Here is a 72,089-nt window from a genome sequence, read left to right as displayed (position 1 = left end):
ATGGCAGGGGTGCCCAATCCCGGTCCTCGAGAGCTACTATCCTGCAGCTTTTAGATGCATCCCTACTCCAACACAGCTGAATCAAATGGTTTGATCTCTTCAGCATGCCATCATGTTTGGCAAAGGCCTGATAACAAGCCATTCATTTGATTCAGGTGTGTGGGAACAAGGATGCATCTAAAAGCTGCAGGACGGTAGCTCTCGAGGACCGGGATTGGGCACCCCTGTTCTATGGGGTTGAGATCTGGAGACTGGCTAGGCCACTCCAGGACTTTCAAATGCTTCTTACGGAGCCACTCCTTTGTTGCCTGGGCGGTGTGTTTTGGATCATTGTCATGTTGGAAGACCCAGCCTCGTTTCATCTTCAAAGTTCTCACTGATGGAAGGAGGTTTTGGCTCAAAATCTCACGATACATGGCCCCATTCATTCTGTCCTTAACACGGATCAGTCGTCCTGTCCCCTTGGCAGAAAAACAGCCCCATAGCATGATGTTTCCACCCCCATGCTTCACAGTAGGTATGGTGTTCTTGGGATGCAACTCAGTATTCTTCTTCCTCCAAACACGACGAGTTGAGTTTATACCAAAAAGGTCTACTTTGGTTTCATCTGACCACATGACATTCTCCCAATCCTCTGCTGTATCATCCATGTGCTCTCTGGCAAACTTCAGACGGGCCTGGACATGCACTGGCTTCAGCAGCGGAACACGTCTGGCACTGCGGGATTTGATTCCCTGCCGTTGTAGTGTGTTACTGATGGTGACCTTTGTTACTTTGGTCCCAGCTCTCTGCAGGTCATTCACCAGGTCCCCCCGTGTGGTTCTGGGATCTTTGCTCACCGTTCTCATGATCATTTTGACCCCACGGGATGAGATCTTGCGTGGAGCCCCAGATCGAGGGAGATTATCAGTGGTCTTGTATGTCTTCCATTTTCTGATGATTGCTCCCACAGTTGATTTTTTCACACCAAGCTGCTTGCCTATTGTAGATTCACTCTTCCCAGTCTGGTGCAGGTCTACAATACTTTTCCTGGTGTCCTTCGAAAGCTCTTTGGTCTTGGCCATGGCGGAGTTTGGAGTCTGACTGTTTGAGGCTGTGGACAGGTGTCTTTTATACAGATGATGAGTTCAAACAGGTGCCATTCATACAGGTAACGAGTGGGGGACAGAAAAGCTTCTTACAGAAGACGTTACAGGTCTGTGAGAGCCAGAGATTTTCCTTGTTTGAGGTGACCAAATACTTTTTTTTTTTCACATTCTGTCTCTCACAGTTGAAGTGTACCTCTGGTGGAAATTACTGACCTCTGTCATCATTTCAAGTGGGGGAACTTGCACAATCGGTGGCTGACTAAATACTTTTTTGCCCCACTGTAGCTGCCAACATCTGTGAACAAATATAATTCTGTAAAGTTGTTCTATGTAGTGTGTAACTGTTAATATAGAGCATTATTCAATTTATTGCTAATGCAATTATATGGCACATTCACTTCTGAGGAAATTTTAGATGCCACTCATCATCAGAAAGGTTGCCTACCCCTGCATGCATTTATTTCATTATGTTTAGATTACCTTAAATCACTGGTCGCTTGTCTAAGTAAAAACTCCTTGGAACATCTGTAAGTTGTTTAGAATGATGCTGCAAGGGTGCTGACAAAGTCTTCCAAGTACTGAGGTCACGCTGTTACTGACCCACCTGCATTGGATCCCCATTAAATTTAGAGTCCATTTCAACATTCTGGCTTTTAGAGTTCTTCATGGACAAGCACAAACTTATATCAATAAACTTTGAAATCTTTATGTCCCTAACATGCCCCTGAGGCCATGTAGTTGAGGCCTGCTGGCTGTGCATCATACAAAGCTGAAAACTAAAGTAGACAGTGCTTGTGCAACTCTGGAAGGGTCTACCTCTGAAATATGTGGTCTCAGTGGTCTCTTTTAAAATACGGCTAAAAATGAATCTTTTTGGCCTTGTGTTTGGTTAACTTTGGTGTATTTTGTTGTGAAGTACTATGTGATGTTTACCTTAAAAGTTGCTATTGTTGTTGTTTTGTTTTGTTCTCACAAGAAAAGGCAAATATGCTCAAATTATAAGTTTTCACAATTTATTATCAGACTGTTAGAATTTCCACTTGTTTTATGTGGACCTCTGGCTCAGAGGCAAAGGCTGCTGGGCCCAGGCAGGAAACACTTTTATTGCATGTGGTAAAAACAGAATGTTAACACGATTGGTAAAACATTGGAGGGAAGACTTTAGACCACATCTCAGGCTGCACCTTTCAGACCATGTAATAATAAAACATGGAGAAAAGACAATTTCAAAAAAACCCCACCGAAAACCGATTAACATTGACTAGAAGCTAACTCTGGTACTAATGTTGGTCGGTCGGTGGGTGGGGTGGGGGGTTTAAAGGGACCAGATTATGTGCTGGAACTCCTCCATAATTTAGGAACCACAAAAGTAAAAGTTCAGTATCGACATGGGAAGAACAAGGCAGCAGTTGTGAATGTCAATGACCAAATAGTCACAGACTTCATCATGGTGGCACGAAGACCCAAAGTCCTCTAGTGGGCCCTGTGTTCACTGCCCAGCATTGCTCAGCATTGCTTAGAAAACTAGAATTGCCAGGTCCACCACTGGTGCCTTGTGATAAGCACACTAACATGTATAAGGAGGAAGGACATCTGCAGGTCACATTGTCTTAGTTTTTAATTGGTTTACTTGCCTGTTGGACATGTTTCGGACCTCAGAAAACAAGTTCTTGTACTGGGCATTATTTTTTGTCTAATTACATGAATTGTAAATAATGAAAGGCATTTTGAACAAGAGGATATTCTGTTTCTCTCCAGACATGCTGGTGCCTCAACAGTCTGCTGAGTCTACACAAGGCCATTTTCCCATATAGAATTAATTAGCCTTAATTCCCAAGGGCACTTGCCTTTCCATCCCTCTGTGCTTCTCTAGGGCATCACATCTAGGATTAACCATGGGCCAGCATGAAGTTGATCGAGAAATCTATATAATTTTAACTTTGATTTTATATATGGTCTTCCGAAAGACAGAGGGATATGTCACATTTTAGGTTTTTAAAAGCAAGGAAATTAGTGCTTTTATAAAACGGATGGTATTTTTTTTTCTTCCAGATAAATAGAAATGTGTTTTGTTTGTTTTTAATTTTGAAATCAAAGGCTTGGGCTTGGATTCGCGCTGCTCTGAACACTGCAGCCTGTGGTATTCACATTCCAAGTTGAGGAAAATCTAATATCACAATATTTTTTGCCTACATCACGATACATGACATATATCACAATATGTTTAAATAACCTCCAAAAACAAATGTTATTTTTAGCCAATCAGTCATTCAAATCGATCCCTCAGTGTTTTGTTTTGTTTTTTACAAACGACTGTACTGTCAACAGTATGTTTCTTCCTGTTATCAACACTAGACCTTTACCAGCAAACAATCACAGCAACATAAAAGGACATGAAGCAAAAATTCACCACGGTGTACCAGGTAGAAAATGTTCCATTTGGGAGGGGGAAATTAATGATGCATTCACAGAGTTTGGGAGAAAAGACACTCACAGTGAATTGCATGCAGATGGTTACGGTAAAGCCATTTTAGCCATCATATATGGAAAAACTTGTGATACAGTATATTCGATATATCGCTCACCCCTAAGTCCAAGACCTTAAAGAGTATTGAGATTTGGAAGTTGCAAGAGTTAGATTGAACATAGTCACTTATATATCAAGTTTGCATCAGAGAAATTTTCATTGCCTTCAATGTCTTCCTATCACCAACTCTGCTGTGGTTGTGTAAGATGTAGTCAGAGTTTCTAGCAAATGCTTTGTTTATTGCAGATGTGCCGGAGTCTAATCGGAAAACCTAATTTGAGAACTTGGGCCCATTGTCAGTGACAACTTTATCTGGTATTCAGTGTATTGCACACATTCTCTGGAGCGTGTCAGTAGTGACTGGAGCTGTAAATACCTGAAGTGCAAGACTACTTGGGGCTCCTATTTTTTTAAATCAATGTAGACAACCAGAGGATCGAGGCAACAAACAAGGCAAGTCCCCTGGACTGGATTGGACTGGGTGTTTTAAACAGAGAGACCATCTACACTTCCTGTTTTGTAGGACTACACGATATGACCAAAATTATATAGTGCAATTCCTACAAATTTAGTGAATAGTTTATATCATTACCACATCAAAAGTTTCTTTTTTTTACATTTAGATTAGATTAACTAATATGGACCTTACATGGTGTTATCCAGTAGTGACACACACTGGATGACTCACACAATCATCCAGTGATTGGATACAATGGCAAAAAATGCAATGGCAATTTTTTTTGCCATTGCATGAAACCATATATTTATAGATGTAACTTGTAATAGACATTATTATTTTTCTGAGTCTTTATTACATGGCGTACCACAGGGAAAAGCCTGTTCTAATGTTTGAGTCTGAGGTTTATTATGAGGACCTGGCTCATATTTGCCTCTGATTCATAAACTCTCTCTGTACTCTTTAATGTGATTCTTGCAAAGAAGGTTTGTTGTGTTTGTGTCTGTGGTGGGGACCATTTTCTTGTATAATTTGTGCAGTTTTCTCCTCCATGTCACACTTTTCATAACTGAATCACGTCCACGCCACAGAGGTAGGCCCTCGTTTAGGAACGAGCTCCTCAATTTGTTTTGCCTGGTTCTTCTGCTGTACCGTGGTGATTATTGCAAACTGTCATCTAAGTCAATGAAAACATATTACAGTAAACCGTGTCTTTTGCGACAGCACAAAATAAACAATAGATGTTTTGATATCATCATCTGATATATTTCGTTATATCTCACATCTCTGTATTGAGGTGCTGGTTCCACTGATCGGCAACATCTGCACTTTATAAAGAACTCAAACAGCAACTTGCTTAGAGCCAAAATAAATTTTACACATATAGTATAACTTTAAACAAAGCTACATTCAACATCTATAGAACAAACTTATACAGTTACACAAAAACTATACTAAACAAAGTTGTTGGGGTTTTTTTTTTTTTTACTCGCTACTGAGCAGGGTGAAATTCTGAACAATAACTCCACAAAGTCACTTCAAACCTTAACAAATAGCCAAGGCTACATTAACATTTTCATCATAATAAAAAATAAAAAATTTCATTGTATGTTGTTAGCCTGTCTCTTACCATTCTCACTTTCTATATTTTTGGCTAATTTCACTCAGTAATATTCGAGTGTTTGTACTCACAGTTTTTCAACATGCTTTGTTTTTAACAGTTAATATATATTTTTTGTAGAAATGCAGAATTCAGTGACAAGAAACTGGACAGGGAAACAAGCAATATTGTTTTAACTGTCCATCCATCTTTTTCCACCAATTTTCTTACTTCTTTGACATTACACATGATCGTTGTGATGTATGGTATCACACATCACATTTGGAGTGACAGGATATTGTGCTATAGTTTGACTCACTTATTAACACCCAGGCATTTTAAGACAGTTATAGTTGGGAGGAGCTGCTCACTGACCCACTGGTACATTAATGATTATTTTCGTTGCTGGGTTTCTTAAGATCTCAGCAGTTGGAAGTGGGTTTGATGTACACAAGGATTGATTGAGTCAGGGGAGAAGAGCTACATGGATATGTTCATGTACCCAGGTTTGGCTAATCAGGGTGCAAACAAGCAGTACTCAAAATGCCAGCTGTTGCTGTACACATGTTACTGAGGCTACGTCCACACGTACCCGGGTATTTTTGAAAACGTAGATTTTTCTATGCGTTTGCACCTTTCGTCCACACGTAAACGGCGTTTTCGGTCACTGAAAACTGAGATTTTTAAAACCTCCGGCCAGGGTGGATATTTTTGAAAACTCAGTTTTTGCATTTCCGTGTGGACAAGAAAAACGGAGAAAACGCAGAAAATGCAGCGTCAAGGGTGTGCGCCTTTTTTGACGTAATACTGTGCGCCACGTTATTGTTTCGGTGAAATGAATTTCTACAATACTGTTACTGTTAATTGTACTCTCTGCAGCGTTTAAATGCTTACATATACACACACAGTTACTGTCCCTCCACACATACGACTCGGTTCTGCTTCTATGCCCCATCCTTGTTTACTATTTCCCACTGAGGCTTCTAGACTTCTGATTGGCCAACATTTCTACATGATTAGAAATATATTGCACCATTTCTGCGTTTACGTGTGGACGGGATTATTTTTTAAAACGGAAACGGAAAATCTCCGTTTTCAAAAATACCTGTGTACGTTTTTTTTTCCAGTTAAATGATAGATGGTAGCACTTTATATGTTTATTTATTCTAACAATTTGTGGTCTTTTGTTATGCAGTAAAGGGAACAGCAAACTTGACTACTTTGTATGGAGAAACCATTGTTATGCCATGCAATGGTGGAGCTCCACCACCGAAAGATCTGATGTTCATCAAGTGGAAATATGTAAGTACACACTGACATTGAGTTACTTGTGAAGTAAGCAATCAGCTGTGTGAATATCACCATCCAGTCTAAAGCTGGGCATACACTGTGCAATTTTTTTTCAGTCGCATTATGCAGCTTCTGCTCAAACAGTAGAATTGAATCACAGGGATTAGAAGTTCGTAGGTCACAATGCATGGTCTCACACTATACAGCCCGGTGCTCTGATGCGACCTGTTGTGAAGGCCCACCTTTTAGCACATCCCAGCACACCCACTCACTAAACTCTGAGCCTTCCTTCCTTCATAACACGACCTGAGTGCTCACACTGTGCGTCCATAACATGAAGCTTATAACACAAAATCTGTCTCTCTCTCTCTCCCTCTCTGTCTTTCACTCACACAGACACACACCACCACCATCAACTTTGCTAAATTGCTAATGAAAAACATTGACCAGCCAGCTGCAATGGAGCAGCAATGTCCATCCAACTCTTTTCACGGTTGTTGTGTGACAAATTGCACAGTGTATGCCCAGCTTAAGGGAATGAATAAAATAAAACTATGAGAGAGTGTCATGTCTAGGGCAAAACTTTAGGCTTATGTCCATCATAAATCTACAGCTAGTGTCTTCAAGACTTATTTAAAGAAGTCAGATAAATATGGCTCCACTTAATCCACACTGTAATTAAAGAGATTACCTGGCAAAGATGACCTGTTGAATTTTGCATTATGAGTTAGCAGTGTACACCTATTCTAATTAGCACATATGTGATACATTTGTACGTTCTACTTGGAGAATGCTTGAATGAAAGCTTAAATGCATTGTTTAAAATTGTTCTATTTTTGTGCATGTCTATTTAAATACGCTTGAAGAATGAAGATTTGTACAGATTTGACAAACCCTGTCTTCTTTGTCTTATTCTTCTGTTGCCTTACACTTTAGGAAAAAGATGATGGCACACCTGGTGATCTGTTAATCAAACAGGCTCACAGTGACCAGGCCACAGTTCAGGCCACAGATGGTTATGCTCAACGGGTCAGCATCAATAGGCACTTCAGCCTGCTCATTACCCAGGCCTCACTCAAAGACCAGAGGACTTTCACCTGCATGGTGGTGTCAGACGCCAACCTCATGGAGTATCCCGTCTCTGTTGTTGTTTACAGTAAGCTTAACTACAATCTTGAATTTTGCTCCTCCCCTTATTTATTCACCAAGGCTGTCTAAACTTTATTTTTGTAAAAACAACAAAAACAAAAAACCAAAGCGAGCTTTTGGTAAAAGTGTGACATAATAATATTTCTAATCTTTTTGCAACTTTAATTCATGGTGGCTGTGGCTACAATGTAGCTTCCCCATCACCAGTGTGTGAATGTGTGTGTGAATGGGTGGATGACTGGTTGTGTAAAGCGCTTTGGGGTCCTTAGGGACTAGTAAAAGCGCTATACAAATACAGGCCATTAATGTCAGACTTGTGGTTCTGAAATGGGAGACAGAGCCTTCAGCTTTCAGGCTCCTCTTTGGGGAATCAGCTCCCAGCTTGGATTTATGAGACAGACACCCTCTCTACTTTTTAAATCAGGCTTAAAATTCCTGGATAAGTGGCCTGATTCAGCGATAAAGCACATAGTTAGGCTGGAACAGGTCCTCCTTTAGTAATGCTGCAATAGACCTGGCTTCTCGGGGCTTACCATGATAAACTGGGCTTTTTTGTCCTCTCACCCCTTTGGACGCATCATGCACCACTCTGCATTTAATTAAGGAGTTTTCATTATTCTCTTGCCCTCTTCCACAGCATGTCTTTTGTCCTGTCCTCCTCCCCTCACTCCCAACCAATCATGGGAGATAGCCGTCCCTCCCTGAGCCTGGTTCTGCCTGTTAAAAGGGAGTTTTTACCTCCCGTTGTCTTTTCCCGCCTGTCCCATTTGTTTTTTTTTTTGCCATCAGAATTGTCTAAAGGCCAAGAAAGATGCCCAACGGATTTACTTTACCAAATGGACCATCCCAGCCTTGCCGTATTGGTCTATTTGATTCACCTTTGTTTCTATTGTTTATTTTATTTTATTTCCACCTGCTACACATGTGACAGACATGGCTGGGGGAAAGGAAAGGGAGAAAGAAAGAGAGGTAGGGAAAGAAAAACAGTGGGGAAGAGGAACAGTGATAAAGGGCAAAAAACAGCAAAACAAACAGACAAAAAATACATATATCAATCACCTGGATCACCTGTTGAGAAAGAAAAAAAAGAAAACAAGCAAAAACAAAAGAGAGCAATATAATAAACAACATCATTGCAATAATCTATGTGAATATAAAAATAAATACTAAATATTGAATATTATTGTGCAGCACGTAAGATTGACAGCGCACAGTGTGCTTTGAGGTAGGAGCCAAAAAGGGTGTAGTTTGTGTCTTTGAGCAACCGTGTGTACACCTGTGAGCATGAGCGCGTTTGTATTCAAAAGGTTCCTTCATGTAATGATCTGCTAGAGGGTGTGGGGAGCCATAGCCCTGTCCTCCTGAAGCAGGTATGGAGGAGATCCGGGCTCCAGACATCCAGAGACCCTCAGAGCACAAGAGACCAAGAAAGACCAACGGAAGGGCAACCGTGCCACTCTCTCAAAAAGAGCTGAGGAAAAAGGAAAAACTACCTCCCGTTGTCACCAAAGTGTTTGCTCATTAGTGGTCGTCTGATTGTTGGGGTTTCTTTGTATTATTTTAGGGTCTTTACTTTACAATATTACGGCAACTTTTGTTGTAATTTGATGCAATCTAAAATTTGAATTTAATTCGAAACCTTGATTTTGTCCTTTTGTGTTTGCAGAGAAGCCATCACCAGTGCGGATTATGGACAAAAGTGAATTATTACAGAAAGACAAATTAACAGCGGTAAGTCTCAGTGTTTGTCCATCAGATGTGTCAGGTTGTTCCATGATGCAGCGTGAATTGTGTATACAGAAATGTTTGCAAAATCTAGTTATGCAGTATTAGGTGAGAGAGAGAGAGAGAGAGAGAGAGAGAGATTTAGTGGTGGAGAATGCAGAAAGCATGACTTTGTTCTTATAGCATTTTCATTAGATCACAAAAGTCAGTCAATGTCTGTTTTGCCATGAAGGTGACTGTAATGAAGGCAGGTTTTGTTGTTGACAGTCACTGTTAGACTGCTCCTTCTGAAGGCCACGTCTAATTTTGTCACAATGTGGTTTTTACTTGTGAAAGTACTAAGAGCTTGCTTCAGCATTATACATGAAATAGTATCAGCTTAGACAAGTCTTTGTGGTTTATACTAGGCTGAAACGAAGCTTTATAACATCTAAAGCATATTATACAGTAACCAGTGGCATCATTGTAACATTGTATGTGTAAAATTACATTGTCTGTCTTTACAACAGAGACCTTTCATAAGATTTCTTTTTTCAATTTGAAGTGACTTGCTTCTTTGGTTATCTCTAGGCCAGAATGTGCCTGCTCCGCTCACCTCTACAAAACCATGTTTCACAGAAACTTGTATTTATACACGCTGTTACTGCACAGAAAGCAGCTGCCGTATTCTCCTGAACAATAGCTGTCGTGACTTAGACAATACAGCTACATAAGGGCTAGTATAAGAGGACTATAGTCAAAACTAGAAGCGAAGACTTTGTAGAGTGGTTTTTTTTTTTTGTTTGTTTGTTTGGTTGGGTTTTTTTGCAAGTTTTAACAGTTTTAACTGTTTTAACATAATCCTCTGCATATCTGTATATTCCTGAGCTCCTGTGCTGTATTATCATTAAAATGGTAGTAAAAACCGAAACAATTGTATACTCCTGTCTTCAGCCCAGCTGCGGAAGCCGCAGCACAACATGCAAGGTTAAAAAAATCGAGATGTGCACAATTAGCCAACACACCACAAAGATTGTGTTGTGTGACACATGAGACACCAAAATCGGTGTGCAAAGTTTCATGCTACCATCTGCACCTACCCTGCAATGAACACCCCATTCTGCAGGCATTAAGTAGTAATTGTTTTTAAGCCGAGATGAGGAAACTTTCATAGCAGATAGTATAAACAACTGAAGTAGGGGAAAAAAGAAATTCCAAGCAGTATTGAATGTGTATGTTACATAAGATGTGACTAATGAAAGGAAAATAAACTGATGGAAAAATAATAAAAAATGGAAAACTTGGCCCCTACAATCACACTTTCTGTTGTATATGTATGCTGCATTTTGCTGGTATAGCTTTGGTCCACTTGTCCTTGAAGAGGAAGGGGCACTGCAGCTCAGATATTTTTGTTTATCTAGATAACGTTTAACTTCTAGAAATTATGTAGTTAAAAGTTAGATGTTTTCTTGAACTTAACCATGTTCTACTTTTAGCTCCGACCACCATGATTGCAGCAGTAGGAAGGAAATATATTTTGGAATAATGTCTTTTATGCTTTAAGTAGTGTTCTAAAGAACCAAGTAAATATTTAAATGGTGATTTACTAAGGGAGAAACACTACCCAAACCTAACTGCCACTCGGCCCTCATTAAATCATGAATAAACTACGATTAACCACAGTTTTTTTGTTTTGTTTTTTAAAAGCTGAGTTCAGTTGTACTGGTCATACCCAGGCCTGATTTTTTTTTTCATACCAGTTGCATCAAGAAATCGCTTAAGTAGCAACTTACAACTTTTCTGACAAATTTAAGTAAATTAAAAGATCAATCTCAATCTAAAGAAACCTCTGATAACAAAGTTATTAACATTTATCAGTTTGGAAAGGGTTACAAAGCCATTTCTAAGGCTTTGCGACTCCAGTAAACCACAGAGATTATTATTTACAATGGGGAAACCTAGAACGCTGGTGAATCTTCCCAGGAGTGGCTGTGTGATGAATCACATCCACTCCTAAGAAGTCAGAAAGGTCAATCAGAGAGTCCAAGTAAATGTCAGCAGTTGTTAAAATTGCTGTACTTGACATATGACATATCTGTGGGATGTTAATGATCTAAAACCTTTAAGTGTGACAAAAATGCAAGTTGGTGTATAATTGTTTATGTTTTGTTTTCTTTCATTTTTAGGTTGGAACATGTGTTGTGGCAGAAGCAAACCCTCCAGCCACTATCAAGTGGAGAAAAAATGGACAACTTTTGAAAGATGATCAAAAATGTAATGCATTTCTTCCCTTACGGTCACCTGTAAACTATCCAGTTACACTGGGGAAGTTGCTGTCATAGATATCCCTCTAGAGGGCATCATATTTATTCAAGAGAATAGCTAAAACGATATATGATAAAATTCATTGCTTACTTGTCAGAAGGAACACAGTAATACATTATAATTATTACATAAATGTTACATAATTTCCATAGGGATTAATAAAATATTCTGATTCTGATTAATAGGAAAGTCCTTGACTTTCATTGTCTAAATCAAAGCAATGTTGGAATAGTAACAGCTGACGAAATCTGTGTGTCTTTGACTGTTTGTCTGTCTGTCTGTCTGTCTGTCTGTCTGTGTGGGTATGTACATGTGTCTGGTGTGGTTGTCATCTTGCCTTTCCAGCTGTTGTGATCACTAACCACTTGAAGCTGGATCCTGACACAGGCCTATCCACCATGCTCTCCACCCTCCAATATGCAGCCACCAAAGAGGATGCTGATGCAATCTTTGCCTGTGAAGCCACACACACACTGATTAATCAGGAGACTGAGCTGGAACCTTTTCCCATTCACTGTGAGTGGAAGGCAGTGCTGACATCTGTCTGTATCACTGTACTACAACTATATGAAATCTGTTTTTTCCATCTTCTCATATAGAGCTACATTGCCACAAAGTAATTTTAATACTTGTATGCTTAAGGTTTTTAGGAAATAAATGGCTAAAATGCTTTCATTGCTGTTAGATAAGATCCAATGAAAATTTTGGAAGAAATTCCGTAGTGTGTAAAACTGCATGCTTCAACTCATGCACCATGTTTTTTAAGAGATTCCCTTCAAAGGTGTGGAACAGGGGCTCTCTCACTGCAGCAAACCAAACTGTGAATTTTAAAATCTGACAAGAGGAAATGTAAAATTCTTTGCATTTCAGGGATGTTTTCAGTCTTAATATATTTTTTTTTATTATATACACTACCAGACAAAAGTTTTAGAACACCAATTCTTTCCAGTTATTTATCACAATGCAAGGCGATTAAGTCCAATGAATAGCTTAAAATGGTAAAAAAGGTAAGTAGAGAACTGCCAGAGGATAAAAAAATACATTATTTATTATTTAAAATAATAGTTATATAATAGTATAATATAATGTAATAGTGGTCGTAGTAAGCAAGTCTCAGTTTCAACTGTGAAGAGAAGACTTCGACCTGTGGGTTTGACTGGACGAGTTACAGCAAGAAAGCCATTGCTAAGACATCAGAATAAGACAAAGAGACTTGCCTGGGCCATGAAACACCACCATTGGACTACTGAAGACTGGAAGAAGGTATTATGGACCGATGAATCAAAATTTAAAATCTTCGGTTCATCATGCAGGATCTTTGTACGCCTTCGAATAGGTGAAAGGACTGTCAAACTGTCAAACATGGAGAAGGAAGTGTGATGGTCTGGGGCTGTTTTCCTGGATCCAGGTTCAGTGACTTGTACAGAGTGAGAGGCACCCTGAACTAAAACAGCTACCACAGCATTATGCAGTGCCATGAAATACCCTCTGGTATGCACCTAGTTGGTCAGCGGTTCATCCTACAGCAAGATAATGACCCAAAACGTAAGTCCAAGCTATGCCAGAACTACCTCAGGAAAACAAACCAGATGGTAAGCTTGAAAACATGGAGTGACCAGCACAGTCTACAGACTTAAACCCCATCAAGCTAGTTTGGGATGAACTGGACAGAAGGGTGAAAGCACAGCAACCTACAAGTGCCACACATTTATGGGAATGTCTGCAACAGATATGGAAAGAACTTTCTGAAGAATATTTGATTCTATTGTAGAAAGAATGCCACTGGTCTGTTCAGCTGTTATATGTGCCAAAGGTGGCTACTTTTATGACTCCAAAGTTAGAATATATTTTGGTCTATAAATTGATTCCATGATTTCTTTTTCCACTGAATTTGTTTAGTTTTACTATGCTTTCATTTCAGCGTGCAATGAGACATTAAACTGCATAATAAAAATTAAAAAAAATTGAAAAAATGGGGTTTTCTAAAACTTTTGACCAGTGTATAGCTGCCATGTTCAATTTACTTTCAGTTTAGCCACAGATTAATCCTAATTACTGCATTTCTCACCTCTCCTGTCTTTTCTGTTACTGGAATGTTAGATTAGATGGAAGGGGGTTGTTGGATAATTAAGTCCTTGCTGGGACTACATCATGGGAGAATTTTATATTTGTGAATTGCTTTCAGTTCATACCTATCGCTCAGTAGATAAAGTACTGATCAGTCATATAATAATAATAATAATAATAATGATAATTTTATTTTATACCAATTAAATGAGTTGAGCCAGTTTGAGAGTTATCTATTCGTCAGTTGGAGGTGTCTTTGAATAATATTTCATATTTACAGATCCATCGGAGCAGGTTACTCTCCAGATTATGTCACAGCCGTCCATTATAGAAGGAGATAATGTGACACTAAAGTGTACTGCTGATGGCAACCCTCCACCTAGATCCTTCTTTTTTCACATTAAGGTGAGCCAGATCCCATTGTTTATCTTGCAGATGAGTAAAAATGTTTCTTGATCCACCAAACGGTCAAAAGAGACTTGGCACTTATGTTCACGTAGAACACAAGATTTTCAGGTTTTGGTGGTCAGAGGACCTCCCAAAATGTGATGATCTCAGGTGGAGTTTTGGTTAGATCATTTTTTGACCACATGTAATAACTGATGATGCCACATTATTTACCCACCTGATAAATTCAAATTTAGTTGAGTTTTTACTGGTGTTATAAAAATCTTGACAGACATAAATGTAAACTCCAGCTTGACTGGTTGACATATATTGTACTTAATGCATGCTTAATATGCAGTCACTGACCACTTTATCACATCTGTTCAGCTACTTATTAAGACTAATAACTAATCAGCTAATTTTACAGCAGCAACCTAATGTATTTAAGCATGTAGTTATGATCAAGACGACTTGCTCATGTTTAAACTGAGCGTCAACATGGGGAAGAAAGATGGTTAAAAAGTGTCCTTGAATGTGCCGTTTGATGGTGCCAAAAAGGCTGGTCTAAGTAGTTCAGCAGCACTGTAATTTTCCCACAAAGCCATCTCTAGAATTTACAGAGGATGGTCTAAAAAAGAGAAAGTATACAGTGAGCAACAAATAGCAGCAAATGTCTGTGTGAAGATTCTATGTTGATACCACAGGTTAGAGGATGGCCAGAATGCTTCAAGCTGATTGAAGGCAACAGAAACTCAAATAACCACTTATTGTAACCAATGTGCAATGCAAAAGAGCATTTCTGAAAGTGCAACACTACAAACCTTGAAACAGAACAGTATCAACTGTTCAGGCTAGTTGTGTTGGCATAATAGGGGGATATTGTCTTGGTACACTTTTGGCCCCTTAATAGCAAATTGAGCATCTTTCAAATGCCACAGCCTAGTTGAGTATTTTTGCACACTATGGCCATTCCTTTATGATGATTAAGGCTTTTCTGTGGTCCAACCTGATACTGTCAAGGTCCAACTAATGAAGTGCCCCGTGAGTGAATGTGGTACTTCTAGTTATTATTGTCTTTTTGTCTGTTTTTTTTAATGGTATTTCTCTTAACTCCTGCTCTTCACCAGGGCACGAAAGTGCTGGTTGAAAATTCGGACAACTACACTGTAACTGCCATCAACAGAAAGGATACGGGTGAATACAAATGCTCACTGGTTGACAACGAGAAAGTGGAGGCCTCCCAGAACATTGTTGTTAGTTGTGAGTACTTATGACATAACCAGAGCTAAAGCATACTATAACATAACAAAGGACCAAGGACAAATGACTGTGGCAGAACAAACAAAATATAATGTTTCCCACCTGGAGTGAACATTTTTTAATTCCTGTTTATAACAAGGCACTTTGTTTACTGATGCTTTTGGGTTGTGTTTTTTTTAAATATGTTTCCAGCTAAAATAATATCCATAAATTTAAAATATTCAGAGGTACAAATTAGCTTAATCTACAGACATACTTAATCATCACTGATTAATTACACTGAATGAGTATGAATATGTTATTCTAGTGTTATTATTGTATCATTATTATTATCCTATTATTACCCCACACACCCAGCCATCCATGTGATGCAAAAGAAAATATGAATCATCAGATCTGGCCACCTTCTTCCTTTGCTCCATTGTCCATTTCTGATGCTCACGTGCCCGTTGTTGGTGCTTTAGGCGGTGGACATAACCCTAACTGGTTTAGAACCAGAATTAAGTTTTTCAGCAGTTTGGGCTATAGTAGCTTGTCTGCTGGACAAGGTGTAAAAACAGCCACAGCTGAAGTTTAGGTGCTGTTTTAACATTGTCCTCTATGGGCAAGGTGGATGGGGGAGGCTGCGCTTCGGTGACATTTCTTAGAGAGAACCATAAATCTTATCTCAGTGAGGATGACACTGGATGAAAGAGGACAACAATTTTTCAGACTACTCTCCAGCCTCAGTCTTTACAGTTGGTAATGTCAACATGCAGTAGTGGGAACATTCAATGAAAAATCTAATTCTTCATAAACTTAAACTGTTACTGTTTGAAAACCGTAAAAGATATCAAAACACAGAGTAATACCTGAAAAGTTAAAGGTCTTGGGGCCCATTAAAAGTTTTGCGTTTTTCTCTAGCTCAAAGTATGCTGAAGTAGTTAAGTTTCAATGTAGGGTGGGTTTGAAGAGGATTTATTTTTTAAAAAAAAATCATAAGAAGTTTAAAAGTTACAAAAAAAAGTAATAGCACACCTCACCAGAGGAAGCTGAACATTTTGGTATCAGAACTTTTTTTGTAGCACAAAGTATGTGGAAGTAGTTAAGTGCCAAAAATGTGCAGCAGGATAACAATCATGTGAATGCTTAAGAGAAAGTTGGCAAATGGCGACACGGTGAATGAATACTATGAATATAATTAGAAGGTGAATCAATAGAGAGTGTGCTTTGGATAGCACAGGATGATTACACTGTGAAATAGACGTCATCTATAAGTTTTCAGAAAACAGGTAACAGGAACAGAAAATGACACTTTACCGCAGTGAGAGCCAACAGACTGAATCAATGGCAGTTTTTTCCTTTGGCCTAAAACGGCCAAAATGAATGAAACACTGTGCTATCACACTAAAGAACAACAAGTGCTATACCGTGATAAAACAATAAATAAACAGTAAAGAAATACATTTTTAAAAATTAACAGAATTGAACTTACTTGACTCTTTTTTTTCTGTTGTATGTGTTGCCAGACCTGGACCTAAGTCTGAGTCCCACTGGAGAGGTTGTGAAGAACGTTGGGGAAACCCTGTCTGTGAAGATAGAGAAGAGTACCTCAGGTGATGCTAAAGAGTTATGGAAAAAGGTAAGGACTGTGTGAATACATTGTTTTTCAGAAAAGAGGCATTTAAAATATTAAAGTAAATGAAATTGTTTGCAAGAAAAGAAGACATTTTCTAACTGCGTCTTTGTGTAATATGGCTGTATAAACTCCATGTTAGCTTCATGATATTGAATTTCCACTTAAGCTAACATTCCTGTGACCTTGAACAAGAGCAGTGACTAAAGAGTAGAGAACTATTTGATATCATCTGATTTACATATCTATTACCTGTCCTTGGTAGGGCCACATGCAAAGGCAGCTGAATAAGTAAAACTTAACCAAATTTGGTGATAAGCAAATGTATATTTTGCTGTTTCACTTACATTAGAGTTAAAGGTCCAGATTATTAAAACATTGACTGTATGTGATGCTGCTTTGCAGAATGGAAAGATGGTGAAGAGACCAGAGTTTAGTAATTTGACCTTTGCCGATGCTGGAGACTACATCTGTGAAGTTTCACTGACTGGTCTGACACGACGTCAGAGCTTTCAACTAGTCATAGAAGGTGAGGAAGAATGCAGTCTTCACACACATTGATACTTGGCAGGACCACTTGGCTTCATATTTTAATACACAATACTGGGGTCGCTGTAGCTCAGGTATTAGAGCAGGTCACCTACTAAATGGAGGGTTGGTGGTTCGATCCCAGTCTACTGTTGATGTTATTGTCACTGAACTTATAGCTTTGAGGCTTCTTTCATAAATTCTCTTGAACTTTATACCCGATGCACCTTCACTGTAAGATTTACAAGGGCATAACAACTCAACAATGTTTAGTTTGGTTGTCTGAAAAAAAAAACTATATGTTGTAATATTTTGTAAATTCAATTATGTTGCATGGTCTGATGCCAAAGATAATAATGTAAAAAAGAAAAATAATGTGTTTGTATCAGGAAAGCCTCGGATCACCAACCTTACTAAATATCGTGCTGCTGATGGCAAAGACACAGTCCTAACCTGTGAAGCTGAAGGAGTACCAAAACCCCAGTTCCAGTGGAGCGTCAATAACCCAATAAAGGTAAGTGTTGTCATCGTGTTTTAGTACCTTAAGCACATGTCCAGTTAGACAATGGAGAGAGTATCAAAGGGTGGGTCGATCCCTGGCTGCTCCAGTTTATGCAGCTGTAAGATAAAAGGAATAGAAAAGTAGCTTGTATGAACTCCTACCAGAATGATTTTGCTCGATGGGTTTACTGTCAGATTTATTTACAACAGCTTGTGCTGCACAAAGTGCTTTACAAACTAAAAAGGAACTAAATAAGGCACATGCATGACAATGATACAATAAAAATATAAGATCGAAAGAAAAATACAATAAGATAATAAAAACAACTAAGAACAACAATGACTCGAGGCTATTAAAGCAAACAAAAAATTGTTCAAGTAACATGTTCTAGAAGCCAGTCCAAAAAAATGTGTCTTCAGTAGAGATTTAAAATTTTCCAGTGTTTGTGAGTCTGGGACCTGCCACAGAGAAGTCTCTGTTGCTACAAGATTTAAGTTTAGACCTTGAAGTGGATAACATGTAGTCGAAACACGTTCAGAGACATTAGTTGGAAGGTATGGCTTTACCTTGGCTAGCTGTCTGAGATGGGTAAAGCTACTTGACTAGTGACTACTGAACTCAACTGCCTACACAGTTTAAAGGAACCATGAAAGTACACATCAAGGTTTTTAACATTTGTCTTACAATGAGCAGATAAAGGGCCCAGAGTACTGTCGATATTTACTAACAGAGATGCCAAAAATAACCATTTCTGTTTGGTTTTCATTTAGTTTTAAAAGATTTAAGGACATCCACTGTTTAGCGTCTTTAAGGCAATTAGTCTCTTCAAGTCATCTGCAAAACAGTAAAATAAAAGGTTATACTATGAAAAAATAGACCCCAGTGACAACATACCGGGTCAAACAAGGCTGGACCCAAAATTGACCCTTAATTCACCCATAATTAAGAGGGGCTATTTTTGAGCCATGTTCATATAAAAGGTCCTTCCAAATAAGTATGACTGAAACAACTGAAGAACAGATCCTTTAAGGAGGATATCATGGTCAACTGTGTCAAAGGCTGCTGCCAGGTCCAACCACAAGAGGGCAGCAGGTCTGCCAGAACCCACAGTTAATAGAATATCATTAAAAACCCCTAAAAGTGCTGTCTCAGTGCCGTGTAGTAATCTAAAACCAGATTGAAAAATTTCAGAGATCCCATTAAGCCTGCAACTGTGAGTAGACCAATTTCTCTAAAACATTTGAAAGAAAGGGGTGCTTTGAAATTGGCCTGTAGTTAGCCAGAACAGTTGGGCCCAGACTGTGTTTTTTTTAAAAAGGGGCTCACCTATAGCGTCTTTAAAACATGATAGGGAACAACCTGTAACAAGGCCAGTGTTAATTAATCTCTGGATATAAAGACCAGTAATATCAAAAATATTTTTAGTACACTTAAAAATTAATTTAAAATATCAGAAAATCCTTGATGCTTTCACAGCTTAAGTTAATTATCCCAGGATCAAGAAATGCGACACAAAATTGACACACTATTAAACCATTAGGTGCTCGTCTTTTAGGTGCTGATCAAACTTAAGAAAAGTTCTGGTCATAAAATCTGAAAACTCTTGGATAAAGTGCTTATAATTGTGCAAAGGCGCAGGACTATTCAGGTGTAGCTCAAAAAGCTGGATTTCGAAACTTGAGAATGAATAATCCTGCACTGCTTTATGGCAACGGAAATGGGTGTTGAACACTATAGCTAAACCAGCACCACTAGGTCTGAGGGAGGCTGAAGAATGAGCTGGAGGAAGAAAAAGCAACAGACTTGTCACGTAGAAGCCAAGTTTCTGTCAAAAATGGAAAATCCAGCTGCTGTGACTTTAAGTCATTTAATACAAACATCTTGTTTGCTGGTGAGCTAGCATTTAATAGAGCCGGGAAGGGTGCAGACGTTAAAGTATGAGCAAGGGTGCGAAGATTTGTGGGATACATGCTATGTCCAGAGGACCGAAGCTGCTTAGGAAAACGCGACACAAAAGTGACACACTATTAAATCGTAGTGTGGACCAGCTGATCCAATGGCGTGGGATCTCTAGGGGCAACAGGCAGAATCCATCTAATAGTGTACTCATCTGGTCTAGTTCCATAAGAAGCACAGAGATGAGCCCTGATTCTGGCGAGTGTACTAGCCAGCTTTTCCCGTTTCCTTGGGTGCTTCTTCCAGTGTGTAGCATAAGGACATGAGGATCCTAGGACATTTTGAGATATTATATATTGAAAGGAAGAGAACTAACATCATGACACCATTATGTAACTGACAAAGAACATAGAAAATATCCTGTAGAATAGTTAAGCCAATACAATGTGTTGTGTGTGTGCCTTCAGGAGGAGAGCTCCTACATCAATGGCAAAGTGATTCATAAAATCACCATAGTCCCCAAGGAGAACTTGACTATCACTTGCAACGTCAGTAACCGCCTGGGACAACATGCCGAGACAATCAGTGTTTCCTCTGGTAAGTTAATGCTGTGAACTACTTAGTTGGTTGGCTTTATTTTATACAGACGTGAGGAGTGAGAGAGGTGTGATAATTCTGTGCAGTGGATAACTAAAGTCAAACAGGTTTGAACAGACATCTTCTCAATATCTTTTAAATTCCAGTACTGTAATGCTGCTTGAAGAGAATCTATCAGTCTGTACTAGCCTAATTAGGCAGCATTTATAATCCAATACCAGCTAAAATTCAAGCTGGTCCTGATCTCTTACTGATGTGTGATGTGTTTCTTAATCAAAAGTAGTGTATTTCAATCTATACCTTTGTAATGAATACAAGACATCAGATTTAATGGGGCGATCGTGGCTCAAGAGTTGGGAGTTCGCCTTGTAATCGGAAGGTTGCCGGTTCGAGCCCCGGCTTGGACAGTCTCGGTCGTTGTGTCCTTGGGCAAGACACTTCACCCGTTGCCTACTGGTGGTGGTCAGAGGGCCCGGTGGCGCCAGTGTCCGGCAGCCTCGCCTCTGTCAGTGCGCCCCAGGGTGGCTGTGGCTACATTGTAGCTTGCCATCACCAGTGTGTGAATGTGTGTGTGAATGGGTGGATGACAGGTTGTGTAAAGCGCTTTGGGGTCCTTAGGGACTAGAAAAAAGCGCTATACAAATACAGGCCATTTACCATTTACCATATTGTTTGTTATGAAGCTATATCTATATACAAGAAATAAAAGACCTGAAAAGTCAACAGATATATTCAAGAAAATATTCGATTAACAATCAAAAGCAAATATGATTGATTGGAAAATATTAATACAGCTGCAAAACATTCTACAGTTTTGTTATCTATCTTATGCATTAAATATTTAAAGTTGTATTTTTATTTGCACCACCCATGTCCTTCAATGTGAAACTTTAATGTTTTCCTTTCTTTGAGAGTATGGTCAATTCCTTTATTTAAATGTAAATTTCTACAAGTTATTTAGATCTGTTATCAACCGTAGTAGTTATTTGCTGATTTAAACTACTACAGAATGTGTTTATATAAAACTTGCACTTACAATTAGTGGAAAAATCTTTGATTTCCTATTCTGAGACTACATTTGGCCAGCCCCGTCTCCGTTTACATCAGTGCAGAATTTTGTTTGGCTTTAAGAAGAGTGTTTAGACAAATGGTGTTGGTCTGTTTTATTTAATTTCTTTTCTTTATTTAGTTCTGATATATTCATTTTTCATTTCAGTTTTTAAGGAGGAAAATAAAGGAAGAGGTAAGTGATTTTGATTTTCTGTGCTATTACCTAATTTGACTTTCTTGAAATACATAAGAAATTATACATAATTGCAAGTTTAACTGCTCAATGTGGGTTCTGTGATTAAGCCTGGGCATGGTTCCCATGCCCAGGCTTAATCATCCAATTTAGGGTCAAGGGGGTCCTTGTCACATGTATTATAGGGCAAATGGTAAACAGGTGTCCAGTCAATCACAGAAAGAGAGACAACCATTCATGCCTATGGCCAGTTTATAATAGCAAATTAACTATCCCATCACTTTTGGCTATGGCAGAAGGATTTGAATTCAGGGCCTACATGCTATGAGGCAACGGTGCTAACTGCTGCAGTGCTAACTACTGCACTGTGTTGCTGGTTATATTATAAGATGCCTATTCTTTTCTATTCATTATTCCCTTAATATATAATGCATCTTTAGGCTTTAGTGCTTTGGTGTTATGAAATGCAACATTCCACTGTGGACTGCCATTATTGCCGTCTTGCAATCTAAACAGATTGTTTCATGTCACTAAAGTAAATGTGAACAAATCTCAGAATTATAAGCATTGCATAAAACAGTAGACCTATCTGATAAAATTGCATTGCTTGAGCAAAGAGGATCTCTGTAGTTCAAGAATCATTGTGAATATGCTAAAGAAGACACATTATGTAGTTTTATCACAGCTCAACTTGTTTGTGTGTGCATGTGAGCGTATGTGTGGGCATATGATAATTTTAAGCTGAAGCTGTTTGGTGCTGTGTTTACAGGATCTCGAGAAGATCGGGACCAAGCAAAGCTCATAGGGGGTGTTGTGGCAGGGCTCGTCCTAGTTGGTATTACAGTGGGACTCATCTGCTGGCTCTGCAGTAAGAAATCAAGGTATTGCCCACAGTGCAGTGACTCACAGGGCAGGGTCAAAGTCATTTTGTAGGTGCATCATAATTTTATATTCCTATTTTCACCACAGACAAGGAACCTGGAAAACCAAGGAGGAAATAAATAGATCTCATGAAAACGAGAAACTAACGCCCATTGACTGTGTTTAAAAGGCACTAGCTGAAGAGGTAAGCATTTGGTTGTGGAAAGCACATGTGCAGTCAGTTTTAAAGGTAAATGGTTAAATTAAAACCTAGTACAATTCCATTCCATGTCTCATTTCTTTAGGTTTCTCTAAGTTTGGCCATCTGCCCTATCATTTTATCTTAGGAGGTGGATGATGGACAAATAGCTTTTGAAAATTTCCCAAGCTAAACTGAGCAAGAAATTTTAAACATGCTTTTGCAAACACCCTAGTTTTATTTTGGATGCTCGCATATTTTACTTTTCATGAAAGCGAGAAACTACCAGGGTCAAAATTATTAGCCTCCCTTATGTTCATAGCTACGTCCTTTCTGACTGCTAACACCGTGCAGTCATTTGCAGTTTTCACCAAGTCTCACACATGTCTCCTGAGCAATCCCAGGCTGTTCTGCTTTGAATTTCTCAAGCTCCTCCACATTTGATGTTCTTACATAGCGGACCTTGGTTCAGACTTTTAATGGGATTCAAGTAGCAGCTTTGTGCAGGCAGACAGAAACATTCGCTTTGGTCTTCTGGATGTAGTTCTTCAGTAGGAGCGACGTACGTTTTCAGTCGTTGTTGTGTTAGAAAAAAACCAATGACCAGGACCCAGTTTTGCTACTGACTGCTTTAGGTTTCTTTCAAAATTTTAACATATCCCTCTCTCTTGAAAAATGAGATTTTCAATCTCAATGAGATTTTTTTACTTAGATAAATAAAGGACTAATAAAATAAAAATTCCCAATGATTCCTTCCACCTTAATAAGATTAGCAGTTTTGTTTACATTATCAAGGACAAAGGATTACAGATCCACTGCACAGCCAACTCTATTGAGAACTATGTGCTTGCTATGTGGTCTTGTATACATGTTCAGAGGTTTATATGTGAAGACCTATTCACACGGGTTAGTTGCTGTATCCCACCCTCCCAAGGTGTGTGTCATAGGTAACATAAGTGAATTAGATATGGAATAAAATACATCATATATATAGTCCTTACTGTCTTTTGCATCGCTAAGAAAACTGTCCTTGTGAACTGGGAAAAAAAGACAAACTTTACAAATGAACTTACAGACTACTTTAATAGTACAGTTTAGAGTCAAATATTCAGTCTGTTACTGTTCTTATTGTCTTTCCTTAGGGATTAATAAATTAAGCTGATTGCCTGTTCTGATTGGAGAAACACATTGGAGAAAATATCTGCTTCCTCAAAAACAATTAATCCCTAAGGACATTATGTGGTTACAGTGTCTTCAAGAAAATTAGACTGCATTAAATTAAATAATACAATATATTACAAAGTTATGAGAAATAGCTCTAATGTATACAAATAGCTCAATTATAAATATCCAGAAAATTACAAAGATATATATATGTCAATTAATATAGATTGACATTTTATTTTCTTATTTTCACTGTAAATAAAACGCATGTAACTATTGCACTGTGTACTGTGAATTAGATGGAGTTGCCGCTCAGTAGATTTGGGTAATCTCAGTCTCTCACTGAACATGCTCCTCTCTGACACTGCCTTAAGGGAGTCTGGAGAGACAAATGTTGCAGGTTTTTATTGCTGGACATGGTGCTTACTGGGTCCAACCTGGGCATGGTTGCTGGCCTGCTTCCTTTAGGGTTGTGGCCTGCGGTGCCCTCTTCGTGTTGCACTGGGGGCTCATTTAAAATAAATAAATAAATAAAGTTACATTATTTACAATACATACTGAAAAATAACTAATCTAGGTCTTCTAGATGCAGAAAACGTGGTCACACAACAATACACAGTGCACAACAATACACTACACTAAGTTGTAGTGCCTCTTCACCTCACTGTGCAATACCTTTTGTGCAATACTTTTGTAAATAGTCAACAGTGCAATAGACCTCAATACTTGAAATGTGCAATTCACTTGTATTTTTATTTTTTATTCCTATTTATTCTATTTATCCCCTTCGTATATTTTATTTTTATTGTCTCTGTATTATATATATGTGTGTGTGTGTGTGTGTGTGTGTGTGTGTGTGTATATATATATAATATTCTGTAACTCTGTAACTTCTGTCGGTGCTGTGCTTTTTTGGAAATCGAATTTCCCAGAGGAACCCACCCGAGGGATTAATAACGTTCTATCTTATCTTATCTTATATATCACAGCAGTGGCTTGTGCTATGGCTCAATAACATTTTTTTTAATCTGGAAGGATTAATCATACTGACCTTAGTAATTTTTTTTCTAAAATAATGCTGCTGCTGTTGTGTGCCAATAGAAATACATTCTTTTCTCAAGAAACTATTATTTTTAGAATTGCTATGTTGGTATGTTTGTAGTTTAGATCTTGGTTTTAAATGATTTTCTGACTGCTGAGTAGTTACAAAAAAAAGAGACTGAACTGATCAGAAGCGTTTGAATATTTGTTTGCTTTCAGAGGTTAGATCTGATTCAGCAAAACAAAATAGTTATATAAATCTGGATTTGCTGAATCAGACCTCAGTCCATCCTTGTGATATATTAAATTCAATTCAGTTTAAGTACTAACTAAAATAAATTGATATAATATTAAATAGATATTTAATATTCCATGTAAAAATATTACATTCACATGAGTAAGCACTTTTGCAAAAGTGGGAAGGAAAAACTCCCTTTTAACAAGAAGGCATCTCCGGCAGAACCAGGCTCATGGAGGGGCGGACTGCCATGATTGGTTGTGTCTCATATTGGAACTTCTGGTTTAGATAGCTCTACGTCTGTGAATCATTGTCCACGATAGGGATTTAAATCAAATCCGTTCACTGTTGTGCTCTCTAAGACTGTGAGTTTGGAAAAAGTGTTGGTAGCATTAGCATCCTCCTGTGCCTAAGTGAGAAAGAGTGACAGGAAAGCTGCAGGAAAGAAATGATGTCTTACTGTTGTCTGTGTAAATCGGTTGGATATTCTTCTGTCAACTAAGCTTCTGTGTGTAAGCTTCTACTTTTTTTTTGTGGATCTGTGCAGACAAATATAAATTTTGATGTACCTCTACATCATTTGCAGTCATCATTACTAAAATACATGTTCATCATATTTCAGTTTTGGCTGGCTTGACACGTTTCTCCCATTACTTTAGGTTATTGCTGCACGACACTACCAACTGGTCATCTGCTGTGAGCTTGAAACTTTGTTTATACTATAAAACTATTTGTTTCTACCTACTTTTGTTTGAACAATTGAATTCTGACAACCAGCCCAACACCAACAGAACACCTGTTGGTGTCCTTCTGCTCTATGGATTTCTCCTTTGGTTGCTACCTACCCATAAATGGTTTCAGAAGGATTACACTAAAGAGACCCGCTACAATCGACTAGCTCTGGATCTTTTTCAGCTCAGCCAGAAAATAGCCACGCTGGAAAGTTGGATTTCCATCTTTCACCAAAGATGGGAGAATGAACTGCTGCTGGACTCCCTGGAAAAACCCACCCTGTGTCAACCCACCAATACTTCTGTCACTCCCTGCAATTGTTCATCTGTCAAAACAAAAACACAAATTAATTCATCAATAAGCGGCATGTCAGCACAGCTGATACATTCATCAGGGAATTTTCAAAGTGTACATTACCATTCCTGTTATCCTGTGATGAAATGATGGACAACTTCTCTAATACAATTGCTCATGTTATTGAGATTATTGCTCCTGTAAAAACTATTGATATATATGGTCCACCAAAAGCACCCTGGAAAAATAGTGAAAGATGGCAAAAAACACTGCAGGAGAGTTGAGAGAAAATAAACTACAAATTAATTAATTTAGAAATCTATGAAAAATGCGCTATACTGCTAGAATAATTAAATTAACCAGAAAATCCTATGTCTCCCAAGTGATCAACAATAACCAGTCAAATTCTTTTTTTTTCATCCACTGATGAAGTATTTTATCCCTCCAAAACCATGCTAACTGAATTTCCTTCAGTAAATGAGTGTGATGAAATTAAATCATTTTCTAAATATGATAAACGGCTCTCTCCACTCTGGTAAGCAATCATTCTGGTGACAGTGGGAAGGAAAAACTACCTTTTAACATTCAGAAACCTCCAGCCGAACCAGGCTCAGGGAGGGGCGACCATCTGCCTGAACTGGTTGGGGGTGAAGGGAGGCGATAAATGCTATGAAGAGAGTCAGAAATTACTAATAACTAAAAATTAAATGCAGAGTTGTGTATTAACACACAGTAAATAAAAAAGGTGACTGAAGAGGAAACACTATGTGCATAATGGGAATTCCCCAGCAACCTAGACCTATTGCAGTCTGAGGCCTCAGATCCAGCCCTAACTATATGCTTTACAAAAAGGAAAGTTTGAAGCCTAATCTTAAAAGTAGAGATAGCATCTGTCTCCTGAATCCAAACTGGAAGCTGGTTCCATAGAAGAGGGGCCTGAAAACTGAAGGCTCTGCCTTTCATTCTACTTTTAAATACTCTAAGAACCACATCCACAGTCTGAAGGCTATTTTACACTGAATGTGCTGCATAAAAACAACAGAAAATTCAGGTTTTTCTGGATCCAAATTTGTTGTGGAACCTTGGCATAATTTTGGATAGGGATCTCAATTTTGATAATGCCATGAATAAGGTTAATGCGATTACTTAATTATTCTATTACTTCACAAGCTCTCAGTGGTTTGGGCATCCAGTATATCTCTAACCCAGTCAGACCTCTTAGGTCACCAGGTTCAGATCATTTAACTGTTTCCAGAATCAGATCTGAGTATGCTTAAGGTGCTTTTAGGTACTGGGGTCCTCTTCTTTGGAACAAGCTACCTGCTCACCTGATCAATTACATCTGTGTGTAAATTCAAAATAAGACTTCATCATTGTAGGCCTGTGTAAATAAAGAGGTTTTAAGTGTTATTTTGTTTTGCTTCATTCAGTTTTGTTTTATTCTGTTTAGCCAATTTATTTATTTTTTTACTGTGTGAAGGCATTGTAAACCTACTGTTTAATGTGTCCTTATTTTCTGTGTTAAGCAAATAGTTCATGTAATGAAATGTAGCAGCCTGGGATCGAACCATAAGTCTTCCAATTAGGAGATGACCTACTTCCACAGACACCCCAAAATATGCTTTTAGTTTGAATAAGCCTATTTTTTGCAGACTTGGACCCAACTGGGTCTTGGCTCAAATCAGAACAGATTTGGACTGAAGGTGGGGACAGCAACTGAACACTGGAGGGGGAAAAGATGAGAACTACAACCAAATGCAGCCAAATGCCTCAGCAGTGTGGGCTAGACCCAGCTCACTCATCTTGCATGTACTTCCTTATTTTTTTTCTTTTTCTATGTGTAGAATTATTTTTATTTTCATTTAGTTCAGTTATTTATATTTAGTTATATATATTTTCCCATTTGAAGTGAACTAGCATGTAAGAATTTCATTGCTGAGCGTAACCACTGTTTTCCAGTGTATGTGACAATAAACTATTAATTCTTGATGGAGGAGGATTTTAACTTGTTTAACTGACTGACTTGACTTCTTCTGGCTTTGACATTACATGGAAGGACACTACAAGAAGATGGACTGAAATCTGCAGTTTTCTTCCCACATCTTTGGAGTGAACAATGAATCCACGAAGAAGCCATTAAAAGTCGTTATTTTTTACAATTACTTTGAATAATTATAATGTTTTAAGGCTGTAAAACCCCTCACTACACACTTTATACGCTTTTCTCAGACAGGCATGAACATTTTCACATTTTTCTCTCTTGTTTAAACACTCTCAAAGTTCAAACCTTCGTAGAAAAATAAGTCCAGTATTATAGAATGAAACAAGGGGCAATTCTTGTCACGGACCCGGTGCCGGGGACTCGGGGTTCGTGAACAGTGTGGACCTTTATTGTTATTAGTGTATTGGATGTATGTTTGCTGCACTGTGCTCTTGTGTTCCATGCTGGTGTGTGTGTGTGTGTGAGGCTGGAGGATGAAGGACAGCCACCTGCAGGCCTGATGGGTGTGGCCCTGCCAGCTGCTGGTCACGCCTAGCTTACCACACACCTGCTTCTGATCAGGATCGTCGGGGGAGCTACTTAACAGAGCGATGGAGCTTCCTCCGGCGCAGGATCGTTGAGTTAGACTCCATGTCAGTGTTTCTAGTGTTGTTAAAGTGTATGCCTGCCGGAGTTGGTGCCATAACGGCTGTGTCTGTGTTTTTCCCCAGGAGGACAGCGGAACACAGGACTGCAAGACACACGGGGTGTGTGAAGGCACAGGGGCAGAGAGCACGGGATACCAGCACTTGGGAGAAGACACGTCACGGGAGTCGAGGGAGCACTTTTGGAGATTTAATGTGTGGTGTACAATTACCTCACTGTAAATAAACCCACTGTTCATTCCATTAAGTCTGCGTTTTGGGTCCTTTCTCCTACATCCCCCACGGTCTGCCCTCCAGACCGTGACAATTCTAGGATCAGAGCTGTTCCTTCCTGGAATAAAAAAACATACATATCCTAATCTTAATTACTGGGGGTGGATAATGAATGATGCTCATAGTGAGTAAAAAGTGCATGACTGAGTACATTTTTTATGGACAGAGATTCACTTTTAATGTGTAAGTATATTAAAATAAAGATACAAAAAAATACACTCCAAAAATAGAAGAGTCTTCGAAATGTACAAATGTACAAAATATTAATTAAAAAATTATAAAAATGGAGGCAACTTTGCCTATCGTACAATGTACAGCTCCTCATTCCACCAGGGCACTGTTTGGCATTTTCTGAGAGTGCGCAAATGTGGTGCATGTACTGCAGCAGTCATACAGACAACTAGATGGTCCAAAAGTTGGCCTACCTATTATTGGCTGTATATTCATTTTAATCTCCCCAATCAATGACAATGTTACGTTGGAATGTTGTTAAAGAGGTTTAAAAAAATGTTTCAACAAGGCAGAACAGAACTTCCAGATTGTATGAGTAAAATTAGGTTGTTTTTTTTTTTCTTTGTCAGTTTAACAGTTTCTGTTTTGCCTGTCACTATTCCCTGTTTGTTTTCTTACCTGGTTCTTCCAGGCCTTGTACTTTCTCCTCACGTTCCCCACTTTCCTGTCTCCTTCTTTGGACTGACAATCATACACAAATAGATTGTATTCAATTAGATGAAAAAATTACATTAATATGAAAAAATACTATTAAGATCAATAATAAAAAGTCCTCTCTCAGTGTACTTTCAACCAAAAGGCAAATAACCGTGGTTACGTGTACATCTAATAAAAGATATAAATATTGAAACACTGATCCAACATTATTCTTGATTGACGGATCATTTGATCTTACACTTTTACCTGAATGTGGCTCCTTTTTTTGAAAAAATGTCCTTATATCCATTACAGTGGGGCAAAAAAGTATTTAGTCAGCCACCGATTGTGCAAGTTCCCCCACTTAAAATGATGACAGAGGTCAGTAATTTGCACCAGAGGTACACTTCAACTGTGAGAGACAGAATGTGAAAAAAAAAATCCATGAATCCACATGGTAGGATTTGTAAAGAATTTATTCGTAAATTAGGGTGGAAAATAAGTATTTGGTCACCTCAAACAAGGAAAATCTCTGGCTCTCACAGACCTGTAACGTCTTCTGTAAGAAGCTTTTCTGTCCCCCACTCGTTACCTGTATGAATGGCACCTGTTTGAACTCATCATCTGTATAAAAGACACCTGTCCACAGCCTCAAACAGTCAGACTCCAAACTCCGCCATGGCCAAGACCAAAGAGCTTTCGAAGGACACCAGGAAAAGTATTGTAGACCTGCACCAGACTGGGAAGAGTGAATCTACAATAGGCAAGCAGCTTGGTGTGAAAAAATCAACTGTGGGAGCAATCATCAGAAAATGGAAGACATACAAGACCACTGATAATCTCCCTCGATCTGGGGCTCCACGCAAGATCTCATCCCGTGGGGTCAAAATGATCATGAGAACGGTGAGCAAAGATCCCAGAACCACACGGGGGGACCTGGTGAATGACCTGCAGAGAGCTGGGACCAAAGTAACAAAGGTCACCATCAGTAACACACTACAACGGCAGGGAATCAAATCCCGCAGTGCCAGACGTGTTCCGCTGCTGAAGCCAGTGCATGTCCAGGCCCGTCTGAAGTTTGCCAGAGAGCACATGGATGATACAGCAGAGGATTGGGAGAATGTCATGTGGTCAGATGAAACCAAAGTAGAACTTTTTGATATAAACTCAACTCGTCGTGTTTGGAGGAAGAAGAATACTGAGTTGCATCCCAAGAACACCATACCTACTGTGAAGCATGGGGGTGGAAACATCATGCTATGGGGCTGTTTTTCTGCCAAGGGGACAGGACGACTGATCCGTGTTAAGGACAGAATGAATGGGGCCATGTATTGTGAGCCAAAACCTCCTTCCATCAGTGAGAACTTTGAAGATGAAACGAGGCTGGGTCTTCCAACATGACAATGATCCAAAACACACCGCCCGGGCAACAAAGGAGTGGCTCCGTAAGAAGCATTTGAAAGTCCTGGAGTGGCCTAGCCAGTCTCCAGACCTCAACCCCATAGAAAATCTGTGGCGGGAGTTGAAAGTCCGTGTTGCTCGGCGACAGCCCCAAAACATCACTGCTCTCGAGAAGATCTGCATGGAGGAATGGGCCAAAATACCAGCTACTGTGTGTGCAAACCTGGTAAAGACCTATAGTAAACCTTTGACCTCTGTTAATGCCAACAAAGGTTATGTTACAAAGTATTGAGTTGTATTTTTGTTATTGACCAAATACTTATTTTCCACCCTGATTTACAAATAAATTCTTTACAAATCCTACCATGTGGATTCATGGATTTTTTTTTTTCACATTCTGTCTCTCACAGTTGAAGTGTACCTCTGGTGCAAATTACTGACCTCTGTCATCATTTTAGGTGGGGGAACTTGCACAATTGGTGGCTGACTAAATACTTTTTTGCCCCACTGTATTTGCCCCACTGTGCGTTTGTGTGGATACACAAACGCACACACAACAGGAGTTTTAAGGTTAATGGGACTTATAAGGTTATAAGTCAGTTAGCTAGTTAGTACCTTGGGTTTAATATCGGCACATGCGCATATGACAAAATAACCGGCTTCTCCATTTCAAACAGGACAATGGTAACAACCAGAGGCGGAGCCAGACATTTTATACACCTGGGGCTTAGCCCTAAAGTTTATATAACTATTTAGCCTTGTTGAGCAAACAAGCCTGCATAACTTAATAAATATAGAATTTGAAAAATAACAAACCTAAAAAGATACTAGATACATGTTTTGATGAGTTTTGGCAAACAACCACTTGACTAACATGTCTGTCTCACCTGGCTCTTGTTCTATCTCTGTTCTGTCCTCATTATCCTCTCCATCCTCCTCTCTGTTCCTCTCTCTCCCTCTTTGTGCTAACAAACAAGCCAAACACCAACATCATCAAATATACAGTTGAAACCAGATATTTACATACTCTTCAGATAAAAACACAAACACTTTTTTAATTGTAAAACATCAAATCACACTAAATGTTTATTTTTTTGATTGATAAATATAAAAAACGTATTTGTTAAATTTCACAATACAGAGAGAAATTGTATGCATTTCTTAATTGCAAATGGCACCCAAATTGTATTCAAAATTAAGCCACACTTATGGAGGTCCACAATTCTTTTCCTGGTGTTTTGGTTGATATCTCTTGATTTTCCCATGACAAAGAAACAGGCTCTGTATTTTTGGGGTGCCTTATATGCATCCACAGGTGTGCCACCAATTTACTCAAATGGACTCAACTTACCTATAAGAAGCTTCTTAAGCTTAGAATGGAATCGTCTGGAGTTTTCTTATTAATTGAAGTTTTTCTTATTAATTAAAGACACAATAAACTTAGTGTATATATACTCCTAAATTTATTTCAATATTTATTTATCTAAAACAAAAACGTTTACTCTAAATTGATGTTTAACAGAAAAAGAAATTTCTTGTTTTTCTCTAAAGTGTATAATAATACACTTTAGGGAATAATACACTTTGGGTGCCTTGAAAAGGCCACTATTCATTCACTCTCGCATTCACACACTGGTGGAGGCAAGCTACGGTTGTAGCCACAGCTGCCCTGGGGCAGACTGACAGAAGCGAGGCTGCCACATCGGCCCCTCTGGCCATTGTATGTAAGTATCTGGTTTCAACTGTGGATATACTGCTGTGTACTGAAATTCCTCTTGTTTTGCATAGAAATATATTGAACAACATACAAAGCATAATATATAAAATAACATTTACCTGAGTTTTCTCTTTGAAATAAGCTCCTTATGTCCATTGTTGTGTATATCAGCACATAACTGAAACTGATTTGGAGTGCTTTATTTAGCCGTGGAGGGAGCAACTGAAAATATAAAACACACATGTAAACTAAGACTCTCTAAAAAAAAAACAGCATTGTTGTTCGGCTTTTCATTTCGCCACTTGTTGGTTCACTTGAAGAGCAAGTAACGTAATATGGGTCAAGTGATCAGTTTGATATCAATCTTTTGTGATACACCGTCATATTTACCTTGTTTGTATAGTACGAATGATTTGCTTGGGTACCTGGTCAAACTAAAGCTCTCCTCTGTCTGCCTGTCCGCACTTCTCCAACAAACTCGCAGGCAGCAGCTTCTCCCCCCTCGCTCACATGCGTAAGTGCTGTGCTCAGTCGCCTAGTGTCCGAGCTCAGATCATACCAAAAATAGGGGGGATTTACGACGTGCGCTATGTGCTTCGAATATTGCGTGTAGTTTTTGTTTTATACAGTTGTCAGTCAGGCCTCTAACTATGAAACAAATTACACTATAAAAGACCATACGGTTACGGTGAAACCTTGGTTCTCTTAGTGAGAGACTATCTCTCCCCACCGTTACATATTCCATATGTACAGGGTATGACCCCCCTTGGTCGGGCGTGTGGCTACTTCTTTAAGACACTCCTCCTTCTAACCCGGGCACGCTCCACAGCTCACGTATAAAACAGCTGTGCAGACGTGACACAGATGATAGTTTGATCGGAACGGGTCTCTAAGCGGCGTGACGGTGGAGAGATAGTCACTCACTAAGAGAACCAAGGTTACACCATAATCGTACGTTCTCTACCACATCGAGACTATCTCTCCACACCGTTACATATTCCATATATACGGGGTAACTCTGTAAGACACCCCGCGAGGAGAAAGTGCAACCGAACCGCCGAGAGTGAAGGTACCGGGAGTCAATGACAACACACCAATAGACACACCACCCTGGTCAGGGCTTCGCAGATGCGAAGGCCTACGACATACGGGCAATGCCAGACAGAGAGTTGGCGCTACAGGCTAGAGAACTCTCACCCACCACAGCGAGGTCCAACTGGCGTGTAAGCCGGCGAAGCGGGCAACACGCCAGGGGAACACAGCCAGCAGGACAAGCTAGGGATGTGACCTGTCCATCCTCAAAGCCAAAGCCGCCCCAAGCTGTTGACAGACAGGGTGGGGGCTGGCAGCCTAGCCTGCTGAAGTGGGGGGCACCGTCACCACGTGCTTTTCGGCAGACAGAGGAGCCTCAAGGGTGAACTCGCAAACGAGACGCTCGAGGTCAGACACAAATCCCCAGCTCACTGGGCGTTCCCGTGCTGGCTGTGTAAGCATGACACACAGGCAAAGCACCAGACAGGGAGCCAGCATAGCAGGCTGGGGAGCTCTCACTCACTGGCCAAAGTGTCAGACGCAGCGAGGTCTGACAAGCGCAAACCCACGGCATGCGGTTAGAACGATGGAAACGCCAGAAGCACGGGCAGTCGGCTAGGACAAGCCCGTGTGCACACACACCAAGGATCCCCAGCTGGAGCCTGGGGAGCCCAGGGCACAAACCTGGAAACCTGGAATCCCAGGAGCGGAGTGAGGAGAGGAAGCGTAGCTCACCGAGCCGCTGAGTGGGGATCCCACTGGCCACGCAACCCTGCAAGAGGCGGGCAACGCCAGACAGGAAGTAACCCTCACGCCCCTGTTAGGGCATGCCGCCCTGCCCCGGGGAAGGCCCGAAGGGGCAACAAGGGATCAGGGGTGGGGCTATCGGGGGAGGAGCCAAAGACACCTACTCCCGCCAGCATGGCAGCAACCATCTGTGGACAGGGGACCACAAATGCTGGGAGGCGAGGCACTCAACTGCCTGCCACCAGACCTATCAGGAAGGAGCGGCACCTGAGGTGGGCTGAGGCCGCGTGACATCAACCTCGAGGTCCACTCTACTAGATAGGACCTCAGGAAGGGCTAGTTCCCACACCCGGCATGCTCCAATCAAGAGCTGAAGAGACCCATCTCGCCCAACTCTGTGCCTGGGGACCAGCAGGGGGGCAGCCCAGGGACAGGTGGGCAACACCTGAGGAGAGGATGGAAGTTTCTTCAACATCCGCCACCTGATCGTCAACCTCCACCGGCCCAGGCCTCACAGAGGCGGAGCCATGGGAGGGACACTGTGGGAGGGGCCAACAGTGAATCAGCAACAGGTGTGGGAAGGGACCCAGCCCATGGCCTGCCTATCTGGTGTCCACAGCAGTGGCAGCCATTGTCCCCAAAAAAAGAAAAGCAGGCTTTTGCCTGCTTTCTTTTTTTGGGAGGCATGAGATGGGGGAGGGCGGGCCATTTAAATGCTTTCAGAAAAACAAGCATGGTCTCCCTAGTTCGTGCTGGCAACAAAGCAGTCCATGCAAGAATCAACTTCTCTAGCCAGCACAGCATGCTCTGGGCTCAGGGCTCGCAAAATCGCTAGCCCGACGTCACGGGGCTAGCGATTTTTCCAGTCGGGCTACCAAAATCTATCTCAGCCCTGCCCGTCGGGCTATCATAGGAAGGAAAAATGTATGTCAATGCTTTTGCATGCTTTCGGAAATGTAGCTGGGTAATTATGTCATTGGCATCGGTGAGCCACTGTCAATATGTGACATATTGAAATCGCGTTTGAATTTGCGCTTGTTTGTTGCTTTCACTTTGCAATCGCGCGAACTGTGTATAGAGAGCGACAGTACTGATTGCTGAGTGATGATAATTTGCGCACCAATTCCTCTGACATCGTCTTAGCTTACTATGCAAACATGACAAGTGAAATCTCCCGCAGCAAGCTTAAACATGTGAGAGGTTGATCGCGCAGAGAATCGCTGAGCGTTATGTGAGTGCGTGTGTAAAAGCAGCAGGATATATATTTTAGTTCTGCTGAGCCAAATAAGACAGGTCAGGGTGAAGAAGTGACAGCCAAAGAAAAGCTTACCACAAAACGGAAAAGTTATGACAAATCAGACTATAAGGCAAAAAGAAAGTGCAGCTTTATGGTTTCATGGACAAAAGAATTTCTGTGGCTGCAATATGACAAGCTAAATAATAACCAGGGGTGCACATAAATGGTCTGCAGGTGCGCATTCGCTGTCAAAATAAAAAACGTGCACAAGATAAGAAGTTGCAATGCGTGTTTGCGTACATAGGATTTTCTGGAGGAAGACAGACATTTGTTTAGAACTCTTAAAGATGTTGAAGAAGCAAGCTCCTTTAAGCAATTACTTTGGTGTTCCTCCACCTCCAAAGAAATGTCAGGAGTCCGAACCACAAAAGAAGCGCGTATTCTCGGAAAAGTGGTTGCAGGAGGTGAGCTGGCTTAAAACAAATGATGAACGCACAGAGATGTGGTGCGAAATGTGCCATGAAAATCCCACTCTAGCGGACAAAAACAGTGCCTTTTATATGGACGCAAACTGCAAACTTGCAACTTCTTATCTGGTGCGCGTCTTTTATTTTGACAGCGAATGCGCATATGCGGACCACTTATGTGCACCCGTGTAAATAACATAATGTTCTGCAGGGTGTGTTGTTGGTTTTCCCTCGATTTCTGAGTCGACAAGTGCCTTTGTTACTGGGACAAGTAATTTTAAGAAAGGATCCCATTAGAACCCGTGAGAAATGCAAGAAACGCATTATTGCTCAGTCTGCAATATCTTTCCCGGAACAAACACCAATTGCAAATAACATACTAAAAATAAACCTGAAAAATCTGATTAGAACAGCTACTACAGTGGGGCAAAAAAGTATTTAGTCAGCCACCGATTGTGCAAGTTCCCCCACTTAAAATGATGACAGAGGTCAGTAATTTGCACCAGAGGTACACTTCAACTGTGAGAGACAGAATGTGAAAAAAAAATCCATGAATTCACATGGTAGGATTTGTAAAGAATTTATTCGTAAATTAGGGTGGAAAATAAGTATTTGGTCACCTCAAACAAGGAAAATCTCTGGCTCTCACAGACCTGTAACGTCGTCTGTAAAAAGCTTTTCTGTCCCCCACTCGTTACCTGTATGAATGGCACCTGTTTGAACTCATCATCTGTATAAAAGACACCTGTCCACAGCCTCAAACAGTCAGACTCCAAACTCCGCCATGGCCAAGACCAAAGAGCTTTGGAAGGACACCAGGAAAAGTATTGTAGAGCTGCACCAGACTGGGAAGAGTGAATCTACAATAGGCAAGCAGCTTGGTGTGAAAAAATCAACTGTGGGAGCAATCATCAGAAAATGGAAGACATACAAGACCACTGATAATCTCCCTCGATCTGGGGCTCCACGCAAGATCTCATCCCGTGGGGTCAAAATGATCATGAGAACGGTGAGCAAAGATCCCAGAACCACACGGGGGGACCTGGTGAATGACCTGCAGAGAGCTGGGACCAAAGTAACAAAGGTCACCATCAGTAACACACTACAACGGCAGGGAATCAAATCCCGCAGTGCCAGACGTGTTCCGCTGCTGAAGCCAGTGCATGTCCAGGCCCGTCTGAAGTTTGCCAGAGAGCACATGGATGATACAGCAGAGGATTGGGAGAATGTCATGTGGTCAGATGAAACCAAAGTAGAACTTTTTGGTATAAACTCAACTCGTCGTGTTTGGAGGAAGAAGAATACTGAGTCGCATCCCAAGAACACCATACCTACTGTGAAGCATGGGGGTGGAAACATCATGCTATGGGGCTGTTTTTCTGCCAAGGGGACAGGACGACTGATCCGTGTTAAGGACAGAATGAATGGGGCCATGTATCGTGAGATTTTGAGCCAAAACCTCCTTCCATCAGTGAGAACTTTGAAGATGAAACGAGGCTGGGTCTTCCAACATGACAATGATCCAAAACACACCGCCCGGGCAACAAAGGAGTGGCTCCGTAAGAAGCATTTGAAAGTCCTGGAGTGGCCTAGCCAGTCTCCAGACCTCAACCCCATAGAAAATCTGTGGCGGGAGTTGAAAGTCCGTGTTGCTCGGCGACAGCCCCAAAACATCACTGCTCTCGAGAAGATCTGCATGGAGGAATGGGCCAAAATACCAGCTACTGTGTGTGCAAACCTAGTAAAGACCTATAGTAAACCTTTGACCTCTGTTATTGCCAACAAAGGTTATGTTACAAAGTATTGAGTTGTATTTTTGTTATTGACCAAATACTTATTTTCCACCCTAATTTACGAATAAATTCTTTACAAATCCTACCATGTGGATTCATGGATTTTTTTTTTCACATTCTGTCTCTCACAGTTGAAGTGTACCTCTGGTGCAAATTACTGACCTCTGTCATCATTTTAGGTGGGGGAACTTGCACAATCGGTGGCTGACTAAATACTTTTTTGCCCCACTGTATGTTGCAAAGAGTGAACTATCACTGGCACAATTTAGCAGTCTTTGAAAACTTCAAAAACCCGTGACTTCAGTGGAAAATTCTAAATCAGGATCTGACACAGACTGATTCATGTCCTACACAGTTCTTACAAGTTCATAGAAATTTCTGTTCAATTAGAACCAAGTATTTGAGTTGATGATTGTAATTTTTATACAATGCTGTAATTTGTGTTTCAACAATTTTTTGATTGTTTTGTTTCCGTTACAATATTATACTTTAATGTATAATATTGTAACGGAAACAAAACCTTTTTGCGGTGATTCTAAAGCTGTTAGTTTTATCTCTCTCCAAACATTATTGACCGAACCAGCAGTAAAAGAAGATCCAAACTACGCTTCACAAAAACATCGTCATGAATTCCCTCTGACGTTTGCTGTTTTGCTTCCACCACACTTCATGCACAGCTCTCTCTCTCTCGCTTTCTCTGCATACTTCAAGAACAGTTTCCCGTCTAAAAATCTGTTTTGTGCATTATTCGCTTGCTTGTTACGCACAAGTCTACCGTTGTTTACAGCGCTGTCGGCCGCTGTTTTTTTCCCTTTTATGTTGCACCCTCAGAGAGACATGACTCCATTCTCCTTTTTTTGCAACTTTATTCTCCTCAGTTCAGGTTTGGAGTTTACAGGAAGCATAGCGTATCATCAGCAAAACATCGCTTCCTCACGTCTCAGAGACTGTTTTTTTTCTGCGCTTACTGATGACATCACACGTCTGAACTCTGACCTCCTGGAGCCAGTAAACTATGAAAATTAACTAGAAATGTGTCCAAAAACAAAACACAATTAAATAAGAATAGTCTTTAAAGATTTTTCCAACAATTCAGAAAAATGTACGTTTTATAACTTCTTTTAGAGCGCAACACCCTCCCCCACAAAAGAAAAATGTTGCAACACATTTTCTTTCTAATCTTTGACAATTTACCAAAAATAGAACATTTAACCGAAGCTGAGTGAGCAAACAAATATTTCCACACATATTACACATTACTGGGTGAGAGGCTATACCATCTCTTAGTATCTCAGGACAAGTCTCTCATGGTCACGATACAAAACTAAATGTTTATAGTCCTTTTGTACTGAAGGGTGGGTTATCCCTCGAGGTATTGGTGGGCCCGCCGAATCTTCACAGTGGGAAAAGGAAAATACCATTTACACCCCAACATCATGTGATTACACACTTCAAAACCATGAGTTCATTAAACCCATATTGTACCCACGTCTTAGCTCTTTGACGCTAGAATGATAAACCTTTTCTCAATTTATAATAGTAATAATGCTCAGAGTACCTGTTTTTCTTTTAACTGTAACATTTGTCAATACCACATCAACATGAACTGCAACTGTAATGTTATGCTTAGATTAAACTCTCTTGTGAAATTGACTCTGTGTTTTCTGTTTTATCTATTCATACTGTAAAGGATACATGAATGATGGTGGGACAGAGGAATGATGGATGGCACTTGAAGGGCTGTTCACACTGACAGGGCATGCGCTCCATTGCTGGACGGTTGGCTGGCCTAGTTTTTCATATGTGTAGACACGCCGGGGCTGTCTCATTCTCTTTGGCTTGTGCCTCCATGTCTCAGCATCGCTCTGCTCACTCTCGGGTCCAACAGCTGGAGCTTCAACCTCCTCCTCCAAACTGCGTCTCTCCTCCACCTGTTCCTCTTCAGGATGCCCCTCTGCTCTGAAAGCAGGCTCAGACTTCTCTCCGAGTGCTTCACTCCGGGGGCAGAAATCCTCTGCTTCTGGGTTGAGGGGTAGATCGGCATATCTGAGTGCTGTCCACATGTGACAGTTGTCTTCACTAGAACTGCCTGTGTCTGTTTGGTCAGTATCGGGCTTGGTCTCATGATGTCTTTCAGGCTGCTTTCGCACACCCCAGACTCGTCAACCAGGTAAGGACATGGCAACAGTAGGTTACGGTGTAACACTCGTCTTCTTCCTGTCCCCTGCAATGGCTCAACCACGTACACTGGACTATCCGGACCTTTCCTTTTGGTGATGACATGAATCATATCCTCTCAATAGCGGCACAGTTTCCCAGGACCTCCTCTGGGTGTGAGATTTCTCACCAAGACATGGTCACCTGGCTGAAGCATAGAGCTCCATGCATGTTGATTGAAGTTTTTCTGTCCCCTTCTTGCACTCTTTCTCATGTTCTGCCTCGCAATTGCATAGGCCTCTTGCATAACTCCTCTCCATTTCTCTGCATAGCCAATGTGTGATTGACTCTTCTCTTCTTCTCTTTTTGGGAAGAGCAGGTCAATAGGCAAGGTTGGTTCACAGCCAAAGAGAAGGAAGAATGGAGAAAATCCTGTTGCTTCGTGCACAGTCGAGTTGTAGGCATGAACTACTTTGTTCAAATGGTCTTTCCATCTTGACTTCTGATTTTCATCAAGTGTCCGGAGTAGGGCTGGGCGATATATCAAAAATTTATCGTTACCGAAATTTATGACTCTCATCAACGTCATTTTGCCCATGTCGGTAAATTCGGTATTTAAAAAAAAAAAGAAAAGGCATGTGCAGGTTGGCGATGTTCATGTCCCTTTAAGACGCTGTGCTACGTTACAGACTTGACAGCGTGGAGTCACATGACTCTACTACCTGTAACAAGACGAGACACGGGTGAACAAATGGAGGACGATTTAAATGTTGAAGCAGCAGCGACGGAGGTAGAGCTGGTGGAGGAGGAAGAGGAGACGCTTGTTAACAAAAAAAATGCATCATCAATCGTTTGGCAACATTTTGGATTCAACAAGGATGATATTGATCAAAAAATTGTTAAATGTAAACTGCAAAAAGACTGTTGCGTCAAGTCAAGGTAACACAACCAACCTCTTCCACCACCTGCAGCACAACCATGTGATTCAATTCGAAGACATAAAAAAAGCTCAAAGCGAGAAGAGAGTAGGAGGACCAGCAAAAACGTCTTCCTCCACCAGGCAGCGGTCAATAACCGAAGCATTTGCTAGTACTCAACTATATGAGCGAACTTCAAAAAGATGGCAAGAAATCACAAATGCTATAGGCTACCACATAGCAAAAGACATGGCTCCTATTGCTACAGTGGAACGCAACAGGTTCAGACACTTCATGAAAATAATTGACAAGAGATACGAACTCCCATCACGAAAATATTTTTCAAAAACTATCATTCCCAGCATGTACAGCACAGAGAGGGAAAAGGTTGCTGCTGAATTGAGATACGTTAAGCACGTTGCAGCCACATCCGATCTCTGGTCCAGCCGTACAATGGAGCCGTATATTAGTCTCACAGTTCATTACATCGACAACAAATGGGAGCTGCGTACCAGAGTGCTCGAGACGGCCTATTTTCCATCTGATCACACGGGGGAGATGGTTGGACAGGGGTTGAGAGCGATGCTGTCTGCATGGGACATCAGTGAAGAGGACCTTGTTGCTATAACAACTGACAACGGCCCAAATATTGTGAAAGCTGTCAAGCTCAATAAATGGACACGGGTGCAAAGTTTTGGGCACAGGCTGCACCTGGCAATCGGTAAGTGTGTACATCTTAATATATTTGGGTGGTGACATCTGGTGTGTTTTAAAGTGACTTTAATTCTGTGCGTCATATTCAAAATTGAAAGTATTAATGTTTGAATAATGTTTATATAGGCATAAAAATACTTAAGACTGCTGAGCAGCAGTGTATCCAGAAAGTTTTTACAGAATAAAGGTAAATACAATAAAGGTATTGTGAGCCAGTGTTGATCATGTTGTGCTGTGAAATGTAGCAAAATACATGATTTTTAAAATGTTTTATTACTGTGCCAACCCTTTTTAATTTTGTAAATATGGTCTGAGAGGTCTTATTTAATTCTTACTTTATTTTGCTTGCTTTATTTGAGAATTAGACCATGAATTGGGGTGATGTTGGGTGTGAAGATTTGGATAAAATTTATGCCTTTTTTCAGTTTTTATTTTCAAGACTTTTTTTTATAACTTGGCAGTCCCTTTGTAATTTTTCAAATTTTGGTAGAATTGAGAAGTGTTATTGTTGCATTCAAGTACATCCAATAAAGGTAAATGTAATATTTTTAGTAGCTAAAATCTGATGAGGAATACTTCATTTTATTTTTTCTAGTTTAGTTCAGTTTTTCCCCTGAAAAAGTTCTGTGGTCAGTGGAGGTTTACATGGCAGTTAAATGACTACAACAATTTTTCCTATTCTTAATGTTTGCATGTGTGTGTTTTTGCTTGTTTGTTTCAGAAAACACCCTGAAAAATCACCCCCCTGTGGAACGGGCAATGAAGACCTGCAAAAAGATTGTTAGTACCTTTTCCTACAGCTGGAAAAAGAAGAAGGCATTACGGAAGGCACAACAAGAGATGAACTTACCAATGCACAAGCTCAAAACGGCATGTCCAACCAGATGGGGATCCATGCAGATGATGACAGCACGGATCCTTGAGCAGAAAAATGCCATCACCCGGGTAGGTTAAATGATCCTTCATTATCTATTTTATTGTGTGCATTCAGGTAATGCATTTAGCCTTTATTGTGATTGCTCTGATCTACCATTTAAGATGAAATAAATAATATAATTAAATTAAAATAATAAATAATTATTATTACAGGTCCTCACTGATGACAGAGCATCAAGACATCTTGTTCCGACGTGGTCAGACCTGGATGTCTTGGAGGCAGTCAACAAAGCTCTTGCTCCATTGGTAGAGTTTACGGACGCCCTGTCAGGGGAAGAGTATGTCACCATCTCATCTGTGAAGCCTGTCCTACACATCCTCCATTCACGAGTGCTGGCTGAGAAAGAAGATGATGTGACGCTGACCAAAACCATAAAATCTGAAATCCTTGCATACCTTGACGACAAGTTTTCAGATCCTCCCACTGTAGAGCTTTTGGACACAGCCAGCTTTGTTGACCCCAGATTCAAAGCTGCATATATTTCTGCCGACCGTGTTACTACCATTCAAGAGAAAGTGAAAATGGAGATGAAGTCAGCAGCTGCAGTCCACCCAGAAAGTACAGCAGAGAGCACAGAGCCTCAGCCTTCTACATCATCCGAAGAAAAAAAGCGAAAGAGATCACTGGGAAGCTTTTTCAAAGAAAGTGAGACTCTCTCTTCAACTGCACCCACTGTGTCACCTGAGCAAGCAATAGAAGCTGAGCTGAGCAGCTATTCAGTGTGTCCTGTCCAGGACAGTGAGGAAAAGTAAACTTTCCCACTCTAAGTAAAGTTGCAAAAAAGTATCTTTGCATCCCAGCCACCAGCTCCCCATCCGAGCGGGTTTTCAGTTCTGGAGGAAACATTGTGACATGCCTCAGATCCTGCCTGAAACCTGACATGGTCAATAAGCTTGTTTTTCTTAGCAAGAACCTGGAGTAAACACTACTCAGGTAAACATCTACAACAGTAGTTTGATTGAACCACTCAGGATACCAAGTCTGCTGCTGCCCCTTTTTGAAGTGCCCTGTTCAAGCCCTGCCTAATTTTAACTATCAGTGTTCTATTGAAGTTTTTTGCAAACAGCACTATTTAATGTTTTTGTTTAAGAGTTTATAGTTTTCACTAGTCACATGGCAGTGCTTAGTATTTATTATAGTTTTTTCTGTGTTCAATTGACATTTGTGTTTGTGACATTATTTGTTTACAAGTTATACTACCTCAAGGCCTTAGCAGAGATAGGCCTTTGTCCATGATGGCATTACATTTGCACAATCATTGTTTACTTTGTGAATAGCCAATGTGAAACATATTTATTATTAAACTATTTTGTTTACAAGGGATACACATTTTTTAGAGAGCATGGTTACATATTGTATCCTACACTTTTTATTTTGTTCAGTTAATAAATCTTAACCACTAAAAGTACTTACTACTATTGTCTTCATTTATTTTCAGTGACATTTTACAGTCCTTTAAAGTGGTAATAATATAATTGCAATGAATAGGTCTAGGGGGAATAATATTATCAAAATAACTGGAGGAACTATGCTGCCTGCCACAGCCCCATCAAATGGAAAAAAAAAAAACGTTTGTTTTTTTGGCACTTGGGGTGGTTATCGTCCATTTATCGTTATCGAGGTTAACTGCTCAATTTATCGTGATATTGATTTTAGGCCATATCGCCCAGCCCTAGTCCGGAGCATACCTAGGAGTGTCCTATTGAAGCGCTCTGCAGGATTGGCCTGTGGGTGGTACGGGGAGGTACGAGAATGGCTGATACCACAGTAGCCTTGAAGCTTGCGGAAAAGATTGTTCTCAAATTCTTTCCCCTGGTCATGGTGTATTTTGGATGGGGAAGCAGAAGCGCATGATAAAGTCATCAAAGAGCTTTCTTGCCGCAGTCTTCCCAGACTTGTCCCTTGTCGCATATGCCTCAGAGGCGGAGCCAGACATTTGAAACACCCGGGGCTTAGCCCTAAAGGGGGATTTTTTTTTTTTTTTTTTGGGGGGGGGGGGGGGGGGGGTTAGAAATGACTGAAAGATTAATAGGCTCTGTTTTGAGTTTTGTTCAAAAAAGAATGACTTCATATAGGGAAAAATATATATCACATGTGCAGGACACCTTAAACTAGTTTTTTAATTAAGCAGCAAGGCAGAATAAAGTCGGGGCTGTATCAAGACACGAGGACTAAACCCCAATTCAACCAGACCCAAAACTGATCCGGAATTAAAACAGGGCTACAACAGTTCAAAATCAGGACTACTTAGGATTTAACAAAGACAGAGCCACAATCAGAACTAGATGATAGTAGCACTAAAAATCATCATAGACCTGCACTACACTTATTTTTTTAATTCTACCAAAGTCCACTATTTAGATTGAGAAAAGTTTATATAATTATTTAGCCTTGTTGTGCAAACAAGCCTGCATAACTTAATAAATATAGAATTTGAAAAATAACAAACCTAAAAAGAAACACTAGGTATGAGATACATGAGGACCTATGATATGGTGATACTTTTGGTAAACAACCATTTGACTAACATGTGTGTCTCACCTGCTCTTGTTCATCTCTGTTCTGTCCTCATTCTCCATCTCCCTCTCTGTTCCCCTCTCTCCCTCTCTCTCCCTCTTTGTGCTGACAATCATCAAATATACAGTTGAAACCAGATATTTACATACTCTTCAGATCAAAACACAAACACTTTTTTAATTGTAAGATCAAATCAGACTAAATGTTTATTTTTTTAGATTGATAAATATAAAAAACATGTTTGTTAACTTTAAGAGTAAAGAGAGAAACTATCTGTATTTCTTAATTGCAAATGGCACCAAATTGTATTCAAACTTGAGCCACACTTATGGAGCTCCACAATTCTTTTCCTGGTGTTTTGGTTGACATCTCTTAATTTTCCCATTTCAAAGAAACAGGCTCTGTGTTTTGCCTTATATGCATCCACAGCTGTGCCACCAATTTACTCACATGGACTCTACTAACCTATCAGAAGCTTCTTCAGCTCAGAATGGAATCGTCTGGAGTTTTCTTATTAATTAACAAACTTAATGTATATGTACTCCTAAATTTGATCAAAGTGATAAAAAATAGACAGCTCTGTCTCTCTTTATTCTGACATTTAACTAATTCAAAAGATATTTCAATATTTATCTAAAACAAAAGTTTACTCTAAATTGATGTTGTACAGTAAAAATGTTTTATGTTTTCTCCCTAAAGTGTATGTAAATATCTGGTTACAAATGTGAATATCCTGCTATGTACTGAAATCCCTCTTGTTTTGCATAGAAATATACTGAACAACATACAAAGCATAATATATAAAATAACATTTACCTGAGTTTTTTCTTTGAAAGAACCCTCTAATGTCCATTCTTATATTTCAGTACATAACTGAAACCGATTTAGTCGGGGAGGGTAAGAACTGAAAATATGAAATAAACACATGTAAGCTAAGACTCTCTAAAAAAATAGCATTTGTTCGGCTTTTCATTTCGCCATTTGTTGATTCACCTGAAGAGCAAGTAACGTAATATTGGTCAAGTGATCAGTTTGATATCAATCTTTCGTGATTCACCGTCATATTTACATTATTTGTACGGTATGAATGATTTGCTTTGGTACCTGCTCAAACTTAAGCTCTCCTTAGTATGGCTGGCTCCGTTTCTCCAACAGCGCACACACAGGCGGCAGCTGCCCCGCCCCCTCGCTCAGTCTCTTAGTGCCTGAGCTCGGATCATACCAATATCAGGGGGGATTCACGCACAGTCGTAAATTCCCACAGTGTGCACTATGTGCTTCGAATATTGTGTGTACTTTTTCTTTTATACAGTTGTCAGCCAGACATCTAACTATGAAAAAATTACACTCCAAAAGACCCCGGGCTTCTGACAAAACAACCCGGGCTTAAGCCCAGTAAGCCACCCCCATGCTCCGCCCCTGATATGCCTGGGCATATTTGGTGAAATGATCCACAACTACGAGTATGTATTCTTTACCTCCTGTGCACTTGTCCAAATGCAGATAGTCAATGGATATCATCTCAAACGGCGCAGAGGTTTCAATGCTCTGAATTGGTGTTCTGGTTATTCTGTTAGGCTTCTTCTTCTTTATACAGCGACACACCTGAGCGACATAGTGCTCCATTTCCTGCCTCATTTTAGGCCAGAAGAAGCGTTCCCTGGCGAGAGCAACCATCCTGTCTGCTCCTAAATGTCCCATGTCTCATGTAGATGTTTATAGACCATGGGCTTTAATGAGTCAGGAACAACTAACTGCTTTCTCCTGGTGGTCTCACGCCTCAGAATGCCATCTCCATCAATCTGGAAATGGGGCCACTGCCGAAGAAGGTACCTAACTGCCTCACTCTCCGCCATCTTTTCTTTATGCTTCAGGTAGGTGTGTGTTCTTTTCAGGGACAAAACGTGGTTTATGGCTATGTCTGCATCCTGGGAGTCTCTGATGTCATCAACTGCAAACGGCTGAATTGGTTCTGAGACGATGCATCCCTCTGGCAGCGCGTTGACATTACAGGTGACAGCTGAGATCCAGTTCATTTCTCCTGTTTTCTCTCTCTATAGGGCTTTCCCAATACATTCAATGGCATCTTGCTGACATTCCTCTGTGCATTCCTGCATGATGTCTTCAATGGGCTTTCCTCTTCTTGATAAGAAATCTGCATCTCGATTCGCTGCCCCTGGCCTGTACTTAAGAGTGAACCGATAATCTGCCAACTCCGCCACCCAGCGGTGTCCAGCTGCATTAAGTTTCGCTGACTTCATGACGTATGTCAGCGGGTTATTGTCACTGTACACAGAAAAATGAGGCGCATGAAACAGATAATCACAAAAGCATTCTGTTATGGCCCATTTCAGTGCCAGGAATTCCAGCTTGCCTGAATGTAGCTTGTAGTTTTTTTTCTGCAGCTGTCAGTGTCCATGATCCATAGCCTATGACTCTCAGGGCAGTCCCTTGACGCTGGTACAAGACTGCACCCAAACCATCCTCAGAGGCATCTACATGAAGAACAAATGGCTTCTCTAGATCTGGATATGCCATGATTGGTGGGTTTTTCAGCTGGTTTACTATTTTGTCCAATGTCTCTTGGTGAACTGTCATCCACTGGATTGGATGGGATGGTGGCAGCTGGGCAGATTTGCGGTGGCACTCCCTACTCTTTCCACGCTGCTTGTGTTCAGACTTAGGCTTTGCTAAGAGTTCATAGAGAGGTTTGGCTGTCCTTGAGAAGTCCTGTATGTAGGGTCTGTAGTAGCTAAGGAAACCCATTAACTTTCTCACCTCTCTCACGGTCGATGGTTTCTCCTGTTTCAGTGCTTGCACTGCTTCAACTTCTTTGGGGTTCATCTTGTATCCCTCTGCTGAAACCACTCGCCCTACACAGCAGACTTCACATTTGAAAAAGTCACACTTCTGTGGCCTTAATTTGATACCACATTCTCTTTGTCGCTGTAGCACTCTCCTCACATTTTGGATGTGTTGTTCGAAGCTTGAGCTAAAGACGAGTACATCATCCAAATATGGGACACACATTTCATCCCTGAGGTCTCCCAGGCATCCCTCCATGTAGCGCTGGAATGCTGCTGGGGCATTAGTAAGGCCGAATGGGACCCTCACCCACTCATAGAGTCCCCATGGTGTTATAAATGCAGTACAGGGTCTGCTGTTCTCACTCATGAAACCCTGGTGATAAGCCTTTCCCTGGTCCAATACTGTGAACCAGGAGTTGCCCCAAGGTTTTCCAGGACCTCCTGTATTCTCGGGATGGGATGTCTCTCGGGCAGTGTCTTTGCATTCAGGAGCCTATAGTCTACACACAGGCGAAGGCCACCATCTTTCCTCCTGACGCATACCACAGGCGAAGAATATGAAGAACAAGATTTTTGGATCCAGCCCCGATTGAGTAAGTCTTGTATGTGTGCTTTTACCTCCTGATAAAGGTGTCTGGGGATTGCATTCTATGTCTTTTGCACAGGCAATTTGTCTTTTAGCTGTATCTCCAGCTCTTGATCTTTAATGCATCCCGTGTCCCAGTCATCTTTTGCAAAAACATTGCATTCCTCCCTCAGCATCTGTTTTACCTGCTGCTGTTGGTCACTTGTCAGATGGCTCAAATCCACTGGTGGGTCCCAGGGCTCAGTTTTTGTTGTCTGACTGGACTGCACTGTGGGTAAGGAAGTACTTCCGTCTGATGTCTTAGAAAGCTCACCCTCCATACATTTTAGCTGTGGCATGTAGATAGCATCAACATTGTGCAGCCACCCCAGTGTAGTGCGACCACAGAGGGTGATATAATGGTCAGTCATATTTTCCACAGTCACTGCAACTTTAGCATCACCTTCTGAGGGGAGCTGAATTAGCTGTTCTCTAACAACTAGGCCTGCTGGCCATGGTGTCTCACAGTTCGGCTCCAACACTGCATGTGACCCACTCAACACACTCTTATTTAGCAAACCACTGCACTCCACCATTGCACTGTCATCATGTTACGCTTTGGGATGGTCACAAGTCGCCTTCCTACTCGGGCTATGTGGGGATGGCTGTCAGGTGTTTGTTTCTTTAGGACAGACACGACAGCTCTTGCAGTTTTGTGCCCCACCTCAAATGCTGAGCACAATCTGTCCAGCATATGCCCTGGGGGGATACAGTCTTCACTGGTGTAATCTCTCAAAGCTAATTCTTCTATCACATTAAAGCCGATGATGGGGCATTCAATGTCACCACTGGCGACTAGGATTGGAACTTGGATTGGCCTGTTGGTCATCCCAGCCACAGCATTTTTGGACAGGCTGAACTCAGTCTTCCACTGACCTCATTTCAGCATCAGGCAGGTGTTTCTTTCTCCAATTCGTCCCCACTATCGATACTTGTGAGCCGGTATCCCACAATATTGTGGTGTCCACACCTCCTAAGAAGCCATAGACCTGGCATCTTTTGCCTACCAGCTCGCCATTTGTTGTTGTTTACCAGTGAGGGGTGCTTTGAGGCTGAATGGGTCGGTTTGGTGCTTCTCCCCTTCAGGGTTAAGTATGATTTCGATCTTACTTGAATTAGCTGAGCACTTTTTCCTACGACAACCTGCTGCCCAGTGTTCCGTACTGCCACACATTCATTCACATTTGTAACAGTGGTCACATTTGTTTCCTGTATTGGATGATTGACACTGCTGGCACTGTCTAACGTTTGTGCTCCTAGGCTGTGATTGGTATTTCCGGTCAGGTGGTTCGGCCATTCTCATGTGCTGAGGCTTAATGGTCTGCTAGAGGCTGGCAATGTGAGTGGTGAGGTTCTGCAGAGCCTCACATATAGCCTTGTTGCCTTGATCAACTTTATCCATTAATGTGTCTCGTTTGACCACTCCACCTTGCTTGTTCTTACTGTCTGATGTGTGCATACTGCTTTCTTTCTCCACCTCTTGATCTTCCCCACTTACTGCTGCAACTTTGATCATCTTTGCTCTTGATGCAGCTGACAGTTTATTCTTTCTTTCCATTTCCGGACTGTATGCCGCTGTCATTTTTTCCAGAAGAACCTCATCTGTGATTTTAGGATTTTGCAGATATAGCTTCACATCAGCTCGGATGGTGTCATCATGGAGGCCAGTGAGTACTGTCTGGAGAAACTGATTTTGGATGAGCTCCGAACTGTACTTTAAACCAGACTTAACTCTCTCTGAAGCAAGAACAAGTTGTTGTCTCAAATCCAATGCTCGCATCAAAAACTGGATTGGAGTTTCTTTTGGCTCCTGTACAGCACGTGTGAGCGAGTGATACAACTCTGTGGCATCTTTCTCAATGTAATGAGTCCATAATATTTGCCTGAGAGCTTGCAAAGTCTACTCTACTCTCAAGGTAGCTTTTCAGTTTTGTTCCTGGGGTTATAGCTTGAATGATGGCTTCAACAATTTCTCCTTCATCATATCCCCTCTTCAATGCCCTCTGGATTTGTCTTTCCAAGCTAGTGTATGTTAATTTGTCCTTTTGGTTTGGTTCTCCAATTTGTCCCATTATTTTCAGATCCCGTCGGTACAGTGAGTGTACAAAAGGCCTTCAGATGAGAAACGGGGCATTACTTTTGCATCTCTTTTGCTTCACTTCATTAATTTTGTCATCTAATTCCAACAACAAAGACATTCCTTCATCTTCTCGTGCAGTAACATCCTCTCCCTCTAAGTACTGGAGAATACGCCGCCTCAGTTTACGAGGTAAGTCTTTTTCACTTTCATCCACGGCTAAACTGAGGGCAGCACAAATCTCATTCAAATCCGGTGCTAGCAGTGTAAGTAACTTTTCCTCTATCTCCTCAAGAAGTTGCTCCCAATCAGGAAACATCTGCTGTACTTTAGACATGACGAAAAACTTTTACCTTCACTACCTTTTCTCGGAGGGATGGCACTGCCATACGAGTTCAGGTGGGGGGTAGTGAGCAAGGCTAGTCTGTAGCTCGTCCTTCTTTGCGGTATAAACTCCAAACCGGGCGGAAACACCAAGATTATGTTGCACCCTCAGAGAGACATGACTCCATTCTCCTTTTTTGCAACTTTATTCTCCTCAGTTCAGGTTTGGAGTTTACAGGAAGCATAGCGTATCATCAGCAAAACATCGCTTCCTCACGTCTCAGACACTGTTTTTTTTCTGCGCTTACTGATGACATCACACGTCTGAACTCTGACCTCCTGGAGCCAGTAAACTACAAAAATTAACTAGAAATGTGTCCAAAAACAAAACACAATTAAATAAGAATAGTCTTTAAAGATTTTCCCAACAATACAGAAAAATGTACATTTTATAACTTCTTTTAGAGCGCAACACCTACTTACTTCTGAAAAGAAAGCCTAATTTCTGCTGTTCAATAGGCTACTGAACAAATGTAAACTTTTTAAAATTATGCAAAATGCAAAACGCTTAGCCGTGTCTCTAATAAAACCGCTGTAACTTCAGAGGTAATGTTCATATGTTGATTAATGGTTTTCTTTCGTTTTTGATGTACTGCAGAATATTTTTATAAAATCCCAGGCCAGGAAAATCACCTTCATGTTTTTCTGTGTTTTATCTTCAGCTACTTTGACACAAAGGCATCTGCTGTGATGCTTACACCTTTGAAAAAGTCTGGAAAGTGTCAGCTTCCTTTTTATAGATACAAAAATATGTAAATGTACTGATCTGAATTATAATATTTCTGACTGTCTAAGGCAAAATTTCCCAGATTTAAATCGAATCAAATCGTGGATCGAATCGATTCGGGACCTTGTGAATTGGAATCAAATCGATTCTAGAAATCAGTGACGATACCCAGCCCTACTGCAAAGTACCCAGGCGACAGCGTATGCATGAACGCTGAAGCTGTGCCGCTGCTGTGTTTGCTCACCTAGCCACTGTGACAAACCATCCTACTTTGGCAAAACATCCTACCGTAAGTAGTTTATGCACATTTCTGCAGTCACAGAGTAATTCCACCACAAATTTAAGTATGTATGACGGTTTGCCACTTAACTTTGCCCATCAGAGTATGCTTGTAGCTCATGTTCATAAAGCCAGGACGGTTTGCCACTTCATTTTACCCGTTAAAGTATGCTTTTAGGTAAAATTCACAAAGGTAGCATGGTTTGGCACTTAATTTTACCCGTCAGCGTATGTTTCTAGCTCTTATTAACAAAGGTAGGACGGTTTGCCACTTAATTTCGTGTTTTGCGCATGCGCAGAAAGAACGGGTAGGATGGTTTGCCAGTTTTGATGGATTCCCAGATCACCGGCAGCTGCACAGCGTGGTCTGACCGGCGAATATGGCTGTTTTTCGAGGCGATAAGCCGGGGAAGGGAGACCAACCAAAGGGAAAGCTAAGGGCCAGCTAAGGGGATACCAGGGGAATACCAGGGGAGAGGAAGCGCCCACGGAGGCTGCCGAAACAGGCTCTTGACGGACGCACATACATACAGCACTCTCAAGTAGTGATGTGTGAATCATGAATGAATCGTTCAATACTCGAGAATCACTTTACTGACTCGTAAACAAGCCCAACTGACTCATTCACTGACTCATCCCTGTTGCTGTTAGCAAACTAATTTCATTAGTAGAAATATATCTAGCTTATAATTAAAATTGTGTTTGGGGGGGGAGCAACAGCCAGTTTCCTAACAGAAACATTTCTGCTCTGAACTGAAAGAAAAAACCCGAGTAGAAAACTCACATCAAGACAATAGCTCCTCAGTTCACAGTGGCATCGCTCTGCTAACTTGCTAACAACACATTTGAGTTCACCCCCTCCCTTACTGTGTGAAATCGTTGAGTAAGCGAATCCGGTCATTAAGTGATGACGTGACGAATCCTACTTCCGGGCCTAAAATAGTCTGCGTTTAATATGGCTTTTGTGTTGTTAACATGTTTAATGTTTTGTATTTTCTTCTATTTAATCTCAAAAAGCTCCTAAAAAAGTCAGTGATCACTGTTGACCTCCCTCGGCTTTTATTACTGCTAATCATTTATTTAAGCTCAGTTTTTAAAACTGTTGGGAGAAAACTCTGTAAAAAACCCAGGAGAAATAAAGACACAATGAGACAAAGTTACTTTCTTTGCTAAACGTGTACACGGGTGAGCTGCTGAGAACAACTCACACCCATGAACAGAGGCTTGGCATTTTTATAGGCACAAATCACAGAGACAGTGAGAACAGGATAAGAAAATAATAAACAGATAAAATAAACAACTCCATATGTGGCGCTAGTCTCGTCAGCAGAGAGCTGGGAGAAAGCTGTGAGAGATAAAACAATCTAAAACAATATGTCCCAAAACAATATGTCTTTGCTGGGAAAGTCTAAAAGGATAATTCTAAACTAATCTAACCATAGACAAAGGGCATCTTTGTACATTTAAAAGAAGGTAAAGAAACATAGAATCATTTTTCCTGTAACAAAAACCTTAGGATGTAACTACAGTCCAGCCCATGCAGCAGTATATGAATGACTAACCTCGTATTGTGGATGTAGGGTTGCCAATCGTCCCTTAAAATACGGAATCGTCCGGTATTTAGAAACAAAAGTACACGTCCCGTATTGAGCTAATAAGGGACGCACTTTGTCCCGTAATACAGTGAGAATCAAAAGTAGTCTATAACTTTTAATGGAATTAACACTTTGTTTGAAAACATAATTCTCAGCCCCTCTCCTGCTTTGTGACCAATGAGCTGACAGCACACTTATGACAATTCGAGTATAACAATTCAGATTACCGCTCATCTCATTGGTCGAGGAAAGGTCGCTTGCGGAGAAAATACCGGAAGACAACAGATGACCACAACAACAAGCAAGGCCAACAGGGAAACAAACGCCGACACTGCAGTGCAAGTCTCGGATGACAGTACACCAAATGCTGGGCAGACACTGTGCGATTTTTTCAGTCGCGTTATTCAGCTCCTGCTCAAACTGCACGATTGACTCGCAGGGGTTAGAAGTTGGTAGATCACGATGCAGGGTCTCACACTATACCGCCCGATGCTCTGATGCGACCTGAGTGCTCACACTGTGCCTCCATAAAATGAAGGTTATAACAGAAAATCTGTCGCTCGCTCTCTCTGTCTTTCACTCACACAGACACACCACCACCACCATCAACTTTGCTAAATTGCTAATGAAAAACACTGATCAGGCAGCTGTGATTGAGCAGCAATGTAAATCCAACTATTTTCACGGTTGTTGTGGTCATGATAATTTTGTGATGCCACATGGAAAAGGCTCGGATGAGCTTTCCAAAGTTCTACAAGTTGTGCCTCCATCGCTTGTGTCCAGATCACACGCTGCAGTGCCATGCTGCTCCGTCTTTTTCACCGACGTTTACGTGTTTGCGCGTGAGCAGTGTGAGCGCCTGTGGTGACACCCTCACGAGCGATTGATGATCGGGAGCTGGTCGTGAGGTGTTAATCACTTCTCGTTACCCCACGTATACTACACGACGCACGATGAAGGCCAAAATCGGTCCGATCACTCAAAAATCGGCTCAAAATGGGCCTAAAACCACACAGTGTAAGCCCAGCATTAGAGCAGCAATGTTTGTTCCCCTCAGAGAAAGGGAAGAATGGGAAAAGGAAAACACCTGGCTGGAAAAAGTTAATATGGGCATGTGCAGTGAATATCAGCGCTATGTGGCCAGAAGTGCGATAATATAACTTATTTTGTGTAATAAACAACTGCAAGGATAGATGATTACAACAAATTGATGACTAATACATAAAAATAATACATAGATGAATAATGATGATGAGTTATGATGCGTAATCATGGGAACAAGCGGGTTTTCAAACAGGAGCAGCTGATTAGCATTAGAAAAGCTGAAATAATACCTCAACTGAAGCCAATTGTACTAAATGCACTAAATGTGCACTGTTACAAGAATATTTTTCTTTCTATTGTTTTCTATTATTTTAAGTTAAGCAGGACAGAGTTCTTTTAAAGAAAGATTTACTTATATTCTCAAAAGTTAAGCATGACAGGCTTCTGTTTAAGAAAGAGACCTGTTTTATTGTGTTAATGTTGTCATTTTGAGCTAAAAATAAATGGCTAAATGATCATTTGTTTCACATGTGTTCATATCACAAAGAATAGAATATGCATCTACTTAAATCAACTTCAAGTCAAATGGTTAAAAAAATAATTTCACACACAAAAAAAGAGCTAGAAAATTCACCACACTGGGAAGGGTGAAGACAACTGGGTCGCCCGGCCCTGGCCACGAGGTGTCCCTTATTTATTTTTCAGGGAGTTGGCAACCCTATGTGGATGGATTATCTCAGTTGTTCTCCTGGCTGAAGTTTGGTCCTTTTACAGCATCCTGCCATGCGATTACATTTGTTCCTGACCACTCACGTTAACTTTTATCGAGTGGAAAAAAGTTAGCTTGTTTATATTATGCTAACATAGCTGTGTCGCTAGCAGTCACGTAGCACATCATACCAGCTAGCCAAACTTCAGTAACCCTACAAACGTCACTGCTGTTTAGTTTTCTGTCTTCATTTATGCTGGAAGTGATAACAGAGCTGTACATTGTAATTTGTTTCCAAAACCCCGCAGTCAGGACATGCTATATTGTATTTAGATAGAAGCTCGCTAGCTCGCTAGCTTCTATCTCACTAGCTTCTATCTCACTTGCTGTTTAGTTTTCTGTCTTCATTTATGTTGGAAATGATAACAGAGCTGTACGTTTTAATTTGTTTCCAAAACCCCGCAGTCAGGACATGCTATATTGGTCGTGTCCAAATTCATGGGCTGCATCCTCCTGAGGACCTGGCCTTCGCGGTCTACGTGCGCCGGGACCTCAGAAGGTCGGGTAGGCCGGAAGTAAACGGCTGGGGAAATTGGACGGGCTAGCATACTGATTAGCGTCACCGCTGTCTCGGTGGAGTTTAATAAACTCGGCCGTCTGCTCCTTGCTATCTAAAATATAACAGGACACTGGCAGAAATTCTCGACCGTCTCACACTTCTGTTTAATCAGTTTTCTGTTTGACGTTTATTCAGCTGTGTGAAATACCCACCCGGGGGACTAATAAAGTTTTATTTTATCTAATCTAATCTAATAACCAAACCAATTTACTCGTGAACAAATAAAACACTGAAAAAAGCCCAACAATAACATGTTTAGGTTGTCTAAGTGACTTATATATTACATTTAACCTGTTGATGTTAAACTCAATTGTTACACCTGGTAGAGCAGAACACTGATCATTTACAGACAGTTTTTCAACTCTCAGTAATGCCATAGTGATCGTTTGATATATGGACCTGCGAGTTTAGGCCCAGACACGGCTAGTGACGTCAGACTTAACGACCGGATAACTTACTCACCCCCTCCTTTCCTGTGCTGAATCGTAGCATGAATGAATCACTCACTCACTCACCCCCTCCCTTGCTGTGCTGAATCGTAGCATGAACGACTCACTCACTGACTCACTCCCTTCCTGTGCTGAATCATAGCTTGAACGACTCACTTACTCACCCCCTCCCTTCCTGTGCTGAATCGTAGCATGAACGACTGAGTGCTATACTTCTTCTTTTGCTACTTGGTAGGCAACCAATGTTAAGGCGCATTACTGACCCCTGGCTCACAACTCAGTGGACATTTAGATGAGAAAATATATATTTGACACATTTGAAGAAAATACTAATAAAATAAAATAAAAATAAATAAAATAAATGTTCCTTTAGAAATCTTAATTTTTTTTTGCTCTTTTTTGCTCTATAAAATAGTTGTTTTTCTTTTTCAATCACTCATCTTAGCAGTAGTATATATATGAAAAGAGAAACAAATTAAGTTTGAGTGAAAATGGACATTTTTTGCACTCTCTGGACAACTGACTCAGTGACTCAAAAAACCTGATTCATTAAAAAGAATCGAATTTACCATCACTACTCTCAAGGCACTCACACACACAACACAAGTGGAGATCAAACGATCACTGGTGTCACATCTCACAGCTGTTTTATACGTGAGCCGGAGTGTCTTAAAGAAGTATCCACACGCCACAACCAAGGGGGGCCGTACCTGTACATATAGAATATGTAACGGTGTGGAGAGATAGTCTCGATATGCTAGAGAACCCGGGCTTCTGGAAAACCACCCTCTCCCTGCTCCGCTGATGGTAACAACAGTAGGCTATGGACAACTTTAAGTTTTTGATTTTAAATAGGCTATATACAATTCAATGGGAGCGACAGGATGGTTGGTTTCTTATCCTGTTCTACATTAGACATGCTAATTCGTGTATGATTTTTGTCATTTTGATATGTCATGTATTTAATAATAATGAGAAAATTCTATAAATTTCATAGAAAATCAGTTTTAATGTCTTTACAGTGTACACACGATCCCCCATTATTTCCCCAAAACAATAAAGAAATAACTAGATAGTATCTAAAACTAAACCAAAGAGTAAAATAGCAAAATGTGGATCATTAACATTAGGTCTCTCTCTTCTAAGTCCCTGTTAGTACATGAATTAATAATTGATCAACAAGTTGCCGTACTATGGTGGCTGGGAAGTGCAAATCGCAACAAAATAAAAAACCGCAACAAAATACAAAAACCCCACAACAAAATACAAAAACCCCACAACAAATTACAAAAAAACCGCAACAAAATACCAAAACCCCACAACAAAATACAAAAAGCCCACAACAAAATACAAAAACCCCACAACAAAATACAAAACCCCCACAACAAATTACAAAAACCCCACAACAAATTAAAAGTCCTTGACAGAAAGGGATTGTCTGAAATACTGGAAGTGACACAAGCGTGATGTCACGAGAGGGGGCGTGGTCAGGATTTTTGGTTGAGGTGCCACATTTCTGGGCCGAACAAAGCGCTAGCGAAAGAGCGAAAGTACACGGATAACACCAGCTATGGTTCGTACTTGCTGTGCGGTCGGTTGTAAAGTTAGATCGCACGACCGGCAAGGGAATAAGGTTGAAAAGGGTTTATCTTTTCATTCTTTCCCCACCTGGAAGCAACATGAGGCAGCTCATGTATCGGATGTTACCAAAAGAATGCGTCTAGTCTGGATAGCAGCTGTGAGATGAGCTGATATCCAGTTCTCTTCCATCTCCAAATATCTGTTGGTGTGCTCCAGACATTTTCATTCCCGTAAGTTATAGATATGTTCATATCAATCTTTATCCGGTCTTTAAGTCTGACGTCACTAGCCGTGTCTGGGCTCAAACTCAGCTGCACGTCCATAAATTACAGGATCACTGTGGCATCACTGAGAGTTGAAAAACTATCTAAAGTCTTTCATCTGTAATAAAATGATCAGCGTTCTGCTCTACCATGTGTAACAATTGAGTTTATCATCCAGGCATCCATGAAAACTGTTGGCAGAGGTATGAAAATGCGCAGGAAAATCTGACGTGCATGGCAAACTTCATCAACAGCATTTAGGGAGGAATAAACACACATCAGCCTTCGGCCATTTTTGATGAACGCATACGCCCCCTAGAGCGCGCTAACTTTATTAACAGCCACACAAATGCAAATCACACATCAAACATAAATAAACCATTTGACTGTCTCCATAATTGAGAGCATTTTCTCTTCTTATTTCAACACCCCCACTTGCTCTCATATTATGATGCTCTTAAGTAAACAAAAAAAACAACAAACAAAAGGTTTCTTCCTCAGTACTGTATACATGTCCGTATACCACGTTAATGCCCAAACATAAACTTCTCAAACTTGAACAACTTAACTTTTGTTGCAGGCTTTGTCATTACATCTGCAACCATCTCTTCTGTTGAACAATAATCCTGCACTCACAGTTGACATCACAAAGTGGTACTTTATGTCAACATGTTTACATCTCTGTCTCGTCACAGGATTCTTCGCCAACGCAATTGCACCCTGATTATCTTCATGAACTTTTGGCGGTGCATATTTTTGTCCATCAATACCTTGTAACAGTTGCAATAGGTACAATTTCTTGTAGGGTCGCAGCTAAAGCCATGTACTCCGCTTCACAGGTAGATAATGCAACAGTAGGTTGTCTTTTGGTTTTCCATGAGATTAAAGGACCATCTACAGACAAGCTTATGCAATAACCAGTTGTACTCCGTCTGTCTGTTACATCAGCTACCCAATCAGCATCGCTGTATGCCCACAACCTCAGTTCTTTGTTGTCACATTTCCTGTAACACAGTTCTTTCTCGGTTGTCCCTTTCAGATACCTCAGTACATGTTTTACTGTAGTCCATTGGTCTTCAGTTGGCTCAGTAAAGTACTGTGAAAGTTTACTGACTATAAAACTCAAGTCTGGTCTTGTGCATGTAGCCAAATAGATCAGACTACCAACTGCCTCTCTGTACCTTTTGACATCACTCATCCTTTCTGCATCATCAGCATAGTTCAGTTTTTGCTCACAAGGTGTCTGTCTTTCTTTACAATCCTGCATGTTGAATCTTTCAAGTATTTTTTCCACATATTGTTTTTGTGATATTTTTACACAGTTATCACTCTGGTCAAAATCTATACCAATGAAATGTCTCAGTTTACCCAAATCCTTCATTTTGAATTTTGCTGCAAGCATTTTCTACACAACAGTTAGTTCACTTTCATCACTAGCAGCAATGATCAGGTCATCTACCCATACAATCAGAATCACCTTCTTATTTTCTGTCATTTTTGTGTAAACACAATGGTCAGCGGGGTTTTGCACGAAGTTGTTCTCACTCAGATATTCATGCAACAACTTGTTCCAATTCCGGCCTGATTGTTTTAGCCCATATAGCGACTTTTTCAACTTGCACACCAGTTTTTCATTTGTGTCGGATTTTACCTCATAACCCTCAGGTTGTTCCATGAATACCTCACAATCTATTGGTGCGTGAAGATAGGCAGCTTTAACATCCATCTGATGTAAAAGCATGTTTTCTTGTGCTGCCTTTTGCATCAACACTCTGATACTAGTCAGGTTAGCAGTAGGGGAAAATGTTTCTTCATAATCCACACCTATCCTCTGACTATATCCTTTAGCAACATAACGTGCCTTGTACCTCTCAGATCCATCAACATTGTTTTTGACTGCGTACACCCATCTACCCCCCACTATCTTCTTACCCTCAGGCACAGTGGTTAAGGTAAATGTGTCATTTTCTCTTAGTGATTGCATCTCTTCATCCATTGCACTGACCCATTTCTCTGAGTTAGATGAAGTTATTGCTTCCTTGAATGTTTGGGGAATGTTACACATTGCTCTGTAACAATAATCCATGTTTGTAAGTACTTGATCACAATCCTCCTTATCAGTAACATATTCACTTAAATACCCAGGCCTCTTTCTCACTCTGGAAGGATACCTTGCAGCCTCGCAGTCGAGTTCATTCTCCTGTGACTGGCTGCTCATCTCAGACATGCTTACTGGGATCTGTTCCTGAGTATCTGTGTGTTCTGTACTCACATCAGTCTGTTCTCTGGTCTTGGTGAACCTGTTTGGTGTCTCAAAGTCACCCTCATCATCTGGCACCTTGTCAGTCTGTGTTTGTCTCTCTACTCTTGTTTTAGTCTCAAACTTCACCAGTCTATGCTTCTGTACTTTCCCACTGTCTGGGTAGTAGACCATATAAGCTGGACTGTTCTTGTCATATCCAACAAAAATTCCTTTCTCACACCTTGAGTCTACTTTTCTCTTGTTCTGCCTGTAGGCATAACACACTGACCCAAATGTCTGCATCCTGGAAAGGTTTGGCCTTCTTCCTGTCAGCATTAAATATGGTGTCTGTTCTGTGCGTCTGTTAAAACATCTATTCCTCACTACAGCTGCTGTTTGCACTGCGTAAGTCCACAACTCTTTAGGTAACTGTTTCTCTATTAACATACACCTGGCCATATCAAAAAGAGTGCGCCAATTGCGTTCTGCAGTACCATTTTGGTGTGGTGAGTATGGTCCTGAGGTCTCATGCCTGATTCCATTTTTGCTAAGGAGTGCCTGATACTCATTTCCCATAAACTCTGTTCCATTGTCAGACCTGATACATTTAACTTGCCCATACGGGGCTGTATCAGCCAAAAACTTCTGTGTTGCTTTTGCTGTGTCACTCTTATTTTTCAGAAAATACACAAACACTGCACTGGAATAGTCATCAGTGAATGATAGTGCAAATCTATATCCATCTCTGGACTCTGGGTCTACTGGACCAGCTAGATCTGTGTGTACCAGCTCTAAGGCGGTTTTGGCTCGTGCATCAGGGTCCCTGTTTCTAGTTTGAACAAACTTTCCCTGTGTGCACACTTCACAATGCAAGACAGATTTATCTGTTTTTCCTTTGATTGCCATACCATCAACAACACCCTGTAATCTCTGAATGTCATCATAATTACAGTGACCAAGAATTTCATGCCATGTTTGCATGTCATAGCAACCCTTACACTGGTCTTTACCTTCAGTGTTTACTGTTTGTAGGTAGTACAGTCTGTTGTACTCATGTATTGGGAAACTTGTACCGTCTTTGTGTTGCAGGGTGTCTTTTCCTTGCTTGAAGATCATAGTTGCTCCATTTGAGGTAGCTGCTTTCACAGAGAAGATGTCTTGTGGATACGATGGGATGTACAGTGCCTGTTTCAAGGTTGTTTTGTGGCACTGCCCCCTGCTGTCCATCAAGCAAAACTCTGCCTCCCCTCTTTGCTCTGCAACTCCAGTGCACTTAGTGTCGTCAGCCAACTCTACGTAGTGTGATTTGGGCTGGAAACTGTCGTTGAATGTCCTGAACTTTGTTACATCTGTAACAATATGCGAAGTTGCCCCTGTGTCCACCATCAGACCCTTTTTGTTGATGCCATGCTCTGACTGGAACGCTGCATCCTCGCTGCTTACCCGGAATGCGTAGTCTTTGCTACCCGACTCCTCGGAAACTTTCCGTGCATTGTCTTGCCGCCGTTTCCGTCTGCATGTTGAGTGGGTGGTGCTTTGTGGTGCTTTTACACTCGCTACACCACTGCTTGCGCTGACACGTCCTGGCTTTGTGTCCCTTTAATCCGCATCTGAAACACACTATGTCTGCGTTGCCGGCCCCACGGTCATTCAATTTTTCAAACGTGGGATTGTCGCTCGGTCGTACACGTGCTTTCATGATGTTGTCATCTGACGCTGCAGCGCGCATTTTCTCTGTGTCTTCAAAGCTTCGCAGTTTAGTTTTAAATTCAGCAAAAGTCACTTCAACTTCACTTTGTGTGACATGGATCGCAAACGGTTTGAACGATTCTGGCAGTCCCTTCAAAACCATTGCTACCAATAGCCCATCACTCAAAGTGCAAATTAGAGTGAGAACATGTGGAGGCTCTGGCTACGTTCACACTGCACGCGAAAGCGCATCAAATTCGACTTTTTTGACCGTATGCGACCCATATCCAATCATGGTATGACGGTGTAAAAACAGCACAAATCCGATATTTTCAAATCCGATCTGGGTCACTTTCGTATGTGGTACTTAATCCGATACATATCTGATGTTTTAGAAAGCAACTGCTGTTTGAATGGTCGTGTCGCATTAAATCCGTCTTTTATTTCACTGACACAAAACATATGCCAATTATCAGCGCTGGAGAAGACATTGAGAACACATGAGCGCTTCGTGTGCATCCCGTGCAGATGTTAGTGAAACTGTTGGGAAGACAACGTGAACATTTTATTTATACTGTATAATCTGCAGATTCTGACAGAAATCTGCAACTATCCTTTGAAGCACCGCTCCTCTCTAAAACAACAATAAGGATAATTATTAGGCCATATATAAATAACAAAATAACTTAAAGCAAAATTGGACAACGTAAAGTCTGAAACAAGTCTTTATATTAAGGGCCATCAGTCAAACAATACTGTTTGGTCTGGGTCTAAACAGAGCGCGTTGTGTGTGACGTCTTCTTTTGCGCATGCGGGCCACTTTGAGGGTTCACAAAGGACCGTATTTGCTGTCACATTTTATTTGTAGTGTGAACAAGCAGACACAAAATCAGATTTAAATTTTTAAAAAAAATCGGAATTGAGCATTAAGACCTCCAGTGTGAACGTAGCCATAGTGAGTTCAGTGCACTGATGTGACATTGTCCTGAAGGATTTAGTTATTCTCAATGGTTAAAGAAATTGCAATTATTTATTCATATTTATTATAAATAATCCTAATTATATATCTTGCTTCCATGTTTGTGTCCTGTGTCACAAAAAATAAATTTTTTACTATAATACATTGATTAATGACCTGCAGAATCTCCTTATCATATTACGTGTCCATAATTGTCACCTAAAGTCAAACTTTATGCTTTCTCCATCTTGAAAGTGATGACATCCTTGCATTACATACTTTAGGTTCATTTTCTGAAGGCAGGTTTCTGAAAGAGAACAGGCAGATTTGGAATATAACATGCAGCGTTCTATAGATGGATACATAAACGACCGGGCCTTTGCATCCGTGGCACCCAGACTCTGGAATAACCTCCCCGTTCATATTCGCACTGCCGAGTCTATCCAGTCTTTTAAATTACGTCTTAAAACGTATTTTTTTACTTTGGCTTTTGATTCTGTCTAGTTGGCTGTTTTAGCTTGTTGCGTTGTTACCTATTGTTTGTTGTCCTCTTTTATTGTTTGTTTTAACTGTCTCATGTTTTTATTGACTGTGAAGCACTATGGTCAACACTGTTGTTTTAATATGTGCTATATAAATAAATTTTGATTTGATTTGATTTGATAAAAAAATGAAAAATTACATGTATGTGCTAACTTTCTAAATACTTTGTTACATTTATGATAAAATGGATTTGAAAGTAGATAAAACACATTTATGTCGGCCTTGGCTCAGTAGAGTCCTTGTCTTTAAATTAACTTTGTATGTTTCAGGTACTGCACTCTCAAAGACTGAATGAACCAGCATTGGGTTCATTGCTGGCTCACAACATTCCCTGTGAGCATCACAGGGGAATGTTGAAGCCGCCCACTGCACCTGTATGGCCGGAGTCGTGGAGACCTGCATCCATGTCACTGCTCTTCTGTTTAATGTAGAAGCAACAGTGCAGATCTGTGGCACAAGGACTGTTACAGATGAACCTGCATACTGGGTTTTTCTGGGTAATATGACCAAGATACAGCCAGAGGTTGGCCATAAGATAGACTTCTCCTCTTCAGCTGCCCAAAAACGGCTCTGGATGAAAACATAAACAGACCATCCGTATTGAAAGGTAAATGGAGCCGTCCCCAAAAACAAAAAATCCCACCTGCTAATGTGGAGGAGTTGTCACTGCTATTGGAATCTTTGCTGGAGCACAGTAAAGCTGTGGGTTGTGGGAATGACCCATAATGTTTTATATAGGGATCTAGATTTATGCCTGAAGTGCACTGCCATGTAAATAATTTGCATTTACTGAATATGTACTGACTGAGTACCACTGTTCAAAAGTTGAATAAAGAAACAAACTAATTTTTGCTCTTTTTTTTATTAAAACCACCTTATAGAACATCACATCAGTTACATGTAGAATCCATGTCATTTATAGTTTATAAAGGACAAAATGTTTACACAAAATCATGACAGCATTTACACGATATCACCCACTACTAACGTTACTTTATTTACTATCAATTACTTCAATTTATCTTTTGAAAAATTACCGCTATTTATACAGCACAAGACTTAAGAATATTTGACAGGAGCAGGTTTCATTTTTCCCTGGTTTTATTATCACACTGTTCACCAAAACGCAGCAAACCTTCACCATCTTATCCAGGAGGGTCACCTCTTCATGTGAGGACATGGAAGAAGTAATCTGATTGGCATGGTGGTATGTTTGAAGCAGGTCCCTTGTGTAGCACTGGAACCCAGTCACGATGTCATCCAGGCTGGTTTGCTGCAATAATGCCAAATAATTAGCAAGTCTATAAATAGAAGGTAGTTCTGCAAAATCACTCAGTAGGATGTTTTTTTCTAATTTGCTATGACCTCAGAGTGCATCGAAAATAAAACTAATAGGCTATAAAGAGTGATATGAACATATTCTCTTGCCGGTGTTGTGCCAAAAAGTGATTGTCTGCCAGAAACTGATTGCCGTCTGCGGGAGCGCGCGCAGCTGCTTAAAGCTGCAGCGCCCGGATTACTTGCGTTGCCAGCTACTTCCGTGCAACTGATATAACGGGGGGGGCAAACAAACAAACACATTTATGACTTTGTTATTAGGCAAAGGTATGCATTTAAGGAACTTCAACGTTTCTTGTAACTGAATTATGACGCTTTTCAGAACGTTGCTTTCGGTGTGTAGCGCAGTCACGAATGACTACACGCATCACGATGGAATAATTAATGCCTACAGGTTTAGTATGTCTACTGTCGTTGTTCATATTTGTTATAAGACTGTCGAATAGTAGTTAAAACAATAAAGACCTATTGTGCCAGTATCACCATGACTCTTTCTTGTTTGTTAAGAATAACGACTGAGAGCATGGCATTTTAGCGCTACCAAAAAGTGATTGTGGCCTATAACTCGTCACTGAAACAATATTTCTGCTTCAAACTTGGCGGATGTCATTCAGAAGGGTCATATGTCAAATATTACATCTCAAACAGTCCCTTAGAACTGCTGGATAACCTGTAAAGGAACATTAACATTGATAATATGCCATTTTCAGCCTGCCAAAAAGTGATTGTGGACTATATCTTGTCACTGAAACAATATTTCTGCTTCAAACTAGGCGGATGTCATTCAGATGGGTCATATGTCAAATATTATATCTCAAACAGTCCCTTAGAACTGCTGAATAACTTGTACAAGAACAATAACACTGATAATATGCCATTTTCAAGCTGCCAAAAAGTGATTGTGGACTATAACTTGTCACTGAAACAATATTTCTGGATCAAACTTGTTGGGTATCATCCAAAAGGGTTATATGTGACACATTATATCTCAAACAGTCTCTAAGGACAGCTGAATAACTTTTAAGGGAACATTAATACCCATAATATGCCATTTTCGACCTGCCAAAAAGTGATTGTGGACTATATCTTGTCACTGAAACAATATTTCTGCATCAAACTTGCTGGGTATCATCCAAAAGGGTTATATGTGACATCTATAGCCCATTGTGTAAGCCAGTTCTTGTCATTTAGTTAATATGACATGTATTTCTTGTCTGTGTGTTTCTTGTTGTCAAGCCTCCCTTGTTGGTTCGTGTCATGTCTGTAATTTGTTATACTTGCTGTTTTACTTTGACAGTCCTGTGCTTCTTTCTTCTTAGTGCTTAATTTTACTCTTCTACTGTGATGTCATAATTTTCATTTCATTAAGCTGTTTCCCTATATGTTTCCAATGTCCATGATCACCTCCTGTCTGTATCTCAGACCTTTTTCTTCCTTTGTTTTGCTGTCAAGTCATCTGTGTATTTTACCTTCACGTCTCATCACAATACTCATTGTAGTCATCATAGATAAGATAACATAAGATAAGATAGGATAAGACTTTATTGATCACACAATGGTGAAATTTTTGTGTTACCTCAGATCAAGTAGGTAGGTATCAGAAGGAAAATACAAAAATAACAATAAATACAAACAAATATAAAATACACTTTATACAACGGTAGCATACAAAGTATGTGCTTATGGATGTGCTTGTGGAAATATCCAAGACATAAACTATATAGCTTAACATATTCTACCATTACTGTTCCTGTGAAGTAATAGATATCTATACGTATAGACATGTACATGAACACACACGTAGACAATAAATATACACATGTATACATACATATATACCTGCACACCTCCATAAACAGAGAAGGTGCATTTTGCATTAATTTTGATCATATGATGACCACAAAGTCCAGTGAATTATGACATCGTCATTGAGGAGTTATAGAGTTTAACTGCTGTTGGGATGAATGATCTGCGAAAGCACTCCTTCCTGCAGCAAGGATGTTTCAGGAAGGAGCTGTGATATATAAATTGGTTTATATTTAGCATAGTTTCATAACAGTTTTCATAATTATTTTCCAACTTTAGTTGTTTCTCCTGTTCCATCTTTGCTTGAGTTTTGTCATGTTTACCTGCCTTAATAAAATCACTTGCTTTTGGTTCTAGTCTCTGCTCTGTCTCTTCCAGTGTCTCCATTTGTGTCCTCTTTCTTGTTCAACACGAGCACTTACTATGATTTTCTAAAAATAAATATGATTCCAATTTTTGGAATAGCAAATCTTACTTCAAATAATGACTGCATTGTTATATATTTTATTCACAGTTTGCAGAGTGCATCTTAGAAGATGTCCCTTCTTAAATTTAAAAACAAAAAAAATTAAAAAAAAAATTAAAAACCCACCTGACAAAGAATATTGGCAGAAACTAGCAAACCTGCTGTGTGATTTACAAGGAAAATTGCAGTGTTAATAAGTAGAGTTTAAGAACTCTGCTTCAAGTATTGCAAGTCTGAGACAACAGATTGCAATATGTCTTCTTGAGAATACAGGTATCATTACAAATATAAATTAAATAGTAAACTACAAATTGTTTTATTGAACGTGTTTTTAACATTGTTCTTTTATTGCTATAATCTTATTATGTAGTCATGCAAACAGAGTTCATTATTATTAAAATTAAAGTAATTGCTTCTTGTTGTTGAAGATGACCTGACTGACCTATGCCACTATTGTGGGAACCACGATGGTGACACCGATTGGGTAAATGCTTATGTTTTACATGTCCATAGCCCATTCAGTCTAAAAAGATGATAAAAAAAATCATGAAACAAAAATATAATTTTAAAAATGTTACAAACTATGTGAATACATCATCTGAATTATTGTAGTTGTAATGAATGGTGGACTGCTTTATGATCTGCGTATTTTGCAAAATTGTTATTTAAATACTTCTTTGTATACCACTATTAACATAATACTTGTGTTTCCTTGTTTTGTCTAATTTAGATTGGATGTGACATTTGCTCACGGTGGTACCACAGGGCTGTGCAAAGAAGCCCCGCAAGAGCACAGAAAACAAATTTGTCTGTGAAGCATGCTGGTCAGACAGTTAGGTTCTCTGGCAATTTTTCTAAGGCTTTGAAATGTGTGTTTTGTATCGTTGTCTCCAATAATATTAATTCATTGTTTATTTATTGATTTATTCATTCATTCATTTATGTTTGTGTTGCTGTGTGTGCTTCTGTATTGTTAACAACATTAAAATTCAGCTTTGATTTGAATTAGTTTGTAGGATTATTCAATTATTTCCTGTTTCCTAACATGTTAGCATTATAGTTACTGTGGCAAAAGAATTAATATATATGTTGTTTCATGGTTTACTGGTGTTCAGCTTCCACTATACCCCCTGTTTCTGGTATATTTGTTAGTTTATTTAAATTGGTGGTTTCTTCTTTAGTTGGATGTTATTGTTATTGTTTTTTGTTTTTTTGTTTAAATTAATAAGTGCTGTATTGGAATGACATTTTTTTACCTTTTGTTTTCTCTTTCCTATTACTTATTGTTCCTAATTTATTTATGTAGATCTCCTCCCAGCTGTTTCCATTTGGTGTTATATTTGGTTTTATATTTGAAATTTGACATTTTATGCGCTGTCCAATAAAGGCTTTATTTAAATCTTCAGCAGAATGTGTCACATATTATCCTTCTGAATGACATCAGTCAAGTTTGAAGTAGAAATATTGTTTCAGTGACAAGTTATGGTCCACAATCACTTTTTGGCAGGCTGAAAATGGCATATTATGGGTATTATTGTCCCTTTAAAAGTTATTCAGCAGTTCTAAGGGACTGGTGGAGATATAATATTTGACATATGACCCATCTGAATGACTTCCAGCAAGTCTGAAGCAGAAATATTGTTTCAGTGACAAGATATAGGTAGCAATCACCTTTTGGCAGGTTGGAAATTGCATATGATCAGTTCTATTGTTCCCTTAAAGGTTATTAAGGATTTCCTAGAGACTGTTTGGGATATGATGTGCCACATATGATCCTTTTGGATGATACCCAACAAGTTTGATGCAGAAATACTGTTTCAGTGACAAGATATAGGCCACAATCACTTTTGGCAGGCTGAAAATGGCATATTATGGTATTAATGTTCTCTCTCTTACCCTTTACCCGCCCCTGTTGCTTGTCTTGTGTTTCTATGGTGTATTGATAGTCATGTGCTTTTGTGCTGAGGTGTTTTTTCTGTTATCAAACTGTTCTCCCACTAGGAGCTCAGTCTGAGTGGAGTTTTTTTTCTCCTCCTCTTACCTCATGTAGTGTATTTTTGTTGTTTTTTCCTATCAGCCTACCTTTCTGACATGTCTGCCCAATGTGATGTTTGTGTAAAGTTGGTCAGAAGGTTCCTTTGTAAGTGCGCACGCGCCATTAGCGTGCTGCCTGCTGTAATCCTAATTTCCCTCGGGATGAATAAAGTATTCTGATTCTGATTCTTTTAAAAGTTATTCAGCAGTTCTTGGAGAGTGTTTGGGATATAATATGTCACATGGATGACATCCACCAATTTTGAAGCGGAAACATTGTTTCAGTCACAAGTTATGGGCGGCAATCAGTTTTTGGCAGGTCGAAAATGTCATATTATGGGTATTAATGTTCCTGTAAAAGTTATTCAGCAGTCCTTAGAGACTGTTTGAGATATAATGTGTCACATATAACCCTTCTGAATGACATCCACCAAGTTTGAAGCAGAAATATTGTTTCAGTGACAAGATATAGTCCACAATCACCTTTTGGCAGGCTGAAAATGGCATATTATCAATGTTAATGTTCCTTTAAAAGTTATTCAGCAGTTCTTAGAGAGTGTTTGGGATATAATATGTCACATGTAACCCTTCTGGATGATATCCAACAATTTTGAAGCAGAAACATTGTTTCAGTGACAAGATATAGGTGGCAATCACTTTTTGGCAGGCTGAAAATGGCATATTATGGGTATTAATGATCCTTTAAAGGTTATTCAGCATTTCTTAGAGACTGTTTGGGATATGATGTGCCACATATCATCCTTTTGGATGATACCCAACAAGTTTGAAGCAGAAATATTGTTTCAGTGACAAGATATAGGCCACAATCACTTTTTGGCAGGTTGAAAATTGCATATTGTCAGTTTTATTGTTCCCTTAATGGTAATTTAGCAGTTCTGAGGGACTGTTTGAGATGTAATATTTGACATATGACCCATCTGGATGACATCCAACAACTTTGAAGCAGAAATAGTATCTCAGTGACAAGTTATAGGCGGCAATCACTTTTTGGCAGGTCGAAAATGGCATATTATGGGTATTAATGGTCCTTTAATAGTTATTCAACAGTCCTTAGAGACTGTTTGAGATAGTCTCTAAGGACTCCAAAGCCCTATTATTAATGTGTCACATGTAACCCTTTTGGATGATACCCAACAAGTTTGATGCAGAAATATTGTTTCAGTGACAAGATATAGACGGCAATCACTTTTTGGCAGGTTGGAAATTGCATATTATCAGTTTTATCGTTCCCTTAATGGTTATTCAGCAGTTCTAAGGGACTGTTTGAGATATAATATGTCACATAGGACCCTTCAGAAAGACATGCAGCAAATTTGAAGCAGAAATAGTATTTCATTAACAAGATATAGGCCACAATCACTTTTTGGCAGGTTGAAAATGAGATATTATCGGTATTAATGTTATTTTAAAAGTTTTTCAGCTGTTCTTGGAGAGTGTTTGAGATATAATATGTCACATAGGACCCTTCTGAATGACATCCACCAAGTTTGAAGCAGAAACATTGCTTCAGTGACAAGATATAGGCCACAATCACTTTTTGGCAGGCTGAAAATGGCATATTATCAATGTTAATGTTCCTTTACAGGTTATCCAGCAGTTCTAAGGGACTGTTTGAGATGTAATATTTGACATATGACCCTTCTGAATGACATCCGCCAAGTTTGAAGCAGAAATATCAGTGACGAGTTATAGGCCACAATCACTTTTTGGTAGCGCTAAAATGCCATGTTCTCAGTCGTTATTCTGAACAAACAAGAAAGAGTCATGGTGATACTGGCACAATAGGTCTTTATTGTTTTAACTACTATTCGACAGTCTTATAACAAATATGAACAACGAGAGTAGACATACTAAACCTGTAGGCATTAATTATTCCATCGTGATGCGTGTAGTCATTCGTGACTGCGCTACACACCGAAAGCAACGTTCTGAAAAGCGTCATAATTCAGTTACAAGAAACGTTGAAGTTCCATAAATGCATACCTTTGCCTAATAACAAAGGCATAAATGTGTTTGTTTGCGCCCTCCGCCCTTGATATATGTGTGAAAGGGAAGTAGCTGGCAACGCAAGTAATCCGGGCGCTGCAGCTTTAAGCAGCTGCACGCACTCCCGCGGACGGCAATCAGTTTCTGGCAGACAATCGCTTTTTGGCACAACACCCGGTCGTGCGATCGAACATTGCAGCGGACCACACAGCAAGAACAAACCATGGCTATGCTTTCGCTCCTTTTTCACTTAGACCCCCAAAATGTCGGATCGGGCCAAAATCCTTTCCACGCCCACCCCCGTGACATCACGCTCCAAAGCCCTATTAGGCTAATCGTTGTGTCACTTCCGGTATTTCAGACAATCCCTTTCCGTCAAGG

The 72,089-nt window shown here is 40.2% G+C and overlaps 2 protein-coding genes across 3 annotated transcripts in view; both read left to right on the top strand.

Moving 5' to 3' along the window:
- alcama (activated leukocyte cell adhesion molecule a) overlaps window positions 1–29,208 on the top strand; it is a 37,735-nt gene extending 8,527 nt beyond the window's left edge. Inside the window, exons 2-17 of one of the 2 annotated variants that reach the window (XR_013969955.1) lie at window positions 6,367–6,473; window positions 7,398–7,617; window positions 9,277–9,341; window positions 11,501–11,588; window positions 11,985–12,155; window positions 13,987–14,111; window positions 15,221–15,353; window positions 16,862–16,974; window positions 17,374–17,497; window positions 17,886–18,010; window positions 20,362–20,491; window positions 21,708–21,734; window positions 22,504–22,615; window positions 22,704–22,800; window positions 25,897–28,897; window positions 28,976–29,207. Coding sequence is in view for 1 of the 2 variants with exons in the window: in XM_080867545.1 (XP_080723671.1) it covers window positions 6,367–6,473; window positions 7,398–7,617; window positions 9,277–9,341; window positions 11,501–11,588; window positions 11,985–12,155; window positions 13,987–14,111; window positions 15,221–15,353; window positions 16,862–16,974; window positions 17,374–17,497; window positions 17,886–18,010; window positions 20,362–20,491; window positions 21,708–21,734; window positions 22,504–22,615; window positions 22,704–22,782 (1,619 nt within the window). In the remaining variant the exon portion in view is untranslated. Of the gene's footprint in view, window positions 1–6,366; window positions 6,474–7,397; window positions 7,618–9,276; window positions 9,342–11,500; window positions 11,589–11,984; window positions 12,156–13,986; window positions 14,112–15,220; window positions 15,354–16,861; window positions 16,975–17,373; window positions 17,498–17,885; window positions 18,011–20,361; window positions 20,492–21,707; window positions 21,735–22,503; window positions 22,616–22,703; window positions 22,801–25,896; window positions 28,898–28,975 lie in introns of both variants that reach the window. The other variant, XM_080867545.1, reaches the window with a different exon arrangement.
- Window positions 29,209–38,404: 9,196 nt separating this feature from the next.
- Window positions 38,405–44,488, top strand: LOC308386677 (E3 SUMO-protein ligase ZBED1-like). The gene is made up of 3 exons (XM_080866385.1): window positions 38,405–42,019; window positions 42,734–42,957; window positions 43,102–44,488. Exons 1-3 carry the CDS (start codon window positions 41,218–41,220, stop codon window positions 43,699–43,701), a joined length of 1,626 nt encoding a protein of 541 aa, XP_080722511.1. The 5' UTR covers window positions 38,405–41,217; the 3' UTR covers window positions 43,702–44,488.
- The last annotated feature ends 27,601 nt before the right edge of the window (window positions 44,489–72,089 follow it).

Source organism: Rhamphochromis sp. 'chilingali' (assembly GCF_963969265.1).
Source record: "Rhamphochromis sp. 'chilingali' genome assembly, chromosome: 19".
NCBI classification, from domain to species: domain Eukaryota; kingdom Metazoa; phylum Chordata; class Actinopteri; order Cichliformes; family Cichlidae; genus Rhamphochromis; species Rhamphochromis sp. 'chilingali'.
The sequence above is the reverse complement of the archived record's forward strand: the minus strand, read 5'-3'. Positions and strand labels throughout refer to the sequence as shown.

Coding starts and splice junctions, on each gene's coding strand:
- LOC308386677 (XM_080866385.1), top strand. CDS start 41,218: ATGCATCATCAATCGTTTGGCAACATTTTGGATTCAACAAGGATGATA. Junction 42,020..42,733: donor CAGGCTGCACCTGGCAATCG/GTAAGTGTGTAC, acceptor TGTTTGTTTCAG/AAAACACCCTGAAAAATCAC. Junction 42,958..43,101: donor AGAAAAATGCCATCACCCGG/GTAGGTTAAATG, acceptor TTATTATTACAG/GTCCTCACTGATGACAGAGC.